Here is a 72,089-nt window from a genome sequence, read left to right as displayed (position 1 = left end):
AAAGACTTGGGTCCTGGCAGGGAGGAGTAGGTAGTGAGGTGTTAGGTGGATGATTTGGGGATTCCAAGTTGACTCTAGTTCACTACATCATAGGACCATAAACACAGTTGAACAGTTGAAGACTATACGAGGGTAATGGAGGCATGGTGGACATAGAATGGCCATTTACTGGTCACAAGCAAGACACGAAGTGCAGGAATCACTTGGCATGACACTAAGGTTGACTGTGGGTCGTGTACCTTCCTGGAATCTATCAAGTGGAGGTAGAAATGAGGAAGGATGAGGTTCCTTTTCCTTCAAGGTTGGAGATGTTTTCTGGAACTGAATTTACTACAGGACCTTGTGAGGAAAAGCAGAGAGAAAGCAAAAAGCAGAACCTCAAAGTATTTTTGTTACTCAACCTGGATTTCTCATCATTGACTAACTGGGTTTACATAAAAACTCTAGGTAGTTTTTCCTGCATCAGGAGTATTAGGAGTTCTGAGTGACAATGCAGATGGAAGGTTGGAACTTTCTAACATTTATTTACCTGCACACATATTATACTGCATGTACTACGGCTTTGCATATTTTATTTGATATTTCTGTATTTTGACAACATTTAACAAAGAAAATAATGTGTACTCATGTATCCTTTGTGGATATTGAAGTTAATTTCTCAGTACAATAGAATACTTTGATTTGCTCAATAATTATCCCTGCTAATTACTAATTCATTCATCACTTATTTTTTCTCAGAAATTGAAACTAAGATTTATATCCATTGTTCTTTTTTTTTCATTTTTTGAGAAAAGGAAGAGTAAATAGTCTATTATTATTTCATTTCTGACTCAGTCAATTGAAGTTGATGGAAGTCTTCATGCTGGAATTCCTTACTATTTACATTGCTCAGTTTTTCAATGGTAATGGAATCATTTAATTTATTTTACAAAGGAGTTATCCTGGCTTAAATTTCCACCTAATCCCTTTCTTTGGCTTGGTGACTTGGCTTACAAGGGGGAGAAGGAGACTCAAAGAACTTTCTCTAAATTCCCTCAGCTCCTCTTAGCCCTCCTCACCATGTCATCTAACACTTTGACTCAACTCTCAAGAAGTCTTCAGAAGATTATTATTATTATTATTATTATTATTATTATTACTATTATTTGGTTTTTTGAGACAGGGTTTCTCTGTAGCTTTGGAGCCTGTCCTGGAAGTAGGTCTTACAGACCAGGCTGGCCTTGAACTCAAAGAGATCCTTCTGCCTCTGCCTCCCGAGTGCTGGGATTAAAGGTGTGCGCTACCACCACCTGCCCCACCCCCATTTTTTGAGAAGATTTTTTTCTAACCTTTCCTGATTTGACAATTTTACAGAATTCTCAGCAATCTTCTCCCTCACATACATCCTCTTCCCTCTTCCTTTCTGTGACTTAAAACAATTTTTTTCTATGAAGGATATTTTTATTATTAGCCTCAGAAACCCCTCTCCTCCATTTGGCTTCCCTTCAGTAAGAAGCAAAGAATAGCCCAAGTCACTTGCATTCTGATGATATGACCAGACTCTCAAGACTATCCTATGCTGATTAGAAAGCTTTTACATTGAATGTGTCCTTCTCTCTTCAGGACCTTTACTTAGCTTCCCTTCATTAGGAGTTCCACCTGTGGCAGATAGGAGACCTGGAGCTCCTTTGGAGTTCGTGTGTGGCTGCTTGAAGATAGTTTGGGAAGTTTTAGTTCATTCGAGATCCATTTCTTAAAAGATCTCTTTAGTTTTTGCATTGCATATCTTATTAAAACACAAGGCAGTTAGATGTTTGTATATTTCCCTCCTACTCACCACTTGCTCAAGCAACTAATTTATATTAAGAGAATATTCCATTGAGTAATGTTTAGTGTGTGGTTTATAATTCAATGAGAAATAGATTGGTTCCTTTAAATTTAAGCTTGGAATGAACATAAGATCATACTTTGACCTTGTAATTATCTTTTGGAGTAGGGCCAATGGCTGTCTGTGCACAGGTCTTGCAAGTGACCTGTGTTTTTATTATGTTAACAAAGAGGCTGAGGAAATAGAATGGAATTATGAAAGGCTGGCTCCCAGTTCCACTTTTGCCCTCTCCCTGGCCTTGGCTATGATGTATAAAACTCCTAATCACATGAAACCCTGGCAATATAACTTTTCCTATCAAGTTCCATAAGAAAAAGATGAAACTATTTGGACATAAATTAACAACTATGATAAGGATTTTCGCCCCATTACTCTCTGTAGAGCATCCTGGACTTCTTTGTTTCTCAGACTATATACAACAGGATTTAGTAGAGGTGTTATAACAGAGCAAGTCACTGTGATCAGCTGGTCCTGGTTCCTGGTATTCTCTGACTTGGGCTTGAAGTAGACAATGGAAGCACAACCATAGTAGATTGTTACCACAGTGAGGTGGGACATACAGATAGCAAAAGTTTTCTTCTGGCTGTCAACTGAGTCAATCTTGAGAATGGTGGGCATCATGAGGACATAGGAGATGCATAGGAAAGTGGCAGGTGCTGTGATTGCCTGGAGACTGAGAACTAATGTCAAGATGTCTTTGATGACTGATATTGCACAGCCACATGCAAAACAAGTCGGTCATCACAGAAGAAATATTTAATCAGTGAGTTGCAAAAGGGCAGCCTATAAATGGATGTAGCCTAAACTAGTGAGAGAAGGAACCGCATGGCACAGACTGAAGATGTCAGGATGGCACATACACTCCAATTCATGATGGCACTATAATGAAGTCCATTGTAGATAGCCACATAACAATCATAACCCATGACTGCTAACAGCAGACAGCTGGTGATTCCAAATCCGAGGAAAACATAGAGCTCCATCTCACAGCACTCCAGGAAGATTGTTTGGCTTAGAACCACAGGCTACCAAGCATTTGTGGGGTGATAACCAGGGACCAGAAGCTCTTTTCAGAGAACACTTAAGAAAAATACATGGGGATATGAAGGTTCTGGTCAATACAGATAATGGTCACAATGATGACATTGCCAGCCAGAGTCAGGATGTGCAGGACAAAGAAGACAACAAAGAGTGTGAATTGGTAAGTGGTATTTTTTTTTTTAGTTAAAATGCTATTTTTATTTACTGGAATTTTATTTATTTATTTTTTTTAATTTATTTTGTTTTTTAGTTGTTGAAAAAAATTTCAGCCTCCTCCTGGTTTCCCATTTCCCTCCCCCTCCTCCCACACATCGCCCCTTCCCCCCACTCCTGTCCCCCTCTACCCCTCCCCCCACCCACAGGGCAGGGAATCTGGACTGCTCTTCATTCTTAAGAGGGAGGGGGAATGGAGTGAGTTGGTATTCTTACAAATTGGATAAATTCTATAAAACAAACTCCCTTATCTCTGTGCACTTGGCTCTCTTCATTGAGGACCTTAGATCCAAAAGATAAAGAGAAGGTCAACACTATGTCTTCCTGTCAGGGATGACCCTGAGTACCCTGCAGAGCAATGATCCTATAAAGTAGGATCAATTCAAAACTGCCTGGATGGAGCTGTAAGGAAATTTAATCCATAAAGTCCTCATTTCCTAAGAACAGCACCCTAAACCCAATCACTAGAACTTACATTTTAAAAATATGTAAATAAGAGGAAGTTATTGTAGGAATTGCTTGTAATCGCAATACTGAGGAGATGGAGACAGACAGAAGTCTGGGGTTCACTGACTTGTTAGCCTAGAACAGAGTTCTAGGCAAATAAAGACTGACTTAGAAAACTAAAAAATGTAAGTCTAAGTTGATGTCTAAACAATAATAGCTGTGGTTGGCACATGGTTTCCTCACCTGTACTCATGCATACACGTGCATACATGTCTGCATAAACATGTGCACCTGCATGAAAAAGAGCACTCACAAAATGAAATTAAATAACTACAAAAATGTCAACTCATTTCACCAGAAATGGTAGACTGTCTCCTTAAACTAGAAATGCGGATAGAATTTAATTAGCTTCACCTAAGAACCTGACGTAAAGTATTCTTTCTATGTACATCTTGATCTTTTATATAATGATTGTGAATAGGCTATGAAATTTGTTTTGAATGTCTCTTAAAATTAGATTATCTTTTAGAAAATAATCGCATTCTTAAGAGTAAAGCATAAACAATTCATATGTTTTCAAAAACAAAATAGATAATTCGAAAAAAGTTGATGTTTGGGATTCTAATCCATGGTTACAAGAGCTCACGATGATACCTGGGAACTATTTTTTGTTTTTGTTTTTTTTTCATATCTGGGAACTATTTTGAACCAAATAGTAACAAAATAATGATATACCAAAACATGTGTGATTTACACAGAAGATTACTAGATGTAAAATTATTCCTTAAGATGTTTATTTTTTAAAAAGGCTAAAATATCAGAATGTTCATCTCATAAAAATTTAAAAAAAGACAAAAATTAAATTAAGAAGAAAAATAATAGGAAGTAGATGATAATAACATAAAATAAGAATAGAATAATAAGACATATAAAGGCAAATGTTTATAAGTGTGAATGTAGGATGTTAGTGAAATTAACCAAGAAAATAAGAGAAGACATGAATAAACTTTTTAAATAATCAATAAAGAACATAAGTCAAGAAGATTTAGAGTCCCAGAAATGAGGGAAAGTAGCTTCACAATTTTATTTCAATATAATTTTAGTGAAATGTAATGGTTACATTCCTAGGAATCTGTCACTGATATTTAATTGAGAAAACTTGTACTCGGCACTATTGTTGAGCCAAAACCTGTGCCTAGTCAGGTTCTACGTCCCATTGGAGAACCTACAGCAATCATTCTTTAAATATACATATCAAATTGTTTCCTAATGACATATCCTTAAACTCATAGATGAATGCTTATCTCAGTCCTCATCAGAGAACAGTCTGCTGAAAGTAGGTGGTGATTCATATAGATATCTAGATCTGGCCAAGGTTTAGATTAGGCTCACAAAATGGTCATCTAATGGTGTGGAAAGTCCATATGTATATGTGCTGCTTTTTCTGGTTAATGAGTAAAGCTGCTTTGGTCTATAGCAAGGCAGACTATAGCCAGGCTGGAAGAGATATAGAGAAAGTAGGTGGCATCAAGGATATGCCATGTAGTTGCTGAAGGAGACAGATGCTGGAGAACCTTACCAAGAAACCATGAGCCTTGTGGTGACATATAGATTAATAGAAATGGGTCAATTCAAGATGTAACAGTGAGCTAGAAGTATGCATAAGCCAATTATGACAAAGCAGTGTTGTAATTAATGCCATTTCTGTATGATTATTTTGGGTCTGGGCAGCGGAAACAAACAAGAAGCTTCCTACATAATCTAGATCACCTCTCTTCCTCCCAAGGCTCAGGCATCATTTCAGCAGAAGGGACAGAAACACTGTAAGAGCCAGAGATGGACAATGAATACAGGAAAACCTACGTCCTCCAGACATAACAACACAGTTGCACAAAAGAAGTCAGGAGAAATATCACATACACAGTTCTTGTGCAAGATCTGACAAGATCTCAACTGAGAGAAAGGAGGCATATATGAAATCCCACAGCAAGCAGATTAGCTATTGTAAATTGGTAGCTTCTTGGAAAGGAATATTCAGTTTTGTTTTGTTTTGTTTTGTTTTTAAGATTGAATGCTGTCCCTGGTAAGTTGACCATGCATCAGTGGAAGGTCACACATCTAAGAATATATGAGAAAACAAATTGAACTTGATGGGTTAAATAGGGATACAAATTTGGGTGGATAGGGAAAGGGTATGTCTGGAAGCAGTTGGGGAGCAATGAAAATGATCAAAACATACTGTGTGAACTTCTCAAAGAAGCAATGAGTAAACAAGTAAACTAAACCTCTAAAAAGCCCTTTGTCTTGATCAAACTTAATTCTCAAATTGACAGATCTTAGCATCATCTAAAGGAGAAACTTCAATTGGAGAATTGCCTAGATCAGGTTTGTCTGTAGCCATGTCTTTGGGAGGCTGTCTTAATGATCAATTGATGTAGGAAGGCCCAACCCACAGAAAGCAGCACCAATTCTCCGGTAGGAAAACTAGATACAATAAAAATCCAGGATTGTGGAGCCCTGCCCCTATGGATCCATCTACAAAGCAGTCTTGCAACCAAGGCTCACTGAATATTTCTGGAATGGGCAAAGGATTAAGGAATTTGCTGTGAGATTTGAGCCCTTACTAATGCAGGAAGCTACATCCATGAAGTGTCACCATCTAGACTGTCCAGTGATAGAGGAGAATCATCTGTCTATCTGTTGCTTTCATTGGTTAATTAATAAAGAAACTGTTTGGCCTGATAGGGCAGAAAATTAAGTGAGTGGAGTAGACAAAACAGAATGCTAGGAAGAAGGCAATGAGGCAGACGCCTCAGACACATGCTATAGCTCTCTTCTCCAAGATGGATGTAGGTTAAGATCCTTCCCAGTAAGCCACACCTCATGGTGCTACACTCATTAATAGAAATGGGTTAATCAAGATGTGAGAGCCAGTAAGAGGCTAGAGCTAATGGGCCAAGCAGTGTTTTAAAGGATACAGTTTCCATGCAATTATTTCGGGTAAAGCTAGCTGTGCAGGAGCTGGGCGAGAACGCAACCCGCCACTCCTTCTACACTCCAAACATGATATAAATAATGGACACCAATGGACATGTCAAAATGGATGGCAGTGAGTCACAAGGCTTCAACCATATACAAAGAACCACAGACAAGGGAGGAATGCTGGGAGAGACAGACAGTCATCTCCTGAGAACATTGTATAAATTGGTGTCAAATGGTCAGCCCTGAAAACACACATAAAAGACTGAGCAGTTTATATTTAGGAATATCTATACATGTAGTAGCGATTCATGATATTAAAGGCCATGGATCTGAAAGAGAAGAAGGGAGGGTATATGAGAAGGTTTGGAGGCAGGAAGGAGAAGAGAGAAATAATGTAATTTATATTATAATCTTGTAGGAGGAGGTCACTTGTTGGTTCCCAGCAGCTCAGCCTCGAAATAACCACACAGAAACTATATTATTTAAATCACTGCTTGGCCCATCAGATCTAGCTTCTTATTGGCTAACTCTTACACCTTAATTTAACCCATTTCTATTAATCTGTGTATCACCACGAGGCTGTGGCTTTTGGGCCTGAGCAGCTGGGAATGAAACAAGTGGCCTCTACCAAAATAATCTCAAAAAATAAAAAAAAAGAACTCCAATTAGACCTTGAGAGCTTGTTTGGAGGTTCTAGCAGGGGAGCTCAGCTCCTCATAAACCCTTGATGGAAGACCAGTCCTCCTCTATTCAGGGAATGTCGTCTTCTTCGACCCAGCATGCAGCTTCAGGAGCGACACATATGGAGTGGTGAGGGAGGAAGGTGACACCTGCCTAGCCAGCCAGATCAACTGAATCAACCCTGGCGATCAATGGGGTGACAGATGTCACAGCCAGATCACCCAGCAGTGAGGACACTAAGAAAGACTTAGATAGCTCTAATCTACATGGGAAGTAGAAAAAGACAAGATCTTCTGAGTAAATTGGGAACATGGGGACCTTGGTGGAGGGTTGAAGAGGGGAGGGAAGAGGCAGGAAAGGGAACAAAGAAAAATGTAGAGCTTAATAAAAATCAATTTAAAAAATTAAACACCTTAGAGACAAGAAAAAAAGTACTCCAATTAGAGGAAAAATATGAGAAATTTCATTCAAAACGTCAATATTAATAGAATTACAATGTTACATTGTCATAAAAACACCTTTAAGGCAATCTGCCACTGAACTGAAATATAGACAAATTCTTATATGAGATGTTAACAAATTAAATCTATCAGTATATAAAACAGTCAAACAATGAAGATTTGTTTTAGAGTGGAAAGTTTTTTTAAAATTAGAAGGATCCAATTACATTTAATAAAAAAAAGTGTTTAAAGGAGAAAATGCAAATAATTATTTGGATTGCTACTGATACAGGCTACATATTTTTTTTTCAATATTTGTACTCAAGGAGAACCTATAGAAAGCTGAGAATATACTACTTCTTCTCAGCGGATAAAAGCAGACAGCAGTCCTATAGTCAGCACCATACTTGGTTTAAGGTCAGGAAGGGTTTTCTTCATGATTACGAACAAGATAAATCTCATGCCTTTTTCTACTTCTCTTTAACCAGTCCTGTAAGGTAAGAAAAAGAAAATGAAGTGTCAAAGATTGGGAAGGAAGAAAGAAATAAACCTAGCTTTTTAAAAAACAGACTACAATCATAGGAAATTCAAAAAATGTTACTGACAAGTTTTGTCAGAATTAAGAGACCTTAGAAAAGTTTTTGGCACAAAGCTTTTTATGTCAAACTTTCCTACATTTTGGTATTTAACAAACTATAGCAAGTTAAAACTAGGAAATAAAACATTTACCATCATTTCAAACAATATCAAGTACTCACGAATAAAGGCACTTATGAAGAAAATTTCCAAACCTTAATGAAGCATCCTAAAGAGGTTTGAAATAAATGATTATGCTTATGAATTCTAGGACAATCCCTCACTGTTTAACCTAGTGGCAAATTGATCTATGGAGACAACACAGGTCACTCCAATTTTAGGTTGATTATTTTCAAATTTGTTTTTAATTTAACTAATACTAATATGTATACACAAGATTAACGTCCCAGGAGCATCCAAAGAAAGGAGAGGATTTGCCTTTCAAACATCAGTACTTGCGTTAAGGTTCAAGTAAGAAGTGATGCTGAAGCAGGGTAAAGAAATCACAGAGGGAAGAAAAATGAGGGCTGAACAATAATGAATCCATATTATATCATAGGTAGGGGTTAACAAATCTCCTTCCCTCTAGTCTCAAACTGTTTTCCATTTATATATTCCTCTTATCATTTATTCTTGACATTTTATTTATTGTTTGATCCTCTTGTCACATGTGATTGCAATTACTTATTTGACTATCAAATGAGCTCCTTGATTACAGAGCACATACTGGTATAGATGCATACTTCTAGATCCAATCCCAATTTTTGATTTCGTTTAGGCTGTTAAAAATACTTGTTAAATGAACCAGTGCATGAGAGAATAATGGTTTTGAGCACTTCCTATCTGCAGGAAGATACTTATCCTTTTGTTAGATGTCCACAGAAGCTCTGCTTTGGGGACCCAGTGCTAGGATTCAGTAATTAAGTAAAAATCTAGACTTCAGAACTTAGGGGCTGTGAGATGCAGAGCACATGATTCTTACCTGTAGGGCCATTGCAGGCGTAAGAAGTGTCTGAAGTAGCCAAACAAAATAAAAACTGATATATAGATAGACAGAAGCAGTAATGTCTACAGCACTCGTTAAGTGGTGAAATTGGAAGGCTGCCAGTATAGAAAAAGACAAGCAGATGAAGATGTTGGCTACAACAATTATTCAGAAGGGACACATGAATGGCTCTTGAGTTTATTTTCAATTCCTAGTTCGCATTTAGATAAGCAGTTCTATTTCTAAAAAAATATAGGAGAAAAGTACGTGGACTTTTGCCTACAGGATCTTTTCTTCTTTAGAAGTAGCTACATGGTAGACACATGAAGAAATAATTCCAAAAAGGACAAAAGAATTACCAGAGTCACAGATATGGAGGGGTAACTCTGCAGCCTGGATATCCTAAATGTAGCTCCAGACCCTCTGCTGCTGAAAAATCCCAACACTAGAAGAAAAAAATCACCTTAGCGGAAGGACTGACAGATGAAATGGTGATGGCTGAAAAAGAATGCATTCTTTTTAGGAGTGTAGTATTAGACATAGGGATTTGTTTATTTTCTTAGGGGTTGGTTGGGTGTTCTCTGTGAAGAGTCACAGTCATGGAGTTGGTGTTACACACTTGTTTGTTTGCTTTCTTGCTTAAGACAGGATTTCTCTGTGTAGGAGCCTGGGCTGTCCTGGAAGAAGCTATTCTAGACCAGGCAGGCCTTGAACTCACAGAGTTCCACCAATCTCTGCCTCCCAAGTCCTGAGATTAAAGGCATGTGTCACCACCACACAGCCGGTGTTATATGCTTGTAACACAGCTCTTAACACCTGGTGGGAAGGGGAAGGATGGGGAAGAATTGTGTTCCCTTTTAGTTTTCTGTTTCAAGCATGTATAGAATCTCATAGGCAATGTACTATATATTCACTTAATGTACACGCTCATATGGGTTGGGCCAAGTATATTTATTTTTCTGAAGTAGAGACTAAACGCCCAGATTATGTTTATGAAAAGACACAGAACAAGTCTCCTGACACAGGACTGATCATACAAAATAAAATCAAAGTAGCTTATAGAAGGCAAAAATTGTTAGAACTACAATTTTGGCCCATGAATTAGAAATGGAGAAATAGAAACAACAGTAAATAACATTTGACTAAAATGTGCTCTTTGGTGAAAGTTTGTGATTTAACTCATCAAACTTTCTGTGTAGATACACAAATCATGATGGAGGAAGGTCATTGGCTAATAAAGAAACTGCCTTGGCCCATTTGATAGGCCAGCCTTTAGGTGGGTGGAGAAAACAGAACAGAATGCTGGGAGGAAGAGGAAGTAAGCTCAGACTCGATAGCTCTCCTCTCTGGGGCAGACACGATGAAGCTCCGACCCAGGATGGATGTAGGCTTGAATCTTCCCAGTAAGCACACCTTGGGCTGCTACACACATTATTAGAAATGGGCTAGTCCAGGTGCGAGAGTTAGCCAAGAAGAGGCTAGATATAATGGGCCAAGCAATGTTTAAAAGAATACAGTTTGTGTGTTGTTATTTTGGGGCATAAGCTAGCCGGTGGCCAGGAGCCGGGCTGTGGGAAGAGGCCCACAGCTCCCACTACAAAATCATTCTCATTTTGTTGATAGAGAAATTGAGACTCAGTGGAGTAAACCACTTGCCAGACTCACATATTTACTAATTGGCAAGATGGGTGTGAGGCCCTGGCATATATGACCACACATGTCAATTATTTTTATTGAAGAAAAATCATGAATAATGAATATTCAAGCATGATGTTTGGACTAAAGGAGAAGGAGAACTGGCTGTGAGAGCAATGTCCAACTCTCAGCATCACTGCCTCAAAAGACACCTAGGCCCTGAGTATCAGATGACAACTCTGGGATTACAAAGGCAGTCTTATTTACTGTCTTTGCTTGACGGTCAACAGATTCTTCCATTATTTAAGAGGAAACCTGCAAGGATGCTATATATCACTTTAGGTCTCCACCAGCCATTAGGAAAGTTACCAGGAAAGTCTAAAACTTCATTATTAAAATCGTTAAGAAGGAAAGAGGGAGATGGAAGAAAACCAGAAAATTTAAAAATCAATTCTTTTATGCTTTTTTATTTTGTTTTATTTTGTGGTATTCCAATAAGGACTTCTTGAAATCTTAGAACAGGATATCATAGAAATTTACTTAGGAGCTGGGGTGCCCACAATTGCAAACAGAAAGACCTGGGGTGGGATGTTCCATGAATCCAGAGTGGAAAAATTTAAAAAACCCAAAGCCAGCATGTCAGCATTTCCAGAGGGTTGCAAGGGCTTTCATAATGCAGCCACAAATGCCAGGCTAAAGCTTTGGTTCTGTTGGCCCCAGAGGGTCTCTCAGCAGAGCAGATAGCTCTGGAAACCCTAAATCTGAGTGTGCCGTCTGGGGTTTACTCAGACAGAGAAACAGGCCTATCAAATCCAATATTGTAAAGACGTCCCTTGAGAATTGTTCCTGGGCACAAGGTGCACCTGAGAACTAGTGTGAGGCCCTACCCCAGGGACCTCATTAGGAATTAGTGCAATTAGTAGAGTAAAACTTTATGCCTTTGTTTAGATGGGAGTTTCTATCCCATCTGATTCTACAGCCATTCAGTTCCAAAGAAACACACAGAGGCTTACATTAATTATAAATTGCTTGCTTTACTAGCTCAGGCTTATTATTAACTAGCTTTTACTACTTAAATTAATCCATAATTCTAATCTATGTTTAGCCACATAGCTTGATACTATTTCTCAGTAAGACATTCTCATCTTGCTTCCTCTGCATCTAGCTGGTGACTGTGTTTCCTCTCTGCCTTTCCACTTTCCAGAATTCTCCTAGTCTGGTTCCCCTTCCTATATTTCCTAGTTGGCCCCTGGCCAATCAGAGTTTTATTCAACCAATATCTGTGCCAAATCCTTACAGTGATAAGAGCATTATCCCACAGCACCTTTGGTTACTGACTCATAGGAACAGCCTGTACTTCAGAAACTGAAACATGTTTTGTTAACAAACCAGAAAACCCAGAATAAACATGCCAAAGAAATAATTTCCTACTATTCTTTGTCTGAAGATGCTTTCTTCATTCCTTGAATAAACAAATATTATCCACTATCATGCCAGGAAGTATGTTGACTGTGGATATTAGCACAATGAATCCATTAATGGTGCTTGCTGCCATAGACTTATTAAGTAGGGGAACATAGTTAGCTGTAGTTAAGCCAATACTATGTTTTCATATGTTTGAACAGGGCATTGTCTAGACATATGCAGTCCTGTAAAAACTCTTTGGTAACTAGATAATGCATTTATGCCATTGGTAGAGGAGATTACCCTCCTTTAGCCAGAGAGAGCACTCTATGATTCATAGATTATGAAGTGGACTGTGGGCTAGATTTAGAAGATGGTGTTGTTTAAGATATACACTGCCTATCCAGGCAGGCAAATTTAAAAGTAAAAATATCACAAGGGTATTACTAGAAGAAGAAACTAAATACTGGAGGGAAAACTATAGAGAATAAGTTGTGCTAATGTGCTGATGTCTTTCAACATTTTTCTTGGTCATGAAGTTTTATATAGACTATTGAATATAAATATCAGTCAACTAGTTAAAGTTATAGAAGGAAATTTAAGGTAGAGGAAAAGAAAAGGTGTGGGAAAGAATTGATGAATTAATAGAAACTCATTCCAACATGTGAAACACTCCAAAATGTGCAAGGAAAAGGTGACAGAGGGATCACATTGGAGCTAACGCTTTTTACAAGTTCAGGCTTAGTTTGAGCTGGTAAAGCTTCTAAGGAAGTAATGACTCAAACATACATAAACTTCTAATTGAAATCTAAGAAATGAATCCAAGAGATGCAGCTTGGCACTCAGAAAGAACTATGGGACTACTCTGATTTTCTGGTTTGAATGCTTTGAGCTGGAGCCCTGGTAGAAGACACAGTGATGACACTGGATTGTTGAGACCTCCAAAGCTAACCGACCATAGAAACCTTAACACATGGTCTGGAATCCTGTCTTTAGCCACCTGTGGCTTAGGAGCCAATTTTGAGAAAGTGATTATCTGTGGAAAGTGTGGCTTTTCACAGAAATCCGAAGGGGTTACAGTATGAGCCTCTATGGCAGCGTGACAGAATAGTGTCTAATTCATCATGTCTAGAATCATAATAGTCTTTCAATTCTCAGAGTAGGGAACTTGAATGAAGGGGCATCTCTCTCCTCTTGGAATATACTCTTCAGACACATGTCAGTATGGAATAAAGTGCACCTACTAGGTCACAAGATATTAGTGGTAGAATTGCTTACATTGGGCTCTTTTCAGAACCTTTTCTTCTTCTTCTTCCTCTTGCTCATAACTGATAGTGTCATGGCTTACTCAGGAAATGGGGTAAAGTGGTAGATATGCAATGCCTTTCCAACACATTTATCTCATTTGATACAATGACAAATTAACCAGAATATGCCTGTGAATCACCAAACTCTCTTAAATGGTATTATAAAAGCACTAATGCCAAGATTCCATTTATTTGCTTTGCTTTCTTTCTTTCTCTAGTCTCTCTGTCTCTGTCTCTCTCTCTTTCTCCCTTCCTCCTTCCTCTCTTTCTCCCTTCCTCCCTCCCTCTTTCTTCTTCCTCTTTTTCTTTTTTTCTTACTCTGTGGACCAGACTGGCCTTGAACTCAGAGATCAACTTGCTTCTGCCTCTGCATCCTTAGTACTGGGATTAAATGTGTGGACCACCACTACCTGGCAAGATTCCATTTCTTAATGTGACATTCAAGAGCCTTCAGCAGAACTCTGCTTGTTAGCTATGGATAAATGTCAGTTCAGAAACACTGACCAGTCATATCCGGAAGTTAAGTGTATCTTAAAATCTGCCACTTTGATGAGTGGATTGATGCAGTTCTCTAGGTAGGGCAACAAAAATCATTTATAACATGTTTGCATCAGTGTCATAAGAGAAATACTCAAGAAGATATGGTCTCCAGGAATTCTGGGAATATGAACTGACTCTAGGAGGAGATGTAGGTGAGAGGTAATGGCAATTCAAGTCAGGATTTAGTATCAACAGTAGAGGTTAAAAATTGTTATGATCCATTTTCCATTCTTTTTTTGCTCTCAGCTTATCATGATCAAGAAAATAGCATCGAAGGGTTCTGTAAGTAAATAACTATTTACTATTTCTACTGTTTTAAATAACTAACTATACTCTACGTCTGCTAGGTGCCTGGTACCACTTGATTTATTGAGATCTTGCTCTACCTATAGAGTTCAATCAGTTTCTTTATGGCTACCTCACATATATTCAACCATAGTCTTCAGGGAATGTGGAGGACTGAAAATATGAGCCTATGTCTACCTTGGCAAAGGTCAGAGAGTTGGGACTTACCTCTAGTTCCTTCAAGGTTATTGCGCTTCCGTCTCAATGAACCTACTTAGATTTAGAGCAGAGAGTTCAACTCTCTCAAGGTTACTGTCAACCCTCACCAGGCCTTGTACTTCAGGCGTAGAGAAGTAGATGTGTTTATACCTCAAGCAAAAGTCTAAGGATCCTACTAAGGCTTCAGTTCACTTAAGGAGGTCACTTTGGATTCCACCTAGGGAGTGGTTTGCCTACAGACTGTTTTGGTCTAGGGTGTGAGTGTGATTTGTTTTGTTCTAGCAACCTAATATTTAAATATTTAACTACGGACAGACACAGCCCACGACCTTCCATTTCTATGTTCATTTCCTTGTATCACTTTATGTAGTCTTTTGCCTTACTCCTACCTTTTGGGGGTCAGAGGTATTTTAAGTGGGCAAAATTTCAGTACTAACTGCAATTTCCTCCCGATACTATTCTGTATGTGTCTCCATTTTATTTTTCTTTCATGACTTCATATTCATTATTAATATTTTCCAAATCCCCAAACTTCTACAAGAGGTATTTTTGTTGAGGCTAATTCCTGACAAATGGTGCCAAAATGTGGGCCTGACCCCAAAACTCACAGAAGTGTGGACAGGCGTACAAGGGTGTATGTAAGGGACTCTGCTAGAAAACTGCCCCACAAGTGGAGAGGTGAGTAGTGAGCGCTCAAAAAGAAATAATAGATAATAAAAAATGAAAGAGAAAGGCAGAGCAAAAAATCAGGAGTAAACTAAATATTTGTAAATATGAGACAAGGAAATAGTATTCAACTATCTGTACAGTCGCTTAGATGTATTTTGATAACTAGAGGAGCTAAAATGAAGCAGAAACAAAGGCAGAGATTGATGTGGGAGTGATTTCTTATTAATAAAGAAACTGCCTAGACCCATTTGATAGGCCAACCCTTAGGTAGGCGGAGTAAACAGAACGGAATGCTGGGAGAAAGAAGCTGAGTCAGGGAGTCGCCATGATTCTCCCACTCCAGACAGACGCAGGTTAAGATCATTCCTGGTAAGCCAGCTCGTGGGCTACACAGATTAATAGAAATGGGTTAGATCAATATGTAAAAGCTAGCCAATAAGAAACTGAAACTAATGGGTCAGGCAGTGTTTAAAAGAATACAGTTTCCGTGTAATTATTTCGGGTAAAGCTAGCTGGGTGGCGGGACACAGCCCGCCGCTTCGTAACACAACAAGAGATTTCTGGAGTTTGCAAATATTATATTCCTACCCCCCACTGGCAGTGTATCTGACGCCACCTTCAGGTTGCTCCAGGTCTTGGAGAAGTCAAAATAAGGCCTCGCCTTCTCCCCTGCAAGTGGCAGAACTTTGGTCACCTAGCCACAACCTCTATTGCTACTGGGCTGGTGAAAAGAATGAGGGGAGTATGGCATTTGACCTAGCAATGGCCTAGATTCCTGAGGAGATTGTGGCAGTCCACGCACACTCGCTGCAGCCAGCTAAGTCTTACACCCGTTGTATGGTGGAGCCAGGAAAAGATTCCTGGGAATTTATCTAGTGTCAGTTTTTTTGCTAGCCCCCATAATGGCTCCCTCAATCAAGATATCCTTCCTTGCTCTCATCTCTGTCCTTCCTCCATCTTGACTATCCCATTCCCTCAAGTTCTCCTCCCCACTCCCTTTCTCCCCTTGTCCTCCCCTTTTGCCCTCCCTACTCCCTCCACCCCCAAACTCCCAATTTTGTCTGGTGATCTTGTCTGTTTCCCCTTTTCAGGTAGAGCTATATATGTTTTTCTTAGGGTTCACCTTGTTACTTAGCTTCTCTAGGATCATGTACTATAGGCTCAATATCCCTTGCTTTATAGCTACTATCCACTTATGAGTGAGTTAATACCATGTTCATCTTTCTGGGTCTGGGTTACCTCACTCAGGATGGTGTTTTCTAGTTCCATCCATTGTTGTAGTACGGAGCGGCGGGCTGTGTCCCGCCACCCGGCTAGCTTTACCCGAAATAATTACACGGAAACTGTATTCTTTTAAACACTGCCTGACCCATTAGTTTCAGTTTCTTATTGGCTAGCTTTTACGTATGGATCTAACCCATTTCTTTAATCTGTGTAGCCCACGAGCTGGCTTACCAGAAATGATCTTAACCTGCGTCTGTCTGGAGTGGGAGGACCATGGTGACTCCCTGACTCAGCTTCTTTCTCCCAGCATTCCGTTCTGTTTACTCCGCCTACCTAAGGGTTGGCCTATCAAATGGGTCTAGGCAGTTTCTTTATTAATAAGAAATCACTCCCACATCATTTCCCCTTTTTCTGTTTAAACAAAAAAGAAAGGCTTTAACTTTAACATAGTAAAATTACATATAGCAAAACAGTTATCAAGCAAGAATTACAGTTACAATATTTATATCTATTTTATCTTTTATCATAACTAAGGAAAACTATATTTATTCATTCTTCAACTCCATCAAAGACTCCAGAAGGATATAATACTACCTAAGTAAACAAGAAATAAGAAAACTCTAGAAATGACAGAGACATCTTGCTGCCTGGACAGTCACCCAAAGTTCTTTTGTATGGTTGGGGCATCCATCTTCAGCCTTCAGGCCCAAAGTATCCAGCAGACATTTTTATGAAGCAGGAAATTCCAAAGACAGTTTAGTCATTATCTGTTGTGTCCTGTAGAATGTCTCGCACTCTTTCATGAGTCATGAACCCCGAAAGACCGTCTCACCTTTAGGCAAGTTCAGCAGTCCTCTCTCTGCGGGTTCTCTGTGTCCATTTTATGCAACAGTCCAGGCAAGAGCAGTTTCTTGCCCAAATGGCTATCCAACTCCATAAGGATCCTCTTTGATGCCCATCTTCCTTTCGAAGTAGATTGGTACCACCAGGAGCAGATATGTCTCATTGTCATGAAAAGTCCTAAGTTATTAAAACATTAAATGCCATGTTCTGCAGTCTTTGAAAGATATGAAGAATGTCTATCTAATTGAAATGTATCTCTATATATCTAGAAAATCTAACTAACATGACTACAAGCTTGACTATTATTGATGATTAACCATTAACCTATATTTCTTAATTATACATTACATTTTTAAATGAACTACACAATCACAATACCTTAATCAAGATCAGAAATACATATACATATAACAAAATTGACTGTAAAATCCACACCAATGTAAATTACTCATACCTATATCATTTCCCCCTTTAAATGTAAAAGAACATTTACAAACAATATTTTGGGAACATGGGCGCAGTTTTTTCTCTCCAAACTGCTTCCTGCTGAATGGGGGCGTCGTTAATTAGGCCTTTTATGGTATAACCTGTGTGCTAGTTTCATCTTAGTTGGCAGTTGAGCGAAGCAATTTTCTGAAGATGTTCACAACCTTTCAGGAGGGCGTGGTCTATCATACCAAATTGTAATAGAAAAAATCCATAGAGTCTCATCCTCTGTGAAAACAAAAGAAGACTCTCTCCAAAGCATCATATCCTTAGACCCAAATTTTGAAGTCATACCCTCATGATATCCGTTCTGGTTACACTTGGCAGTCCATATAATGAAATGTCTCTCTGTACTTAGCTCCTTCACAGTCAAAAATTTTAAAGAAAACACAATGTACATTATCCAGACTCTCTGTGAATTTTTCATTTTTACGTGGCTTATTTTTCTTTATTTCTTTTAATCTCTTAACTATCTGTACTCTGTCTCTTTAAAGACTTTACCTTTTTTTTTTTAAACCATTAACTTTATTCTCTATATTCTTTTCTTTTTTCTCTCAAGCCTACGTACACTCATCCAACACTGTGGTCTTTTATGTCTGAATCTGTTTTATTGTGAATCTGTAACATTTTTTTTACTATCCAGGAGCATTTTTTAAAATGTTAAGCAGTTCTTAAAAACTTAAGTTGCATCATGTACAGGTAATACGGTACCGCCTGTGTCCTGCCCAGTTGAAACCTTAAATGCGCTGTTTTAATGGTAATTACGGTAGTTTCTGCCTGAGACCAGCACAGTTTAGCATGGCAGAGCTGAGCCAAGCCGCTCCTGCCTCAGAGCCATTTGGTGCCCCTGAGCCACACACAGTTCCAGGCACACAGCAGTCCACATTGCCATCAAGCAAGCCGTAGAGCTTTACTCCAAATGTTCCATTTAAAAGCTCTGTCTCCCACAGGAGCCAGACAGAGATCGTAATGGCGGCACAGCCCAGAAAGCCGGCATTTTAAAACAGCCAGTTTTTTTCTGCTGCTGAGTCAGGACAATTTCTCTCTGTGGCACGCCACCCACAAACAGCAAAAAGCTATCTTTTCCTTATTTTTAAGTCTTTTTAGGTTTTTAAGTGGATTTAGCCCCACATTGGGCACCACTCTGTTGTAGTACGGAGCGGCGGGCTGTGTCCCGCCACCCGGCTAGCTCAGTCGGTAGAGCATGGGACTCTTAATCCCAGGGTCGTGGGTTCGGGCCCCACGTTGGGCGCCACTCTGTTGTAGTAAGGAGCGGCGGGCTGTGTCCCGCCACCCGGCTAGCTTTACCCGAAATAATTACACGGAAACTGTATTCTTTTAAACACTGCCTGACCCATTAGTTTCAGTTTCTTATTGGCTAGCTTTTACGTATGGATCTAACCCATTTCTTTAATCTGTGTAGCCCACGAGCTGGCTTACCAGAAATGATCTTAACCTGCGTCTGTCTGGAGTGGGAGAACCATGGTGACTCCCTGACTCAGCTTCTTTCTCCCAGCATTCCGTTCTGTTTACTCCGCCTACCTAAGGGTTGGCCTATCAAATGGGTCTAGGCAGTTTCTTTATTAATAAGAAATCACTCCCACATCAATCCATTTGCATGCAAATTTCAAGATGTCATTGTTTTTTATTTTTACCACTGTGTAAATGTGCACATTTTCTTCATCCATTCTTTGATTGAGGGTCATCTAGGTTGTTTCTAGGTTCTGGCTATTACAAACTGCTATGAACATAGTTGAACAAATGTCTTTGTAGTATGACTGAGCATCTTTTGGGTATATGCCCAAGAGTAGTATTGCTAGGTCACATATATACAATCATATCATCAGCAAATAACAAAAGTTTGATTTCTTCCTTTTCAATTTGGATCCTCTTGATCTTCTTTTGTTGACTTATTGCTATAGCCAGAACTTCAAGAACTATGATAAATAGATATGGAGAGAGAAAATAAAATATTATTTAAAGCTCGAGAAGGCCTTTGCATGCTTGCAATATGTGCATAGGTTGATCAGCAGAAGATGAGAGCTGATGGGTTCTGGGTGTTGGTGTACAATCTGTCTAAACCAATAACTGCCTCCTCAACTGAGCATTCACAGGAAAAACCTTGTGAGGGAAGCCGAAAATGGCAGCAGCAATGCCAATTAACAATGGTGATGATGGCAAGCAACTAAGAAGGCCTAACCATTCATATACCTCAGTGTCTCCTCATAGACCAAAGAGTGGACAAAGGCAGACAGCACTGAGATTTTATAACATAAAACAAAATCCAGAAGAGCTACAACATGTTCAGTTGACATGAAAAAGCAATCGTTTCATATTTTATACCTCATATATAATGTGTCAGCAATGATTATTAGAATAGCTAGTTCTAGGTGCAATAAGATAACAAAATGGGCATGAGTGGAAAAGTTTTCATATAATGGTGATGACAATTAAATTAGAAGTATAAGATCCCTGCAAAAAATGAGTAAAGAATTAAATATATGCAAAAACTGTCTCAAATTCTGAGGGTATAACAACACAATAGATGTTTTTTAGGATATGGAAAGTTGAAAGTAGTATATGAAAAATGATCTGGTTAGACTGAGATACAAGTTCAAGTTGAGCTAAAGGCCTCAGAATGAGTGTAGTTTGAGAGGTAATCAGTGCCGAGGTAAATGAAAAAAAAATAAAAGGTTTTATTCAGGGACAAAACCGATGAGTTCACCCAGAGATTTTAACATTGATTCTAGTGTTAAAGCATCAGAGGTCACTCGCATGTGTGTGTGTGTGTGTGTGTGTGTGTGTGTGTGTGTGTGTGTGTGCCTAGCAGTAGGAATCCTTTCTCAAACCCTACTAGGTAACTGGTTGACTTCTGAGAATTCATAAGGCCTTACCCTCCCATCTGTTGGTACTAGAGAATTGGGCTGAAAACATGGCATAGATCCCAATAAGGACCCTGTCGTCTTCCTGAAGGAAAACTTTCACCTTCAGATGAAAGTCTTTTCACCCCAGAGACTGTTCCTAATACCTCAGTCAGATTGGTTTTCCCCTGTGTTATTCTGATTAGGCAATGAGCTGCCTCGGTAACAAGGTCTCAGGGTACTTTGTTGTTTGTATTTTGACTTCTGTTGCTGTCCATTGGGGAGAAAAAAGTGTTACTTTGGAGAGAGACACTTAACAATTGGGACAGTGATTTAATATCTTATTGATAGTCCTAGGCCATATTACTTCTAACTATCCCACCTCTGATTTACTCCACCAAGTTGGACTGCATGTCTTGTAGAGCTTGCTGTCCTTCATTTTGATTTCAGACGCAGAAAGAGTGCGCTCAGCATTGTCTCTATCTTTAGTGGTTGCCTTTATGTATGACATTCTCAGGGGTGGTCAGAGAGTTGTCAGCAAAGAGGCAGAATTAGACCATAACTTGTGTATAAGTCACTGGTGCCTCTGTTAAAATGAAACTCATAGACTATTTTGCATCCTGAAGTTTAGGAATGGGTGGATTTATAATGATATTATGAAGGACATTGACCAAAACCTATAAATCATTTTATAATCCAGTAAGATCTGCAACCTATTATTTCAGGTGGTCACATTTCCAGGGTGGTGGACGGACCTCACCTGTGAGCAGAGCCTTACAAAACCGGAAGGAAGAGGATACCTGGTGAGTGTGATTTTCCTTAGTATTTAGGGTGGGCCACTTCACTGGAGGACATGTTCAGCTGCCACACAAACAGCTGAATTCTGTAGGAGATGGGTAACACCACTACTCATGTGGGAGAATATGATTTCTCGAAACTTGGGAATCTAGATGAATCATTAATTAATATGGAGATGTGAAATAAAAACCAGCAAGGGCCTTTAATTGGGTCATATTTCAAAGATTCTTCAAGGATGTAATTTCCTAGCATATGAAGACCACCATGGTCATTTTTTTCTCCCTACCACTAACAGAGTTCTCTTTTTGTGACCGTTGAATATAGTGAGTTGCAGAAGAAATTATTTTGATGAATAAAATAAAAATGTTTTGGACATAGCAACCAAAATGCATAGGAGACATTAAAAATTCAGTAGTAAAGAAAACAAGAGGCCATGAATTAGAGGTCGAGTGAAGAGACATGTGAGCAGGTTTGAAGGCACGAAAGTGAAGGGAGAAATATCACAATTAAATTAAAATCTCAAAAATATGTGAAAAATTAAAAAGTTCATGAAGCAACAGAATAAAATTTTTCTTTAGGAAAATCTGGAGATACTTTGTTTACGTAATATTGGGCCATGGGCAAGCCTTGCTTTTACCCTTAGTTGTTTATTTGATAGAAAGGAAAGGTAACACAAAATTCAGACTCACAGACACTTTCTGAGTTTGGTGGTTTCTTTCCATCTTTATATTACTTCCTTTTTTCCTCTTTTCTTTCCCTCCTCATCTAAATGTCTCACAACCAGTTATATACTTTTATTCTTGCCAATGCATTTTATGTACCACCCTATTCTCTGTTCTCTTCTGATTATTGTGTGTCCTGGAGTCTACTACATATTTGTCCTGGAATAGAGTCTTTAAAGACGTTAATAATTTACAATTAATTAATGGAGTCATGGAAAATGGAAGCAGGGATACTCAAGGTCATAGACGCGAATGAGGTTTTTCACTAAATAAATGAGAGTAATTTTAGAAATAGCATGCATGAATTTCAGTGTATACACACGCAATGAGACTGATTTATTGCTGATAGTTTCCAAACTTTGATCCTTAATTCAACAAGGGATCAGGGAGCCACTGAAACATATTCTTACCTGTTTTAATTAGGTTATTCTGGTCTAAGAAAGAAATAAAATGAAGGGCATCCCCACTGAAAGGATTAAAGCAAAGCTAAAACTCCCTCACTTACTCTATACCTTAGTGAGGACAGCATATGTGCATACATCCCTCTCCACTTCTTCTCTCCTCCAGATTCACTCCTCCACTATTTCTGTTTTTTTTTTTTTTTTTTTTTTTTTTTTTTTTTTTTTTAAGAACACGTCTCCCAGGGATATCAACCCAACAAGAAATAAAAAGTTACAATAAAAACTTGGCACAGACTCTCATATCAAAACTGCATGAGGCAAGCCAGTAGGAGGAAAGGAGTCCCAAGAGCAGGCAAGAGTCAGAGACACTCCACTCCTATTTCTAGGAGTCCCACAAAAATATCCAGCTACACAACCATGCGTATATGCAGAGGTCCTAGCTCATACCCATACACAGTACATGATTGTCATTTTAGTCTCTGTGATTCCCTATGAGCTCTGGTGAGTTGATTCAGTGAGCTGTGTTCTTAGGGTGTCCTACAACCCTTACCCTGCCTCTTGTGGGGTTTCCCTGGCTCTACCTAGTGTTTATGGCTTTCTGCATCTGTGCCCATCAGTTGCTGAATGATGCTTCTCTGATGACAATTAGACTAGGTACTAATCTATGAGTATACCAGGATATCATTAATAATCATCTTATTGACTTTTTCCCTAGCTGTGCTTAGTTCTACTCTGGGTCTCTGGGCTCTCCAGCCTCTGGTTCCTGGTCATCCAGGCAGTCAGACATGGGTTCCCTTTTGAGATGTGGGTGATACAGAAAGGGTTATAGTAAAAAATTATTCTGTATTCTGTGTTTATGTGTTTATGTGTAAATGGTGTGTGTGTGTGTTTCTTTGTGTGTGTAGGTGCCTGTGCTGTGCATGTATGTTCAGGTCAGATGACAATTTTGTGGAGTTGATTCTCTCCTTTTAACATTATATGGGGTCAGGGATTATATTCAGGTGGCCACTTTTGCACGGTTAGTGTATTTATCAATGAAACATCTCCTAGCCCCATAAAGGTTTAATTCTTTGACTATGAAAAATTCCTATGTGTACACGGGAGAGAAATAATAAAACTCGTAAGTCAAGTTTAGGATATTCATATGATTGTTTACAAATCCCTGAATTTTTAATTAAATCTCCTACCTCCAAGTCTACCATAATGCAGTCTGGCTCATTACAGAGTAAAAAGGAATCTCCACTAATAAAATTCCCATTTTTACGGGCTTTCTGTGTTTAGAGCGCCAGATCAGAGTCTTCACCAACATTAACCTGGTTAATGTCCATGGCAAATCTCTGCTGTATTACTATCATCAATTCTCAAGTGAATTTGAATATTATGCTTAAAAGCTTAAAAAACAATTTTAGAATTTATGCAGGAATATTTAATGACCATATCCTTTGGAAAAACACGATTGAAGCATTCAGGAGCAAGATGTGAGCTTTGATGAACCAAATGAGGAAAATGCGATAAGAGACAATGGTAACAACCCAGGAAATGACAACAGATGTCAGCTGTTGAGTATTGGTGAGAAGTAGAGGGAAGAAGTGGGTGGAGACGGGAAAGAGACCTTTAGGAGATACTGCCTTGGGGTGAATGAAGAAATGAAAGGGAAACAATTTATTAGACTCTTGACTTCCTAGCATGGCTAAGGGAACAAGGTTAGATTTCCCCCAGTTGAGTCTTCCATGCTGAGATCATTATGGGAAGACAGAAAGTATAGATTGGCTAGCTCCTTTTTCCACCAAATACATAATAGAATGAAGAAATGAAATGAACATAGGACAATGGTTTTTTTTTCTGCGATTAAATGAATTGTCCCTCTCTGGTGCTCATTTCTTCCTTGAAAGGAAAATTCCAGGCTCGTTTATGCTCATTCCTTCTTGGGACTAGATCTCAAGAATTCCTATACTACCTTATAGAAACCTTGTTTTGTCATGTGAGAGGATAGTTACGGCAGGGTCTCTGGGAAGACAAGGAGTAAGCATGCAACTTTTTCTATTTTTCAGAATGACAGTGGGTGATGGGCACCAAGTTTATCGAGACAACAAAGACTAGGATGGGATTCTGTAGAGAACAAATCTTAAGATCTTTATAGGGAACTTGCCATTAAATACAGCTGATATGATGAAAAAATTACCAATCTATGATAGGTTTTACCCTTCACTAGATAAGTGTTCATTTGATCTCAGGTGTCATAATTCAGGATGTGTAGGGGAAGAACTAATGAGTTGGTCATATTTAATATCTCAACTGCTTTTCCATGATCTAGATCTAGTTTTTCAATACCAACAAGCTGTGTCTTGATTTCTTTAAACAGCTTTATTATGAAATAAAAGCAAAACAGTTTTACCAAAAGATAATGGATACCTACTAAAGTGGGTGTATTTGGTATGTACATGTGACCAGTTGGCTATAGGCAATCATTCATGAAATCTTAACCACCACCAAGTAAAGGCATATTTACCACCTTAAAGGACTTCCCATGTCCCTTGATGTTTTTCCCCCACCTTTTGTAGTAAGACAGTTAACATGAAATCAATACCTTCAAAAATTTTAAGTTGGCACTGAAATATTATCAACCATATGTATTGTTCTGTAGGGATGCTATGACAACCTGATTTTTGTTGTATAACTGAAATACTACAGCAGTTGAATTACCACTCCATAATTCCTTGGTCTTATCCTCTGGTAAATACCATTCTTTGTTTTTAGCACTTGACACTTTAAAAACTCATATAAATGAAACCACTCAGTATTTGTTCTTCTGTTAGTCACCCATTTAATTTGCAATATAATGATAATACATATTTATCCATTACCTATTTAACTTGCAATGTGATGAGAATACATATTTACCCATTATACCACAAATGCAGTATTTAGTTCCTGTAATGCTGGATAACGTTCTGCTCTAAATGTATGTCAGGTTTTCATTTCTCAAGCTTATGTCTAGGGATATCTAAATTGTTTCCATAAGTTGTCACGTAGGCACTGAGCCACAGTTACCACAAATGTGCAAGAGTCTGATGGTTAAAAGTTTTGTTTCCAATTAAGGTGTGCAGAAAGTTGCTCCCTATCACTAGTCATGGGGGAAATGTAAACCTATAGCACAAGGAGTTATTTGCTAACAGCGAGAAGATTTGATGTTACAAACCTATCGTGAAGATATAGCAAGAGTTGGGAATGGTTGGGAAAAGCTGGAAATCTTGTATATTGTTGGTGGGAACATAAAATGATGAAGTCAATATGGAAAAAAGATCATTAAAACTTAAAGATAGAACTACCAAATGCTTCAGCAATCCAAATTTCTGGCTACAGTGTTGAAAAATTGAAATCAGGTCACTGTCTCTACAAGTCCCCTTTAACTTGACTTTACATATTATTTCTTTCTATGCCTTGAATCCAAGGATCCTCCTCTAACTACTCTACAGTCCCAAGGAAGCAGGTGGGCACAGGAGAAAACTGCACAAGGAACCAGTAGCTGAGTTCTGATGACATTGGTGCCTTGAGCCCAGCCTGGGCAGGACATGCTCCTTACTAAGGATCTTGCCCCTGACTACTCTATTTTGTACTTGACTCTCCATACATTTCTTTCCTTTGTCAAGCTCCCAGAAACTTCTACCTCCCTCTATGCCAAAGAAGAACTCCACCTTTGTGACTGAGTTCCTCTTTGAAGGCTTCTCCAGCTTTGGTTGGCAACACAGGCTTGTCTTCTTTATTGTTTTCCTGACATTGTATCTTCTGACTCTGTCAGGCAATGTGATCATTGTGACTATTATCCGCCTTGACCGTCATCTCCACACACCCATGTACTTTTTTCTGAGCATGCTCTCCATCTCTGAGACTTTTTACACTGTTGCCATCATTCCTCGTATGCTCTCTGGCCTCCTTTATCCTTACCAGGCCATAGATATCCAAGGCTGTGCAACCCAGCTCTTCTTTTATCTAACTTTTGGCATCAACAACTGTTTTCTTCTCACAGCAATGGGTTATGACCGCTATGTGGCCATCTGCAACCCTCTGAGATATTCAGTCATCATGGGTAAGAAGGCTTGTATCTACTTGGCATCTGGATCACTGGGAATTGGTCTAGGCATGGCTATTATCCAGGTTACATCAGTGTTTGGCCTGCCCTTCTGTGATGACTTTGTTGTTGCTCATTTCTTCTGTGATGTGAGACCTCTGCTGAAGCTGGCCTGCACAGATACCACTATCAACGAAATAATCAACTTTGTTGTCAGTGTCTGTGTCCTTGTCTTACCCATGGGCCTTGTCTTCATCTCTTATGTTGTCATCATTTCCACCATCCTTAAGATTGCCTCAGCTGAAGGTCGGAAAAAGGCATTTGCCACCTGTGCCTCCCACCTCACAGTGGTCATCATCCACTATGGATGTGCCTCAATCATCTACCTAAAACCCAAATCCCAGAGTTCCCTTGCACAGGACAGACTCATCTCAGTGACTTACACTGTCATCACTCCTCTGCTCAACCCAGTGGTATACAGTTTGAGAAACAAGGAGGTCAAAGAGGCTCTACGAAAGGCCATTTGTCTTAGACCCTTTTCCTCTTAATAGGATATTTTTGGAAGATGTTTGTTTTATGCTATAGGTATAAGTTTATTGTTCTGCTCTTCCAATAACGTTTTTATGTATAAAGTCAAGAAAATTAAATTAAGTGGAACTGATTGATAAAACAGGAACTACTTTCTTCAGTAGTAACATTGATATGGGTCCTACTCAAAGTATATATGGAAGTGTGTGGTATAAAATCTTGGTCGCCTATGCTACTCACTCCTCCATGATTTTATTCGTGTTTTTTTTTGTGGGACTGCAGACATTTTAATAATGGTTTTGGTTATTTACACAAACAAACAAAGATTCAAAGTCTAGCCATATCCTAAATGATTTTGAACACATCTTGGCAAACCTTCTCTGGTGAAGTTAAAGGTGTCAGGTTGCAGCCTTTGTAAAAAGTAAGTGAGAAGACAGGAACATATACAGATCTCTGTCAAAAACGCTTTTGCATTCTGGTTTTGCAATTTACTAATACCACATTATAATCAGGGTAACTTTAAAACTCTGGAGGCACATCTTCTAAGAGGATGGAATATTCCAATTGACCCAGGAATAGTGAGTACACATAAGGAAAGAAAGAGTGTCAGCTACAGTGAGAGGTGTGCAGTCCACAGTCCTGAGATCCATAACTGAGAAGACAGACTGAAATGGAGAACATGTTAAAAGTCGAATATGGCTGGGTGGTGGTGGCGCACACCTTTAATCCCAGCACTTGGGAGGCAGAGACAGGAGGATCTCTGTGAGTTCGAGACCAGCCTGGTCTACAAGAGCTAGTTCCAGGACAGGTTCCAAAACCACAGAGAAACCCTGTCTCAAAAAAGCCAAAAAAAAAAAGTTGAATATGTATTGATCAATTGTTGTTTTCTGAGTGGTTTTTGTGTGTTGTAGAGGAATGTTTCCTTGATAAGCGGTGAAGTCTACACTTGTATCTGAAGAGTTGGAGCTAGGATACTCCAATAAGAGAGAACATGCAACATCTGTCTTGCTAGACCTAGTTTAGCTAACTAAATATGATTTTTTCCAGCTCCATCCACTTACCTGCAAAGTTAATGATTTCATTTTTCTTTACAGATGAATTGTATTCCATAATGTATATGTACCACACTTTCATTATCCATTTATCAGTTGAAGGACATGTGTGCGGTTTTCATGTCCTAGCTAGTATAAATAGGACAACAATGTGGAGCCCAATCCCAGAGGATACAACTAAGAAACATCTTCCACACCTAAGACTCGGGCAATATTGCAAGAGAGAGGATGGAAAGATTGTAAGAGCCATAGGTTCAGAGAGTTTGCTGTGAGACTGTGTTTCCTAGAAATATGAGAAGCTACACACCTAAAGTCTTACCAAAATGAAACTAAACATGAACTAAAAAAGGGACAGCAAATATAGACATGCCAAAGTGGATGGGGGGAAGCCCACGAGACCTTATTCCTACACAAAGAACTATGGAAAATTAAGGAATGGTGAGACCTGGAGAAATACTTTTACTCAGAGAAAAGTACACCTATTTGATATCCAATACCAAAAACATATATACAAGTAACTCTGCATAGACTTGAGCAGGATGTAGTTAATAATTTATATATTATATATGTTATTTATAACATACATATGTATATATAACACATATAACAAATGCTATGTACTATATTATATATTCCTAAAGATATATACTGCTAAATATACCATTTTGTATATATATGTTAATTGCTGTTACATGAATATATGCATCTATACATATATAAAAACTAGGCCATCAATTTGGATAGAACAAGGAGGGGTACCTGGGAGCCTTTAAAGGGAGGAAGGAAAGAGAAATAATGTAATTAAATAATAATCAAAAATAAAAGAAAAGAGTTTAACCTATTTTTCTTACATTCAAGTAAAGGGGTACGTAGGTTGAAAGGAACCCAGTAAATGTATAGTTCATCTTTTAGGGTGAATCTAAGCTCTAGAAAAACACAGTTGCTAAAATTGTAAGCACTTTAACTACAACTCAAATAATATTTATTAATGAACAGAACTCCAAAATTACACTCAATAATATAGGTTGTTCCTAAACATTTTTTGGTTAATTTTCAGAAGACTTTCAGATCTTTGCTTTAAAAGAGAGCTCAATACAGCATTAAATGTCTGCCTTGTCTGTGATGGAAAGTGAGAATGGATGATTTGATATGAGGAAGGAGCTTTTCTCTCACTGTTATCCTCTGTGCTAGTCATCTATGCTGGAGAACAAATGCCCAGAGGTTCTAACAATTTGTGTCTGATCCTGTGGTATGATTCTGTAGAGGTAATGCATCTCCTATAAAATGCTGGGGATTGAGCAAGACTGTGGAAATGAACAAGTCTTTTCATTGAAATAAACATATGTCACTTTACAGAAATAAAGTGATACACTGAGATTGGAATACCTTTGCGTTTGTGTCTAGATTTGTAGAATTGATGGTGGTTTTACTTTAATTGTATTTGGGCAAAATACAATTAAAAATGGTTGTCTCACAGTTCTGGTGAACTTGGGTCAAAGCTGTTGAGTCTAAGTCTGATGATATATGTAATATCAACTCTTTTCTGAAGTCATCTGTTGGATATTGGTGTACATCCCCAGCTTTTACCAATCAGGGCTTGCATATGCATTTCTCCAAGTGTTGGGAGAACACTGGGCTGAGGCTCACAGTGAGTCCCCGTCAGGAATAATTCTTGCTAAGGAACCCTAGCCTCTAAATTTCTACTTAGTTTTGGGTACATGTTGCCACCAGTGGCTTTCTATTTCAGGGAATTGACTCTCTTTGATGACTATGAAAAGATAATCTAGCTCCCACATGAGTGCTCATCTATGAGATAGTTTGAGGTTTTTTTTCTGTGACTTTCTATCACTTCAATTTCTTTTGCTTTTCATTCCTGCTTCCCTCTCTTTGACAGAGTAGCAGGGAGCACCCTACAATGAACTTGATGCACTTAAGTATATATCTCAGTCCATTACCAACACCTCTAAACTACACTATTTAAGATTCCATTTCTTGAACAATGATTGGCATAAGACAATTTCTCAAATTTTTAGCTATGATATATTGTAGTGGAAAGTTTTAAAAAATGATTCTATCATGTTTATTGAGCTAAATTCATTGTGACTCAATTTCGTTGTCAACAACACAGTATTATCTTCTTGGGAAAAAAACTGGTTATAAATAAAAACATGATTTTTTTTCTTTGGATCAAGATATATGTTTTTTTTTTTGTCTTCCAACAATTCCTTATGGACAGTTTATTTTCACTGCAGCCTGATGCCTCTACCATCTAGAAAGACAATTTCAAGTATAGTGATGTGCTAAAAATCAGCAATAATGAAACATGCGCAAAGTATGCCTATGCCTTCCCAGTGTTTGAGAAAGAAAGAGCACATACTGCAAACAATGTCAGTGAATGTGTTTGATAGTTTTGTGTCAGCTTGACACCTCCTTCCACAACTTACTTTCCATCATGGTGTTTCATCACAGCAATGGAAACTGATTAAGGAAAGTCAGTCTAAGAATGGGGTATCACTATGACAGACACAACTATGTCATTGTAGGGAGGATTTTGGGAGGACTTTGTGTAAGAAAAAATGTTGACTATTCAATGCTTGGTGGATGTTCTGTAGGGGCTGGAAAGATAAGACTGTTGAGAGCAATGCAGATGACAGAGGCCAGGCATATAAAGATTCAGAGTGAAGTTTAAAGACTATTAGGGCCGGCTGGGTATATTCAAAGGAATATCTTTCTTTAGCTGGCCTGGGTCTGAAAAAGCCTGGGATAAAACCGGACTTGCTGAACATAGCGGACAATGAGGACTACTGAGAACTCAAGATCAATGGCAATGGGTTTTTGATCCTACTGCACGTACTGGCTTTGTGGGAGCCTAGGCAGTTTGGATGCTCACCTTACTAGACCTGGATGGAGGTGGGTGGTCCTTGGACTTCCCACAGGGCAGGGAACCCTGATTGCTCTTTGGGTTGACCAGGGAGGGTGAATTGATTGGGGGAGGGGGAGGGAAATGGGAAGCGGTGGTGGGGAAGAGACAGAAATCTTTAATAAATAAATAAATTTTAAAAAAGACTATTAGGGCTATTTGTTATTTTAAATTAAGTCCTGGGAGTTTCCCTGGCACGAGGTTTCTTCCTAACCCTTTAATGCTTCCCTCTATCAAGATACCTCTTTCATTACTCTCCCCCTCCATCCTGGCTCCAACTTGACCATCATAATCCATCATGTTTCCATTTCCGCATCCCCTTTCCTCTACTCCCCATCACCCCAGTCTACTCACAGCATCTCATCTATTCCCTCTTCCTAGGGAGATCCGTGTGTCTCTCTTAGGGTTCACCATGCTACCTAGCTTCTCTGGGACTGAGGACTATAGTCTGGTATCCACTTATAAGTGAGTACATACTGTGTTTGTCTTTCTGGGTCTGGGTTACCTCACTCTGGATAACTTTTTTCTAGTTCCATCCATTTGCCTGCAAATTTCATAATGTCATTTTTTTTTCCACTGAGCAATACTCCATTGTGTAAATGTACCACATTTTGTTTATCCATTCTTTGGTTGAGGGACGTCTAAGTTGTTTTCAGGTTCTACCTATGACTAATAATACTACTGTGAACATAGTTGATCAGGTGTCCTTGTGATATGATTTTGAATCCTTTGGGTATATGCCCAAGTGTGGTATTGGTGAGTCTTGAGCTAGATGAATTTTTAGTTTCCAAATTGACTGCACAAGTTTACACTTCAACCAGCAATGGAGGAATATTCCCCTTACTCCATATCCTTTCTAAAATAGGCTGTCATTAGCATTTTTGATCTTTGCCATTTTGACTGGTGTAAGATAGTATCTCACAAAATTGTTTTGATTTGCATTTGCATGATATTCAAAGATGCTGAACAATTATTTAAGTGTATCTTAGCCATTTGAACTTGATCTGTTGAGAATTCTCTGTTTAAAACTGTATCCCACTGGGTGATGATAACACATGCCTTTAATCCCAGCACTTGGAGGCACAGACAGGCAGATCTCTGTAAGTTTGAGTCCAGCCTGGTCTACAAGAGCTAGTACAGACACTAAAGCTACACATAGAAACCCTGTCTCTGAAAAAAAAAACTGTATCCCATTTTTAATGGGATTGTTTGGTATTTTGATGTCTAGTTTCTTAAGTTCTTTACATATTTTGGATATCAGTCTTCTGACAGATGTGGGGTTGGTGAAGATCTTCACCCATTCTGTAGGCTGCCATTTTGTCTTATTGGTAGTGTCCTTTGTCTTAGAGAAGCTTCTTAGTTTCACGAGGTCCCGTTTGCTAATTGTCAATCTCAGTGTCAGTGCTACTGGAGAGAACTTCTATTCAGGAAGTGGTCTCATGTGCCATTGATTTTGAGATGAGCCTAAGAGCATGATGGGATTACAGTTATTGCTCCTTTTAGAAATGAAATCCTGAGATCATAGTAGCCCAGGAAAACAAACTTAAAAAATGGATCTGAATTTGCATTATCCATGTTTTCTTTTGCATGGATTACTCTTTCTAAATGATGGTTGATCAAAAGGCAGAAACTTAATGACATTCACTTATTGATAAAGATTTATCTCATGATCATGAAAGAATGTAAATTGGAAAATAATCCCCCAAGAGTCTGTGTCTGGATATGAGAGTTTTCATTAATATGACTTACTGGACTTTTCCAAGTTGTATAAAGACATGTGATACAAGTTCAATAACAAAATTTGGGTTCCTTTTTAATGAGTATTTCACTGAGTTTGGAACTCATTCAGCAGCTATTTTCTTTCACCACTTTGAAGATGTCCGTTTACCCATTTTTATTTCTCATCACCATTTTAAAACATTCAGCTCATGAGTCCATTATTTTACATCCAATATTGATCATAGTAATATTTTAATTGCCATATAACAAACTCAATACTTAAATAAACATACAGTTTTGACTTGTTTCTTTACTCAGGTATCTGGGCACCATCATGTTGAGTGTTCTGTTCAAGGTCTCTTGAACCTGTAGAGTATGTATAGGGGTGTGGCCATTGCTACAGAGTGGCATGCACTTCCAAACTCCTGAGAGAATTAGGTCCTTGTGATTAGAGACTGAAGTTTCTTTTCTTTCTGATTGCCAATTGTGAGTTTTAGTTTGTAGAAATTACTCAGGTGTTTTGCATATATATAGTCCTGTCACGGGCTGGAACTTCTGTCTATGTGTTGCTTTTGTCGGTTAATGAATAAAGAAGCTGTTTTGGCCAGTGGCTTAGCATAATAGAGCTAGGCGGGAAAACTAAACTGAATGCTGGGAGAAAGAATGTGGAGTCAAGTGATGCCATGTAGCTAGCACCGGGAACAGACTAGCCAGAACCTTGCCAGTAAGCCACAGGAACATGGTTATGCACAAATTAATAGAAATTGGTTAAATTAAGATATAAGAACTAACCAATAAAAATCTAGAGCTAATAGGCTGAGCAGTAATTTAAATAATATAGTTTCTGTGTGATTATTTTGGGGCTGTGCATCCAGGAACAAACTAGTGGCCCCTTACTACAACTGGTACTCTTATAACACAACACTATGTCTTTCTCCAGTATTGTTACATGGACCTTTAACTTTAACTTCTTTTTTGTGCCTTTAACTGTATGTATCCTTCTCTAAAATGTATAATAAGACAGATCTCTAGGTAATTCATTTTAACATGGTAGCAATATCCTATCATCTTTGCTATATTATATTAGAAATTTGACAACTTCAGTTCTGTCCATAGTATAATAAAGGGCTTTATCCACAGGTGAAATTCATTGTGGATCATCTTTGGGAGGGGTTATAACATTTGAAGTCATTTTAAAGTTGTATCTTATTGAGTCCACAGAGTAATTTTTATTGGTCTGTCTCTATGGTGTGCTTTGCCTTCTGCTTGACATTTAGCTCTTTGTTCCTTTCTTCTGCTGCATCTGTAAAGTTCTGTTGCATTCTGAATATCTATCAGGAGTCTAATTTTTTCCTGATAAGGGTCAAATAATAAATAATTTAAGGTTTTTGACCATAGTCTCTATTGTATTAAATTTTGCAAAGGTAATTCAAAATAGCTATAAGTAATACATAAATTAAAGCCACTGAAAATCAACTTAATTTTGTGATTACTAAAATTAAACTATCACATACATTTTGTTTCGAAAATACCTTTCCTTTTGTTCATTAATTGATTTTAAATTCTGAACTCTTTTATATCTTGATGTCTGTACACAAACAGATGTTGGTCCCATCAACTGGCAGGCCAGAGTTTCTTATCCCCACTTTGTATAAATAAATTATAAAGACAAATTGAAGCTCCAGATTACATTATCTTCCTGTAGTAGGGATTTTATTGTACTCCCTGGCTGGTGGTAAGAGGGACAAGATCCTATTTCTCTAACTGGGGACTAAGTTAACTTGGATCTAGTTTCAATCTTTGTGAGGGTTTCCACTGACTCTTCCATGTATAAGCACATATGGGGATTGCAGATGCTCTGTCAGTTTCTAGATTCTTTTGACCAAAGACTACAAACACTAAATGACAGTTCCTTAAAGAATCCACAGAGAGTTGAATGTCAGATGAACACATTTATTTAAATCCCTTCTTTCTAAATGCTTGATTCTTAAAGAATGTAATTATCTCTATATCACTCAGTGATGATAGCATTGCTTTAGGGATGCAGGAGAATTGATTATATAAAGAAATAAAGAGTGGAAGGCTGAAAAGAACCCTGGTAAAGAATCAATGACTCTAGCTCTCTCACTGAACTCAGTTTCTTAGACACACACACACACACACACACACACACACACACACACACTTCTTGCATTAGTGTGAGGTGATGTAAAACAATGTGAAGAACTCAGAGTGGGACGCAAAATTTGGCAGAGAACCAGAGTCATTTTATTTTATGATGTCATCACTAAAAGATGAATAAACAAAGGTCTGGATGAGAAAATTCATCTCCTTAAACAGCTATCTGCTCAACAAAAAGCATAAAATTCCATTCTATGGAAACTGAATCAGTCCTCAAATCCTCTGTTCAGTATTACAAATCGACTTCTTAGTTTGTTATCTCTGGCAAGTCCACTATAATTGAAAAAAACTTTAAAGTAATATATATATATATATATATATATATATATATTATGTTATATATATATATATATGTGTGTGTGTGTATGCCGTAACTTATGAGATCAGGTGTCTTATGGGTCTTATTTTTTATGCTGGTTTCTTAATTATCAGCTCAATGCCCCAGAGAAAAAAAAGATCATGTCATGGAAAGCAGGTATAATTATGTTCTAAGTAAGGTTTTTGGGGGATGTGATGAGTGAGTGTATGTATACTGCATAGCTTTATATGTAGCACTTTATAAGAACAAATGAAAAGTCTTAGTAATTATTGCTTCAACAATCCAATTATAAGAATACTGAGAGATCAAAGTTGAATGTGAGGAATCTAAACAGCCTCACAAATGTGAAAATGAGTCCTTATTTTGTTTATTTTAAAATTGTAGATTAATATCTATTTGGGCTATGGGAAATCAAATGGTTGAAGGGTAGCAAGGATAACCAGTGAGGCTCAGGTTTGGGGCCAACTTGAGTTAAGGCTTCAGAATGAGTGTAAAGTATGAGGTGATTGAAGCAGAGATGAGACATACCAGTTTAAAAGTTCACACAATAGGTTCTGGGACAGGATTGATGTTTCCACCTAGACACCTTAAAGTGGCTTCAAGTGTCAAAGTACCAGAAATCATTCCTGTGTATGTCTGACTCTAAAGATTCTTGCTCAAACTCTATTTGATAGCTGCTTCTGCTCTCTTCTTAGAATTCACTAGGCCATAAGATCCCTTCTGTTGGCGTTGGAGAAATGAACAGAAAACATAGCCTAGATCTCAATAGGATACTGACCCAGTCCAAGATGGAAAATTAAACTTTTAACCAGAGAGATAGCTTCTAATAACTCAACCAGCTCTCTTCTCCCAAGGGCGAGTGTCAGGGTTAGGTAATGAACTGCTTCAGTAGTGAGGTCTCAAGGCACCATACTGTTCATAGCTCATTTTCTTCCATTAATCATTAGGGAGTAAAAAGGGTTACTTGGGAGAAAGATGCCCAGGATACCGGCAGAAGTTTTGAGCTTTATTACCCTCCTCCCAGTTAGAGTTACTGCTTTATGATCTACACACAAGTTCACTGTGGGTAGGACTAGAAAACCTGAAGAAACTAGTCTTTAGTTTTGGTCTCAAACACAGGATGACTGGTATTGTTTCTCTCGTCTGAAGTAGCTACTTTCAGGTGTGGTTTCTTGGAGGTTTGTCAGCTGCTAACAAACCAGGGGTTTCTAAAACCTCAGTAACTGTAACAAAACTCTGTGTATTGGGTAATATATAATTGTTTTTTTTCTAAGTAACCTAAAGTTGAGTAACTGGTAGGTTTTAGATATTTTTAAAAAGAGCCTTGACAGAAATCTTAGGAACATTTTTGTATCTTTTAGTAAAAAATCTATAATATATTATTATAGATGATAAAGATTTCAGAATTATGGATGGGAATTGGGCTTGAACACAGCTCTCTAGAAGATCTAAGAAGCTAACTACCTGGTGAGTCTTAATTTATTTTCTGTTAAGAGGGGGAACACTTACAAGAAACAATCAGTTGTCACATCTCCATCCCAGTGGCAGTCTATAGAAGAAGGTGATCATGGCCTCTCATATGGCCTATATGGGTCTGTCTAGAATACAAATGAATATATTGTATAATGTGGTAAAAAGGGAATAAAATACTTGAAGGGCTTTGCATTAATTCTGTTGTCCAAAGCGGTTCAGGAACACAAGTTTTGTGAGCTCAAAGACCATCTTGATTGTGTTGTGTTTCTCTTTCACTATCACTGTTCTTATACTTTGAACCATTGAATACATTGTAGTTAAAGACATGGTTTTGCTGAAGGTAACCAAGCAAAGTTTAGTTTCAGCAAAGTAATATGCAAAGGGGATTGTTGAAGCATTCAGAAAATGCATCAGTATATATATTCCCTTCTCTAAAATAACATAAACAATACACTCATCCAGAATTTGTCCAGAGACAAGACTTGGTATGAACTTTTATGCCATCTACCTGATAGAAAAGAAAGGCAATAAAAAGCCCTCTAAACTAGAGCATTCCATGAACCTTGTGCTTTCCATCCAATTGCTACTCCATACTTTACCATTTCTCATCCTGTCCTCCTTACTTACATGCCCAATGCCTAGATGAGTACCTCTACTCTTATCAATGTCTCCAAGTTACTCTTCTTTGTTTAAGAGGCAATCACATAATGGTAACAGGAGAGAAACTTTTAGGCTGTTAATAAGTACACTGGAGAAGGCAGAAAAAAATATTCTAGGCCATGAGCATAAAAGTGCAGCCCTGAAAAATGCCTTTCATTCACTGAAATGAAATTAAGTTCTAAGAGTAACGAGCAAGAATTTTAATGTATGCTGGCATAATGGAAACTTATAAAGGAGTCTCCTCCAAATTATCAGTTGCATACCAGACAAGGATTCTGATGAAACTGCCCACTGTTCCCAGTTACAATAGTTGGATAAGCAGCCACCACGAAGTAAAATTTTGGGCATCATAAGCAGACTGTTAGAAACAAAAAAAAAAATGTGTTTTACTTAATCCATACCCGTGATGGGGCAGTTCATATAGCTATTTGTGATTCTGCTCAATGCACCTCCACAAAGATTTCAAAGGCGAATGAGATGGGGAAATTAGAAAATTTATAAAATGAGGTTTGAAGTATTCAAAGGATTGTTTACAAGTACAGAAAGGTGTGATTGAATTTCAACTGGCTATGTTGTCAAACAGAAAGGAATAACTACTAATAAAATGACTATTTATTATGGGCTTCCTGTTTGTCAAGTACTAGATCAAATTCTTCATCTGCATTAAACTGTTTAATTTGTCGCAGCCCTGTGTTCTATTACTATAATCAGTTTGCAAGGGAATTTTGAACATTGTGGTTAAAACTTTGAAGTGATTGAAGATATTTATGCAGGAGTGTCTTACGAGTAGTTTTTCATGAAAACATGATTACAGCATTCATGTAGAAGTGTGGACAATGATCAACTCATCTGGAACGTGCAACATAGATAGAGAAACATTTGCATACAGGGCAGGATGATGGGCATCAGGTGTGGAGTGCTAGTGGGAAGTGGGAAGGAGAGGGAAGACAGGGGTGTTTCAGAAAACTATGCCGTTAAGGCAGTGTGTAAGGGAAGAAAAGCAATTAAATGGACCCTCAGTTTTCCGAATGGAAGTAAAGGCTAAACCTGATAAAAATGGGAGGGTATTTCTGCCTATTATAGCCTCCTGTTCTGACTTCACCTTGGGGAAGACAACAGGTAGATGGTCCAGTTTCTTTATATTCCTGACATTATGTGGGATATGGAGAAATAAAGCAAATCATAGAACTTCATTTCCTTCTTTGTTTAAATGAATTTTCTCATTGCTTCAACATAGGAAAGCCTATTCTCTCCTTGTCGAAGATTCTCAGTTCATTTTATCCCTTTTATTTCCTTGGGCTAGAATTCTAGAAAGTGGCAGAATACGTGTATTGAAACACTCTGAAGCCATTTTCCAGATGCTAGAGAACAGCTATTACAAGGCACTGTAGGAAAACTAGGCGGTGGCTTTGCTTCTTTTTAGGATCTTTGAGGATGACATGGGTAGATAGATGCCAGGGCTAGAGAGGCAATGTCTAGGACTAGACCAGGGTTCTGAGGTAGAGGTATTAGGTGAAATGTAGAAAGAATATTAGTTTCACACAGGTTTTTACTTTTAATCTTTATCTTTTACTAAATTGCTGGTCTTTTTTTCTCCCAGATATAGATTTTCACATCAAGTATCATACTTCCTTTCGACCTAGATCCAGTTCTCTCGAGGTCAAGTAGTTTATTTAGAAATAGTTATATTTCATTTTTTTATTTGTGTTTGTGCACACATGCATGCATATGCGTACGTGTGTGATGCACACATGCACATGGTGGTATGCATGTAGATATCAAAAGACAACTTCTGAGAGTTCCACCATGTGGGTACTGGGACCAAGCTTCAGGCCTGGAATTTCATCACTGGGTCATCTTGCCGGCACTGTTTTTTTATTTCTTAAGGCAATTATCCTGAAGCATAATTGATATGCATTAAACCATGAATATTGATCAAATACAGCAGTTAGGTGTGGACACCACAATTATGCAATAGACATATCCATGAACTTCAAACATTGCTGGAGGGTCTCAATGCTTTATTGTGTGTTCTACCCTCTCAAAACGTTTAAAATTTTAACACAATGTTATTAACGTAGTCATTATGTTAGACAGAAAAATCTTAAAAAGTAATTCACATTACATACTGAAAAGTTATAGTTGTTCAGTAATTTTCCAATTTCTCTACTCTGGTTACTGATAATTACTAATAATGCTAATTTACCCTATATTATTTTGAATACATTAATTAATTCACACAAATTGTCCAGCTCTGTCTTGCTTGTTTCACTTGATTGATATACTTTAGATGAATCTTCATTGCTACAAATTTCAGAATTCCTTGCTTTCAGAATGAACTATATCCTATTACCTAAATGTCATTTGTTTTTGTTTCGTTTTGTTTTGAGACAGGGTTTCTCTGTGCAGACCTGGCTGTCCTGGTACTTACTCTGTAGACCAAGCTGGTCTTGAACTCAGAGATCAGACTGTCTCTGCCTTCCAGGTGCACCACAACAACCTATTTCAAATATTAATTTTTTTAGTCATTTTTTGTCTATAGACCCCTGGATTGTTTCTCTAGATTATCTATTATCATTAGCACTATAATAAATATGAAAGTAAAGCTAACACTTTAAATTTGTGACTTAAGTAAGCATACAAAAAGTTATTTAACATCACTAATTTTTTGAAAAATAAAATTAAAATATACAATTAGATGTAACATCCTAAAAATTAAGATGTATATAAAACAAATTATAAGTATGTATGAATTTGTGAATAATATAAATAAATATTTTTAATATGTACAAGTGTTAGAAAATATTGAACACTGCTGATGGAATATAAACAAAATGTAATCACTGTTGAAAACCGTGGTAGAAATTTCATAGAAGTTAAAATATGACTAACATATGACTCAAGAAACTGAAGATAGACTATTTCTACAACTCTCTTTTAATTTTGATCTACCTGGTTTTTTTGTCTCCATCTGTGCTCTCGATCTCATGGTCATGTTGAAAAGTTCTACAGTCCCAAAGGAAAGGTAGCACAGAAAGGAAGAGCGAGCAGTTCTCCAGTAGCTGAGCCTTGAGACTCTGGGGTTTCCAGCCTTGCCCAGGGTAGACACACTCTTCTCTGAAGGCCTTGGTCCAGCCCACTGGTTCATGTTTGACCCATCACAGCTTTCAGTTCTCCCTCTGCTCCCTGAAGTATACACTAGTCTTAATGTTAAAGTCAAATGCAACCTTTGTAGCAGAGTTCCTCTTTGAAGGTTTCTCCAGCTTTGGTTGGCAGCACAGACTTGCTTTTTTTGTTGTTTTTCTAACATTATACTTTCTGACTCTGTCTGGCAACGTGATCATCGTGACTATTATTCACCTGGATCATCATCTCCACACTCCAATGTACTTCTTCCTAGCCATATTGTCCATCTCTGATACTTGCTATACCGTGACCATTATACCTCGGATGCTTTCTGACCTCCTCAATCCTTACCACACAATTGCTTTCCGAGACTGTGTGGTCCAGATCTTCTTTTATCTAACTTTTGGAATCAACAATTGTTTCCTACTCATGGTCATGGGATACGACCGTTATGTGACCATCTGCAACCCACTAAGGTATTCAGTCATCATGGGTAGGAAGTCTTGTGTCCACTTGGCAGCTGGGTCACTGGGAACTGGCCTAGGCATGGCTATTGTCCAAGTTACATCTGTGTTTAGCCTACCCTTCTGTGATAGCTTTGTTATTCCCCACTTCTTCTGTGATGTGAGACCTCTGCTGAAGCTGGCCTGCACAGATACCACTATCAATGAGATTATCAACTTGGTTGTCAGTGTCTGTGTCCTTATTCTACCCATGGGTGTGGTCTTCATCTCCTACATTGTGATCATCTCCACCATCCTGAAGATTGCCTCAGCTGAAGGTCGGAAAAAGGCATTTGCCACCTGTGCCTCCCACCTCACAGTGGTCGTCATCCACTATGGCTGCACTGCAATCATCTACCTGAAGCCTAAGTCCCAGAGCTTGCTCGGGCAGGACAGACTCATCTCAGTGACTTACACGCTTATCACCCCCCTGCTGAACCCTTTAGTCTACAGTCTACGGAATAAGGAGGTCAAAGATGCCCTACGCAGAGCCATATGGCAAAAGCCACTTACATCTTAATCAGGCTCATTTGCGAACTTAATTTCCTTCAGTTTGTGAATATGCACTTTTTTAAAAGTTGTTTTTAATAATGCCTTTACTTATGGTATCAAGAAGACCAGAATGTACTAATGGTTAATGATCTAGAGGCTTCCTTCTATGCTCTCAGAATTCTCTGTGCTCTCCTCTAGAGGAATGAGATGATGATTTTTATATATTTAGTGTAAGTAGAAAGAAAAATTATAAGCCTGGGTTACTTCTATCCAGAGGCTTGATAGGCTTTTAATTGAAAGCTTTGGCCCAGCTATGTGTGTCATGGTTGACTAATACCTTTTCACTCCCCTGCCAAACCCCTTTAAACCTAGACCTTGTTCAAAGCCAGAGGCAAACTGCTTTGTCTATAGGCCTGTTCATATATGCATATGGCTGCACTCTCCACGAAAATATTGTGAGTTGCAGTCATGTATCCCACAGCCACCTTCAAGCCAATGATAGACTTCATATTTAAAGGCAGAAGCCAAAAAGCTTGTTGTGTAGCCTGAGCTGGTACTTTGTGTGGTATGTAGTTATACTCTGCGATATTGTCACAATGACAAAACTGCTTACAAATTATTTCTCAGACTAGATCCTCATTGGTAGACATAAAAGACTGTATCAATTCAACTTTGTTAAAACACGAATTCATCAAGTTTCTAAATCTGATATATATCAATTATGGAAACAGGTGTAGAAAGACACGTGTGTTGTTGCTAAGGCAGCTGGTGCAGTCAGTATAAAGACATATCTTATATCTTATATTCTGTTTTATGAATATTGCATTAATACTTTGTGATGACTTGGAGGATTTTTCAAGACACTTAAAGTATGTCTTTGAAGTGCAGGGCAGCACAGTGGTAAGAAAGTAAACCAGCACCAGCTATAGAAAGTACAGGTGTGAGCTATCCACAGTCCTATTATGCACACTTCATAAAACTCACATCCAGAATAAGACCATACTGACAAGGTGAGCTTTGTCTACTACCCTTTCAATTCTAGAATAAAGAAAATGGGTATGGAAGGGTAGACATCACTGTGAAAAGAACATCAGATCCACTGTTTGGCAGTTGTGGAGCACAACCATGAAAGTGAACAATCTGTGATTTGATTTAGGATAGCACGTGTCGTTTTGGAAAAAGAAAAGACGAGAATATGAAATCTACACAGGGAATGAACATGAAGTGCTATGTCTTTACTACATGTCCAGATTTCCAGAAACGGTGAGGGTGCTTCCTTTTGGCAGAGTTGATTAAAAGACAATTTAAAAAAAATGGCTTAGCGATTCTGTTTAAGTAAAAATATAAAGTAAAGATGGGATGGGCAGTAGATCAGCATCACATGTCTAAAGATGCATTTGTCAAAGGCTGATGTCATCCTCAGATGGATTCACATATGAACTCTCTGGGTTACCTAGAATCCTGGAGTGAGGCTCTCAGTGAGTCCCCTTCAGGAAGTGTCCTTGCTAAGGGTCTGCATCTCTGGGGTTTTTTTTTTTATCATGTTTGGGGGATGGGCTGCTTCTAGTGGTTTGCCTGTTCCATAATGTCTCCTCTCTATGATGATTATGAAGAGCTGCCATCTGTGGGGTGGTTTAGAGCTTCTGCTGTGACCATTTCACACTTCAGCTTTTCTCTTTCACCCCTGCTTCTTTCGCCCCAGCAGAGGTGGGGTGCTACATTCAAGCCTCTTCCCTGGAGTTTGTCTCCTGGGGTCACCAATCTGCAGCTGTATTTTAGAATTCCATTTCTAGAACAGCTGGCATATGTGGAAAAAAAGTTTTTGGCCTTAACGTATTCTAGTGCAGGTGGATGAGCTCTGTTCTTTCAGTTTTGAAATATGTTTTTGTTACAAGTGCTGAGTTATATCTATGAGGACACAACCATTTTGAAATTTTGTTAAGAATTTTTGCATCTGAATTTTCTGTAATTTCAGATTCTTTTCACCCGACCCCACAGTGTTGCAGAGAGGTTTTTGCCCACTGTCTGTGCTGTACTGAGGAACAACAAGACTGACCATATACCTATGCCTTTTCAGTTTGAAAATGGAAGAATATGGATGTTACAAATGGTATATGCAGATGACCTTGATAACCATTCTGGAGCATCAGTCGACTATGGCTTTAATAGGAAATACTGTAACAACTGAAGCACCATATGGGGACAAGGACTTGCTAAGAAACAGTCCAGACCTGGGCAAGTGATTTACGACAGGAGACAAACTTTAAAGTCATCCATAGACCTAGGCTGCCTTGGGGGCTTGTGCCTGCCACAGCAGGATGCTGCATCTCTGGGTTTTTGGAGGTGCCCCTCTGTGCTTCATTTCCGTTGAATGAGGAGGCATTCACCTTTCTTCTAAGAACTTACTTCCTAAACAGTCTTTCCTGATACTTCTTTTGCCGAATCTTTATACTGGAGGCATTCCAGGAATTTATCTTTCAAGGTCACAAGCCAGGAGATGTTCATTTGTTTTCCCATCCCCTAAGTAGCAGAAACTCATAAGGATTTGTGATTATCTGTTTTGAGGGAGAAAAAATGTTGCTTTATGCTCTGTTCTGGATTAATTTAGTACAGCTCAGAAGTGACCAAAAAGGACAAACAGGTAAATCGAGAAAGGAAATTTCTCAACTAACCTGTATAACATACTCACTCTTTGACATAGATCAAAATATTTTACATATATTTTTAAAAAGACACTTTAAGAAAGGGTATAATCTGGGGACCACTAACTATTAGAATAGTAATGTAATTTTCTAAGTTACTTCTGTAATAGAATGCAAATGGCCATGAAGGCGAAAGAAATAAAATAGAAATGGCAGGCACAGATCTGAAATTAGCTGGGAATTTATATATGAGAATCAGCACACCAAAATGGTGACAGATCCGGGTGCCCAGTGATGGGGCATGAAAGGAAATCTACCCCGGCACTGAGCGGGAAATGACTGCTGAACCCCTGAGCCTAGAGAGTCACACGTGTAAATGAGTGGCAGTGTCTGAGAATAGGGAGACTCTAAGACCACCTTGTCCAGTCCCTTCCCATACAGGAAAAACAGAATCTCAAAGGCTTGCCAGCAGCCTGGCCCAGTCCAGCACCCAGTGAGAAGCAGCATGGACTTCCATCTCTCTGCTCCACCCATGGCCATCCCAGGCTTAACTGGGGATATAGGGAGGCAAGAGTTAACAGCGATAGTCAGGATTCTAGAAACTCCTCAGAAGTCTCTCGAGCTGATCAAGCCTGGAATTTCTGCCCACATCAAGCACCTCTCAGTTCCTAACTGAGTATTTGGCATTGCAACCAAGTCTGAGATAAAGGAGGAACTTCCTGTCTAGCTCAGCACCGGAGACACTGACACTGTAGGAAACTGTGGAACAATGTGTCTTGATTGTGTATATTGGCAACAGTGGTCTAAAGGTTTATCCTGAAATAAGCCTTGGGCAGGAAGCAGAGAAAGTTTCCCATAAAATCACCCAGGAGTTTCCAGTGGGGACTTTTCCCTGCCTGCGTCCCAGAAGAAATCACTTCCACATTCACCACACCTATTTATATGATCCCAAGTGCCAGGGATGGAGTCATTCCTTACCATATTAAATGAGGAAAATGTTGGGTAGGAGGAAGAGAAGGGGGTCATGTACTATATGCATATTCCCATCTTTTAAAAAAAATGAAGTAATTACTATGTATATCCCACTAACATTTCTTGATGAAATGAATATTTCAGGTTTAGGCAGGGTTTACAAATTGCCCTCATACTGTTTCCCACAATGTCAGTAGGTGTAGAGTCTGGGCAAAGTAAATACCCTCTGCTCTCATGGGATGTCATAAGTGCCAGTCCAGCACTGACAGCATGGATCCTGTCGCTTAGAGTTTTTCTTAAGCCTGAATTCATTTTCTGCATGAGCATAGGCAGGAATTCAGTTAGACATGTTGCCTATCCTCATTCTTATTGAAATGAAAAGCCTGACTCATAAATATATAAGCAGGTTTTCTCAAGTCATAAACCTAGAAAGTAAAAGAATAAAGAGTTTGATCCATGTCTTATACTGTGTGACTAATAATGGATATCTCTGCAGGGAAGAAACTTAACCCAGTTCACACTCTGAGACAGACCCAAGCCTCCACTAAATGGTTTGGTAACAAAATGAAAGAGATAAACACAAACCTATTCCCTTTACCCAAAAACTTATTAGGAGAACTACACCAGTGATTCTCAACCTTCCTAATGCTACAACCCTTTAATACAGTTCCTCTTGTTGCAATGACCCCAACCATAAAATTATTTTCATTGCTTTTTAATAACTGTAATTTTGCTATGTTGTAGATCATAGTGCAAGTATCTGATATGCAGGATATATTTTCATTGCTACAAATTGACCCAAAGAGGTCATGATCCACAGGTTGAGAACCTCTGCCCTGGACTATAAGCCATGATTATCATTTACTCAAAAGCCATTGCCTTGCTCCTCTATGAGGATATGATACAAGTTGCAACTATAAGATTGGTTTATCTGACAAGGCTAAATTGATTACATAGGAATCCTGGTGTGAACTTCCCATGTTTTTTGGTCATTTCAATTTTTATCAAGAATCAAAATCTCCTAGCAGTGGAAAGCAGAGTATGAAACATTGCCAACCTCACCAGTGTCCTACTATGTCTTCTTGCTACCTCCTTCTTACAATGACCAGGAAAGGTTATTATAAATTTGTGCCCTCATGGGTCTTTCTTCTAGAAGTAAGCAAACAATTGAAGAAGTCCAGAATCTCTAAGGTTACCATGCCACACGACTCCACACTTGCTTTATTCAAACTGTGCTTCCCTTTAACAAATACAAATAAGGGAATCAACTCATTCTTTAAATTATTAACCGGTGTTTATTGAACATTTGCTATTACATGACATTGAACCAGCTGCAGACAGTTTAATGAAGCATTTATGCAAATCCTGGGGCACAGACTTTTCCATGGATACTGGGAATGACCTTTGACAGTTGAGAAGCTATGGAAAATCACTGTTAAAAATTCCAGCAATGGCATCAGTTCCTTTATGTGCCTAGGTTAGGCATTAAGCTTTAAGGTTTGTTGCGTTTTCTTGTCTTCTGAATCTTCAAGGCTAGATTGAACTGTTCTTGAGTTGAAAACAATAACCCCGTGTCCACAGCAAACAGAATCACCACCAGCAACTGGATAATAAACTGTAGCCAATGATGCTTGTTTTTGTAAACTAGAATGGAACATAGATACAACAATTACACAATTCAGATTAGAAACTGAAAGGCGGGGGGGGGGGGTGCGGTTCTGAGATCCAGCTTCCTTAAGAGGGACACAAACATGATTTTCCACCCTTAGTCTGATGGAATAAATGTTTCCCAGTAACCCCTGTCTATCTGTTCTTCTAGTCACTGAAAATCATGAAACATGATGCCATGAGCTGATGATTTGGGAGTACAAAAGAAATCAGCATGGAGCCAAGGATAATTAAACATCAGAGCATAATTCTAAGTTTGGCCAACTTGCTTTTTTTTTTTTTTTTTTTAATAGATAGCTATGAGCATGCCAAGATAAAGCAAAAATTTCCTTCTTCAAAGGTAAGCATTTCAAAGTTCCCCTCTTACATGACGTTTTGGAAGAAAGGCTTTTCTTATGAGCCATAGAGGCCCCACCTGCCTGGCCTCAGTGGGTTCACTCGCCTCCTGCAGGACCTGCACACGCAGCTTGCAGCAGAGTTGATTTCCTTCAGCACCATCCTCAGCTAAAATGGACTTGCCAAACTTTTTGTACGCTTGCTTCCTTAAACTTCCCAAACCACTTCCAATTTGATACATACAAACATTCTTCATAGAAGCAATTGATGATTTTTAAATGCTAATTATATTATTTTATGTCTGGACAGTCCTTTACAGTTTTTAAAGCCATTTGACAAAACTATCTCATTATTCTTTATAAAAATTTGTTTTGGGCATAGTGTTACCATCAACACTTAGCAAATGAGGCCTCTGCTGTGGAGATAGGTCCTGGATCTCCTTGTTGCAAGTCTATTGGCCATTTCAGACAATTACAGACGCACTAACTTTAAACATTGGGCTTGTACGTCCACTTTCTCTTTCTCTACTATGTATTATCTTGTTGTTTGTCAACTTACATCTTATTACGGTGATTTTGAATTTCTCGGATGTGTAGTTCAGCCGCTTAAGATAGCCCGTGCAGTGATAGGAGCCACTGTCGTTAAGGTTGGCATTTCTAATGGTGATTTTGGGGTTCTCATAACTGTACTTGAAAGCATGGTCATTCCTATAGTAGATGACCTTCTGGACAGTCCCGTTCCTCCAGCCATGGCATCGGATGTCAAAGGACTCATTGTCTATTACCATCTCAGCAGAGGTCTGAAGGAGCAGCCAATCTGAAGAGCAGTCATGTGTTACTGTTATTTACTTAACAATGGATAAGTGCCCTGAGGGGGGAAGGCAGGGAGAGAGGAGCAGATAGAGCCACAGAGAGATGGGAGGGGTCAATTGACCCGTTTCTTGTTTCATATTATCAATTAAAGAATAAAGACAAAATTTTGTTTATAACTTGAAATCTATGCCAATGAATCCCTTTTCCCTCAGAAAAGTCAGTCAGAAGCCATAAAATGTCTTATAATCTGCTGAGCCCACTGTGGAAATCCCAAAGACCAGAATTCCCTTCAGATTCTTCTAGATGGATCTAGTTAAGAGGGAACACACAGAATACTCCTCCAAAAATGCTTGAACTTATGAGAATTATGAGAATTATTTTTGGTCCATTCTTTCTTCACAGAGGCTTTTCCGTTCTGTTGTTAATTATAGTTGGCCTAAATACTTCCTTAAAAGACAAATATAAATCTTAACTATTTGTTTAGTTTTTATTTACCATCTTCTTCCCTATATAGATCTGAGTATAAAGATATAGGACTGTATCAGTGTTTAGGAGTTTGTAGATAGTCAGTGATTATTTGTCTATAATGACTCAGCAAGTTCAAAGAACTGTATTCTATGGCTAAAATCATTTTTAAGAATTGTAAAACATTCATAAATGGAGAGTTTTGGGTGAGAACATATCTAACTTGTGCAAGCATATTGTATTTAAGAAAAATGCTTTGAGGACTTCTCTAAAGTCTAGTACCAGGAAGTAAATGACTATTCTGTGTGGTTTAGTTTGTATTTAGAATGGGTTTACAGATGTTAAAACATTTTTCTACTCAAGAAAAATGTAATGTGTAACTTTTGCATTTGAAAGACAGTTTTCTCATTAAACATGTACTGATAGCTAGATATGTTGTATTAAATTTTGGCAGTTAAAGTAATAAATAAACAATATTCATTGTATCAAAATAAAAAATAGAATTATTTTTTAGTAACAGTAAAGGACATGAGGAACATGTAGAGATATCTTTCATGACCCTCAGATTGTTCAGAGCAAATTGTTACTCAAATATTATGATCCAAGTATATATACACAGCTTTTTGCAGTGTTCATATGCCTATCACACCATTTGATCACAGAATACATGTCTACATCTAGGTAACATAGAAAAAAATCAGATCAGAGGAATAATATTGATGACTGAATAGACCATTAAAAGAGAGGATGTAAGGAGTGGTGCAGAAGAAAAGTCACCTAGATGTCTTGAGGGAGAAGCCCCAAATCTCTTGGAATAACCTACATTCCTACCAGCTTCTAGTGCAGTGGTTCTTAACCTGTGGGTCACGACCCCTCTGGGGGTCAGATGACCCTTTCACAATGACTGCCCAAGACCATTGGAAAACACAGAAACTTATATTATTATTCATAACAGTAGCAATGTTTTATGGCTAGAATTTACAACACAAGGAACTATATTAAAGGGCTGCAGGGTTAGGAAGGCTGCAGACAGTTCTTGTGGCTCCTTCGTGAAAGACAGACAGTATTCTCACATTTCTAGAACATACCTCTCGTCACTTCCAAGTACACGGGTTTACTCTTGTAAAGTCCTTGGTTCTGACATATGTATTTTCCACTGTCTTGAATGGTGGCACTCACGATGTCCCAATGTGAAGTTGTCACTTTAGAAATGGTGCCATTGTGGAACCATTTAGTATTGTTGTCTTGAAGGGAACTGTTCGCATTGCACGTAAGAGTCACGTTATCTCCTGTAAATATTCTAATCCATGGTGGGGTCAAGGACACAACAGATTTCTGAGTGGCTTAAAGAAAGTAAAATTATGAAGATAAAGAAATTTGAATTTGTTGAAAATTAGTCAGTCTCAAAAGTATAAACATGTCAACAGTCAAACAATGGTCTATCTTATTGGTAACAAGGCTTAGTCTTGGTGTCGTCTAGGAAAGGCAATAAAGGATGAAATAAACAGTGATGTGGTCTCAGAAAGCAACCAGTCCAGGCATAAGTAAGGGTTCAAACACAGAAGTTTGGAAACAAGTGAAGTATTTTATTATTTAATGTCATACCCTACTCTAATTCTCTGAACTTCAAAATTGGTATTCATAAATGTAAATTGTAGGCTTTTTAAGTGGAGATTATGCTTGACTCTCCCAATCATTGCTTATCATAATGGTTGATACATAGTTAGTGTTTACTAAATAATTATTGAATAACAGAATGTAAAAATAAAGGATAAATATTAAAGCCTCAGTTCATTAAAACATATCAGGAGCAGCTGTCAATCATTTCAGACTAGACCAAGTACTGGTATACTTTAGTACACAAGGTAAGTAAATTGCATTAATTAAAATTAAAATATAAAATAGGTTTGGTAAAAGATGAGTTCTAAATTTTTTAAACTATTTAATTGTGAATATATATAGTGAGAAATGTTTGTAATTTTCAAGGCTCATGAAAAGCACCAAGAGGGTGTCAACCTTGGATGGCTTCCAGGAGCAAGGAGATGTGGTGAAAATTTAAACAGAAACTAAAAAACTGCTCGTGGTGATGACAAAGGGTGATATAGTCAAGAAACATTATAATCAGACCCGAGGGACTTACGATAGCACCCAGTTTTTATCGGTTGTGCAAGCCCCAGTAAGTGATGTTGTAATCTGAGCTACAGGATTCTCAATTATAAAAATCAATAATGATAGTAATATGAAAGTCGGATGAGTGCATTGAAAGGCCTAGAAGAGAGATTAACATCAGAACAGACATGACTGTTGACTTAAGCAGAAGAGGAGGTGGCTTGAGAGGGGAAAACAGTATATGGGAAACTCTGGGGTGGGTAATAAATTACAGGGAAGAGGGAGATCTGCAAAGCAGACTTTCTGGGAAGAAGAAAATTTAGAGCTAGGAGAAAACACGATGGATACAGACAAACAGCAGAAGAGAGCAATGTCCAGATACACCAAGGGAATAAGGACAAATAACTCACCCGTTAGTGTGATGGCCAGAGCTGCAAAATTAATAAAGGGTAAGTTAGCATCTACTACCTCCAGTTTTCCAGGATGCAAGAAGACTGGGATGGGTGTGGGAATGAGACCCACATTCATAAAGTTTTAATGATCAGTGGGGAGAAGGAAGGGCGTTCTTTCCTCCATCCTCCTCTATTGTTATCTGTATTGTAATAGATGCAGAGGACTGAAAAGACCCAAGCATTAGCCTGGTTTCCCCCTGAGGTGATGCTCAGCCCAGTTACCTTTGCTCCTCTCTACTGCACAGTGCCCAGAAATGCCCCCAAGGTTTGCATATGTGCTACAAAGTCACCAAAACCAAACCAAACCAAATGTTTCCAACTCTGATGCTCTCTAGATGCATTTTGGCCCCTTGGGGTGGGAATTAATGTAAATTTATACTTACAGAAAAACAACACTGGTAACCACAGCTGGGCAGATCCTCCAGTGCCAGTAGCCATTGCTTTTGTGCCTTCAGGTGCTAACTGTGCCGGGGAGCTATACGGTTTCAAAAATAGGCTTGAAACCAAAAAGGAGAAGGAAATGTTTTCTGCATCATATCTGGTTCACTCATCAGCTTTGCCTGGGCTTGGCTTTTTCCAGAGATAATAACAGCGTTGTGCCAAATTGGGCAATTTTATAGTCACCCATTTGCTCCCATCGCACCTTCAGCAGCACACCTAGAATCTGGTGGCTGAGGACCATGGGTCTCAGCAGAGCCACAGGCTTCCTTATGGTGCCATTCAATGCACAAGTATTTGGTTTGCATCTTAGAAGCATGGGGTATAGGGGACTGCAGAATAAAGTAAGTACTAATTGAATCCCTTGATAGGTGCCAGGCACTGTGTAAATATAACTGATACTAGTCACAAAAAAAATCTTACGAGTTAGATAGTACTATCTAAATAAATTAGATTTTATTACAATCTGCATTTTATTGTTGGGAAAATAGATCTTAGGAAGGTTAAGTAATCTATGTTATAATGCCATCTATTGAATAGAAAATTTGGGATTTAAACATGTAACCCTGAAATCAGTCTCACAGCCATTATTATGTTCTGTTTAAGAACACACCAGGCCATGGAGAACAATGGGTGAACTGCTTAGAGGTTCCTCTCAGTTACTGATCCTCTCCTCCTTAGCATCTTGTTCATTTGCTTAGTCTGAGAGTCTCCATCTGATTCCCTGTGATCTACTATCTGATTGGTTCTTTGGAGATAGTCCCAGAGGCTCTTCCTTTACTGGGCCCTGATGTGGTTCATAACAAGTGAGATAGATACGAACCCTCTCGTACGGCATTGAGACATCTTAATTTTCGCTCTATCCTAGCTTTGGCCAACTTTAAATTTTATGATCATTGAACACGAACAAGGTTTCTCCTTGCACACTAACAGCTCCCCTCCTCATCAGAACCGCTCTAATTCACTGGTTTCTTTCAGGTTGAATTAAGATCTGATACGGCCAGTGATCATAGAGATGATGACAGAAATGAATACCTATGTTGTATTTGCATATGCAAATGTTTTCTATTTGCCAATGTTCTGGAATAGGTGAGAGCCATGTGCTTAAGCACATCTCACAGGTGAAGTGCGTGGGACACCATGTGTCATGTTGTGGTCTTCCTCCAAGACAATTGAAGTCTGCTGAATTAAACATGAAGTTGTGCCACAGCTTTCCATGGAATAAGGGGATATCGTCTGATAGTATGTATGGTTCAAGAACATGACACCATGGTATGCTTCAGAGAAAGAGCTTTAATCGAGCAGCCCGTGGGGTTTTCTTTCACTTCCTTTTTTTATTTAAAAATTTTTAAATTATTTGATCATATCTGTACACATATCCTGAAACTAATTCCAGAGTTCCTTTCCATGTTCCTTCCCAACTTCCTGTCATCTTTGACTTCTACATTTTTGAAAACCGCTTGTTGTTGGTATTTACAGAGCAGAACTCAAATACTCCCAATAACTAAATAGTTGGGTTCTACTTATAAACTAGGAAGAGTGATATCTAGACAATGGCATCATTATAAGATTTAGTAAGAAATCTTGCGCGTAAAACACATTGCACAGCTTCTAGCATTTGAAAAATGTTTAATAAATATATAACCTTCCCTTTATTAATATTATTTGTTAAATAATTATAATAGAAATATTTTGTGGGGCTGGGTTAAGGCAATAGGAAACCTATATAAAATACTTTCCTCAATAATTGGTGTCTCATGGCACTGAACTTTGAGCAATCCTAGTTCTCTGTTGTCATGAGAAAAGAGTAAGAACAGGAAGGAAGTTTTATTTGGAGAGAAACCAAGGAGGATTGGAGGAAGGCTTTGGCTTGAGGTACTGGGAGGGTAATGTTTAAATTCATAGACCTTGAGAGAGACAGATTGTACTTCACATATTGATGAGAATTTATTGAGGGATTTGGGGGTTCTCTCCTAGGATAGGGGTCTTGCAATAAAACTGCTCTTACTTTACTGTGACTCAAACAGTTTCTACAAGGGCTTTCCCTGAAGCTGTCCAAACAGCTCCTACTTCCGTGGGAGCAGAAGTGAGCTCCCTGAGAGGTGCTTGCCTAGTCTGAAGAGGTTTGTTAGTGAGATCACTTTTACTTGCTTCACCATATAAAGCTTACACTTAAGTGCCCAACAATGAGAGGAAGGAGGTGCTTTAGATACAGCAACAAACAGCAGAAAAACATTAGGGGCAACCAAGGAAGTTCACTAAAACTTAAGAACAAATTATAGTATTTTTTGACCGTAGGAAAGTAAACAACTAGCAATATAAGCATCAGAAAGAATGAACCATACACATTCCAAGAGGATATTTCTAAAATGAGCAAATGAAAATTAAAAAAAAAAAGCTCAGAAGAAATAAAAGAAAACCACCAAGATTAAACAAGAGCTTCGCTTACCGTGCCTAATGTAGTTTGAATACATTTTATTCTTATTTGCAAAATATCCTCCAAATTTATTTTATATCCAATGTCTGGATGGTGTAGTTGTTCATTTCTTGTATTTAGTATCTTCATTAAGAATATATGTTTTGAGGCACAGGAAAAATTTTAATACATGGAAATTATATTCTAAATTAATTGGTTTCATTTGTAGTTATTATTATTGTGAGTAAGCATTTGAAAATATTGTTCTGAAAGGGATCAATGGGCTCAGGATACCAAATAATCCAAGGAGCCCTTCTATGCCTTGAAGGTTTTTAATAGTTAGATGGTAGAGTCAAAAACGGGATGAAAGTGTGCTTGACAAAATCAGTACAGTATATAGAATCTCACTTCTTACTGCAAGATTTTGAATTTGAGAACATATGTGATTAATACATAATAGCACCTCATGCCCAGATTTAAACCTGTTACCAGTTCCCAGATGACTTAATCTATATTTCACTTTGTGAAGCAGAGACATAAAACTCTAATGGCCATGCATAAACGATGGGATTTTTGTTCTGCAAGGTGTCCTTGAAGCTAGATTCAGAGTGAGAAGTTTTTAACCAGAACTTTATTGTCTTATAGCATATCTGAAAGAGCAGCATCAAACTTAGCCTATTCACTGCCTGCTTCCTTCCAAAAATCAGGAAACAGAAAGGCCAGTGTGCTAGCTTGCTCTATATGTTTAATAAAACCAAGGACCATATAATATTGGATATGAACTGCTGAAAAGACAGTATACCTGTCTCCTCATGGTATATGTATCTCATAAATATCACAGTCTCTCTCGTGATCAAGGATAAGACTAAGTATGCAACACATCTTATCAGTTTGGTCCCTCCTACAATTCTATGTGGTTGATAATAAGGAAATTACATCATAGAGAGGTTAGGCAGTTTGTTGAAGGACTTACATTTGCCAAATAAATACATAGGGTTAGAACTCAGACAGTTTGGCAGGAGAGTGTACATACATAACCAGACAGAAAGAAGTGTCTATGTAATCAACACATTGAGATTGAATACCTGAGGATTTGTCAAACCTACTTAAAAACTCCTTAGATTTGCCAGAGCCCATCACTTACAGAGAGGAAATCATCAATCTAATTTATCCATTTCATGTTTACACATTCCTTTCTTCACTCCATGACATGGTTTATCAATTCATAACCATGAATTTATCAATAGTTGCCATGGTGGTATTTTAATTGTGTTCACAAACTTTGTCTATGAACGTCATTTTTAGCCAAGTGACCCAAAGGAATTCAGACTAACTTTCCTGTCTCCCTGTTGATGGAGATGTGAAGTGACTATGCACAAAACACTCTGGTCAGGGAGAACTATGTTATAAATATGCTGGGGAAGATGCACAAGCAATGCTGTGTTGGATAAAGGTTCTTAAAATACCTAAATATTATGTTAGGTTGTTTACTTTTAAAAAATGATTACCTGTACATATTTCAAAGATATTGGAAATCTCGGATGTGAATAGACTCTTAAGCTTGATTCTCAGCTCAAACCCTTTATTTGCTATGTGGCTATCTCAAGATACCAAATTGCCTCATGTTCCTGATGCCTCACTTATAAAATGCAGGTAGTAGTGGTGCCTTAAGGGTGTTTGCAAGTGTTAAATGAGTTAATACAGTTAAGTGCTTAGCAGAGAGCATGGCCAATACTGCATCTACTAACAGTTTCTGTTACTGATATGATGGGTGTTTTGGATGGAGATGTTGCTGTTAGAGAAAAGAGAATTAGGTGAACGTTTCCCTCTAAACAAAATTTGAATAGGGAATAGTCTCCAAATGTATTTCCAGCACCTGATGTTTTATAGCCATAACACTGGCACTCTGAGCTAACAGTGGCTGTATCATTAGACTGTGGAAACACTTAGGAGTCCTATCCTTACTCTAGAGAAACAGTTCCTGCATCTCTGCAGGTCTGCAGAGATAAGACAGGAGCCAGAGGTCATTGCCAGGTGTGGTTCCAGACAGAAATTCCCATTTTGCAGTCACCAATTGGCCAAATGTGATGTGAGCTGTGGATATTTTATGTTTACTTACAGAACCAATAACATGGTAACAGCCTCCTCTTAAAGAAACCCCTTTAAGATAAGGACAAGAAATCTTGGCACAGTCCAAAGCATTTGCATTTTAATAGGTGAATTGGGATTCCTAATCTTTCAGAACTGTGGCTTCACTGTACTGTGACCAGTGTGTTTCTAGAAATGAAGCTAGCTGTGATTTGGAGTTTGGAAAAATTGGAGAGAGCTCTAAATGGTGGCTCATGATGTAATCTCAACACTCAGGATGCAGACATGGGATTGCTGCACTCTTGAGTGTAACCTGGGCTATAAGGTAAGACTGTCTCAAACAGAAACAATGACTAGGCCTGGAGAAACAGGAAAGCTTTGCCTTCCAAGCATGAGGACTGAAGTTTGATCAGCAGCATCTATGTAGAAACTGGGCACAATGGCACCTTTCTTTAACCCCACTGATGGCAGGTGGGCATGAAAGACCACTGGGACTCTCAGGGTAAATGGCTAGATAAATCAGTGAGATTCATGTCCAATGAGAGTTCAAAAATAAAGGAAGCATGATGTAACATTGAACCCTAGTCTTTCTATAGCATATACAGTCACACCCAGACACCACACACACACACACACACACACACACACAAACACACACACACAAACACACACACACACACCTGCACCTACACATGAACACATTCAAAGCAGGTATGTACATCACACATAATAACAAAAAAGGAAGAAAAGATCTGTAGAAATCCTTGTGGAGTGTGTGTGTCTGAGTGCGAATATGTGTGTGTGTCTCTCTCTGTTTGCTGGTGATTGTTTGTCTCGATAACATGTATAAGGGAGATAATTGTGGAAAGAGTGGGGGTAATTAAACCCTGTATTGCCAAAGGCACAAGGACAGCCTTCCAGGCTAAGAGCTGCCCTGCTTCTGGACATCATTCTGAATTATATACTTTTATCTTGAGTTTGGCAAGCAAATGCAAAAGCAGTTTTTGCATTTTCTCATATATACCCAATTTAACAGAAAATAAACTGCCATGAGTATTGAGGGAAGAGAGCTATTTCCCAGTTTTGGAACAGCATCCTTCAATCTTTTTATTTCAAAGAAGGAGAGCATCAACAGCTAAAATGGTCAGTATACACATGCCTCAGGCATATCAGGCTGTCTGTTTGCTCATCACAGTCCCATGCTCTCATAAAGTTTTCTCATTTTATTACTTTCTCATATTAAGGTCCGAGTTGCTCTGATTTTAAAGTATATCTCTGTGTAGGTAGCATAGATAGATAAACCCAGCTTTAGGGTCCTGTAGTTTATGTAATATAGGGATCTCTTCCTAAAAAAATAGAAATTAATGAATACAATCTTAGGTATTTCAATAACTTTTTAAAACAAGTTTTAAAAAAAACCCTCAATATAGTAAGTAAACCTCAATACACTACAAAGGTCAAAACCTGACAACACAAGCATAAAATCCAGAAAAATTAATTTGTTGCTTATATAAACTCTTCTCTAGAATTATTTTCTGCATGTCTTTTCTACATATTGCTTATATTCCTTTATCAGAGAGTAATTTTCTAGTATCACTTTGGTAGGGAAGCTAAAAGTAAAATTCATTCCTTTATCATTATTGATAAATATTTTACATTATCAAGGTAAAGGCAATTTTAACATGTGATATTATTGTTTGTAGTGCTGCAGGCTTGTGCTCACAAATGCAGGCATCCTGATGCTTCTGGATGCTTGATTCCCATCACAAAACCCAAAGACATTATCATGTATTTATAATCTTCTATTCTGTGCTATTGAGTAAGTTCTTTATGGGGAAAATCTTGTATTTTATGAGGCATCAAACAACTCAAATCTTCTGCTAATAAAATTAAACATATCTTAAGCTTGTGAATTTTTTTGAAGATTAGCTTCTCTGGCCAGATGTTTCACCCTTGTCTTTCCTCTCTGCTCACAGATGTGCATCCCCGGCATTGGCAGATGCACACCTCTGCAGTGTGGAGGTTACCTTCCAGCTCTGTGCTGTGAAGCCGGGAGAGCCAGTTCTTGGGGAAGGGTTTTCCTGGGACTCACATCTACAGTAAGACAGACTAGAGTAGATGACTAACAACAGAAAATTAATGATACCATCTATTACATTAACACAGAGCTAAGTAGCTTCTCAGCTAACGTTCTCCTTACCTGAAGCCCAGAGCAACCCTTCGCTACTCTCCTGTCAGCAACAGGAGGGAACTATGATGGAGAGAAGTCTGAGCGGGAAAAGACAGTGCCTTTGGGTGATTACAGCCAAGACACTGGGAAGATCTGTGTGAAGGGCTGGCTCTGCAGCCTGTGGTACTGAGGGGAAATCCTTTAATCAGCAGGGCCAAGGGAGGACAAGGCCACTGGAGGAATGCTCTTGGAGGGGATACTGGGTCCCAGGTTTTAACTTTTCCTCTCTCTTTGCTTCATAGCAGTTATGAGGTTAGCAGCTTCCCTGGCCTGCATGCCTGCTCAGACATTCTGCCTTATCACAGGTCCAAAGGCAGCAAGGCCAACTGACTAAAACGGCACAAACTGTAAGCATATGTGTAAAAGTTTCATATTTTTCAATTAAGATTACCCAGGCATTTTTAAAAACAGAAACAGAAAGTTGACTAACACATATATCTTAATTTTTTAAATTTTATAAAAAATATAAGATTTATTCAGAGACTTTGTGAGACCTTCTAGGAAGTGGACAGACACGAAGCCTGACTTTCATTTACCATATTTACTAGTCAGTTTATGATCTGTAGATGTCATATCAAAGGAGCAAAGAGGCTGTTATGAAATAGAGAACAGCGAGCAGGGCTTATTGGGAGTAGCCACCACTGGTCTAGGTTTGCAGAGACAAGCTGATCTCTGTGAGTTCAAGGCCAGACTGGTCACAGAGTGAGTTGCTGGGTAGCCAGGGCTACTCAGAAAAACCCTGTCTTGAAAAACAAAAACAAAAACAAAAAGAATATTCAGGTTTCATCCTAGCCAGTTCTTTAAGCCTGTGTTTCTCACAAGTGGGGAACTGCCACGTTTAAAATGACAGCACACACATTTCCACTGATAAGAAAATAAAGGCATTGGTATAAATGTTATGGATTACTTACATACTTAGTTAATAAGTAACCATGCTGCATTTTCAATTTTTTTTCTTTTCTTTTTTTTTGGATTTTTCGAAACAGGGTTTCTCCATAGCTTTTTGGTTCCTGTCCTGGAACTAGCTCTTGTAGACCAGGATGGCCTCGAACTCACAGAGATCCGCGTGCCTCAGCCTCCCGAGTGCTGGGATTAAAGGCATGCGCCACCACTGCCCGGCTGCATTTTCAATTTTTAACTATAGTTTCCATCTGGTAACTCCAATTGTGTTGTTGCACTGTCCAGGAGACTTCAGACTGTTCAAATAGAGACAAAACCGACCAGTAAGAGGCTTCAAACATAAAACAGTGCTCCTTATCATCACTAATACAAAGTTATATTATAGAAAAATATTGGCAGAAAGTCTTATCCCCATGTGACCAAGGGTCAATAGTTAATTAGAAGCAAGGTGTAATATTCGAAATAAAATACGAAATTATTTTCTCATTTTCTAAATTGGATACATACTCCTAATTTACTATATATTTCAATAATGCCATAATGCAGATATTTAAAGAAGAGAAGCACATTTAATTATCAAGGTCTGTCTCATTAAAGTTAGGATTTGAATATAGTTTGTTAGTTAATTATTTGGTCTGATCTCATAAAAAGAAGACACTGAGCTGTGAGGTTCAATATCATCATTTCGTACATGACATTTTTTTTTATTGAGAAAAGGAGAAAAAAAAACAAGTTTCCACCTCCTCCCAGCCTCCCATTTCCCTCCCCCTCCTCCCACCCTTCTTCCCCTCCTCCCACCCTTCTCCCTCTCCCCCCACTCCTTTCCCCCTCCCTCTCCAGTCCAAAGAGCAGTCAGGGTTCCCTGCCCTGTGGTAAGTCCTAGGTCCTCCCCCCTCCGTCCATGTCTAGGAAGGTGAACATCCAAACTGGCTAGGCTCCCACAAAGCCAGCATATTAAGTAGGATCAAAACCCCGTGCCATTGTCCTTTGCGTCTCATCAGCCCTCATTGTTCGCCATATTCAGAGAGTCCAGTTTTAACCCATGCATTTTCAGTCACAGTCCAGCTGGCCTTGGTGAGCTCCCAGTAGATCAGCTCCACTGTCTCAGTGGGTGGGTGCACCCCTCGTGGTCCCGACTTCTTTGTTCATGTTCTCCCTTCTTCTGCTCCTCATTGGGACCTTGGGAGCTCAGTCCAGTGCTCCTGTGTGGGTCTCTGTCTCTATCTCCATCCATCACCAGATGAAGGTTCTATGATGATATGCAAGATATTCGTCAGTATTGCTCTAGGATAGGGTCATTTCAGGTTCCCTATCCTCAGCTGCCCAAGGAACTAACTGGGGACCTCAGCTTGGGCACCTGGGAGCCCCTCTAGGGTCAAGTATCTTGCCCACCCTAAAGTGGCTCCCTTAACTAAGAATTGTGCTTCCCTGCTCCCCTATCCAACCTTCCTTTATCCCAATCCTCCTGTTTCCCCAAGTCCCCCCCTCCTTCCCTTCTACCTTTTCTCTCCCCATCTCCCCTTACCCCCATCCCACCCCACCCCCAAGATCCCAATTTTCTCCCCGGCAATTTTGTCTACTTCCCTTAGCCAAGAGGATAACTATATGTTTTTCCTTGGGTTCACCTTCTTACTTAGCTTCTTTAGGTTCACCTATTGTAGACTCCGTGACCCTTATTTATGGCTAGAAACAAATTATGAGTGAGTACATCCCATGTTCATCTTTCTGGGTCTGGGATACCTCACTCAGGATAGTGTTTTCTATTTCCATCCATTTGCATGCAAAATTCGAGAAGTCATTGTTTTTTACCGCAGCGTAGTACTCTAGTGTGTATATATTCCATACTTTCTTCATCCATTCTTCCATTGAAGAGCATCTAGGTTGTTTCCAGGTTCTGGCTATTACAAATAATACTGCTATGAACATAGTTGAACAAATGCTTTTGTCATATGATAGAGCATCTCTTGGGTATATTCCCAAGAGTGGTATTGCTGGGTCCAGGGGTAGGTTGATCCTGAATTTCCTGAGAAACCGAAACACTGACTTCCACAGTGGTTGCACAAGATTGCATTCCCACCAGCAATGGATGAGGGTACCCCTTCCTCCATACATGACATTTTCCAAACAGGAAATGCTGAATTTTAAGTACCATGACTAAAGAAATGAGTTAAATATAGGCTCAGATTTGACCCCGATCTTTCTGCCATTCAACCCAACACAATGTTTACTTTCAATATAAGAATAATATTAATCATGCAAATACATGTTTATCAAGTGTACATATTTATGTGGCAAACACATTGTTGTTGCTGATGATACATAAAAGCATTAGACAAGATCTCTGCCCTCTGTGATGAGTGTTCACTTACCTGACACACAGAAAAGCAGCTAAAAGGGGAACCTTTCAATGAGAATGACATTAAAGAATGAGATAAGATGCACCACACCAAAAGCTGAAATGTGAAAATTTCAAATAGTGTGGAATTCAAAGTTCCCACAACAAGAAAGACCACGGAGATTCTAGGAATTAAGAGAACAGTTGGATGGAAGCTTGATGAGCAGAGACAAGGGCATGAAATGAGAAGGAGCTGAGAATGAGGACAGATTGTGAGTGCCTGAAGAACATAGAAAGAGTCTGCTTTTCTTTGAAGGGTCTTGAAAAGCCATCTGACTGTTTAAATGTTTAAAACAGGGGAATATATATATATATATCCACATTTATATGCATAGATATTGAAGTAGATATGCACATAGTTATATCTGCAGTCAGGAGAATATATATATAGTGTATTTATATGTATGTGTGTATGTTTGTATGTGCATGTATAAATATATATTCCCTTGATTAAAACATTTGGAGGGCTTTTAAATACATATGGTTATTATCTGTGTATGTATGTATGCCCACATTTATAGGCATAGATACTGAAGTAGATATGCACATAGATATATCTGCAGTCATATGTGTTATAGACTTTCAGAATCAGATTGTTAAAATAGGATTTAATTGGCAATAAAATATGGTAATAAGTTGTCCTAGAGAGATGGTAGTGAAGGGTTCACGTGTCCAAGGTGGGTCCATTAAGAGGATTTACTGACAGTTTGCATGATAAAGAAAGCATAAAAGATAGTTCTTAATTTTCTACCTTAATAAATGTGAATGGTGACATCACTTATTATTGAGGGCTGGGAAGGACTACTTTAGGAAAATATCAGTTTTAGGGAAGAAAATAAAGTGTTCTAACTTAAAGAATTTTGTGCTGTGGTGTCTCTTTTATACAGTGCTACAGACAAATAGATAGCTTAGGAAGTTTAAAAATAAGTGTTTGGACTAGAAATGTAAATTTAAATTGCTGTCATATATCTGGAGTAACTGAGTAAAATGAAATTGGCTAAAAAATAAAATAAAAGAGAGAGGAAAGAACAAAGCAAATCCCAGGATGGAGCCCTAAGGAATGCCAGCGTTTCAAGGATGGAGGAAAGGACAGGTTCAGAAAAGATACTAGAGAGAATAGCTTATAAGATAAGAGGGTCCTCCATAGAACTGGGAAGAGAGCTCACTTCTAGAGAAAAGATTCATTTCTGAATCTTGCTGAGGAGTGAAGTAAGATGACAAGATAAATGGCACTGTGCCTGGTGATGCCGGGGTCTCTGGGAATTAATGATGGTGATCTCTGTGGAGTGGTGTGTATGGAAGTCAAGCTGAAGTGGGTTAAAGAGAACAGAAGGAGAAAGAGGAAGGCACTCTTGCAGATAATGTCAGTGACGCTTTCCAGTGGACTGGAGGGTTTGGAGGATGCAAAGTCAAGGTGAGTTCTCATTTGGGGGAGATCGAGATGGTATTTGTTAGCGATCCTTATGGTCTAGTAAGCAGAAGCAGGGGTATACACTTGAGTTAAGTCTTTCCACAAATAAAAAGAAAAGTCATTTTCACCGTTTGATTAAAATACACTTGTTTCTGCCATAACGCTCTGCATAAGACTATTTTAAATATTTGTGTCTTGCAAAAGCACACTTAAAAGAATCGTTAAGAAAAAAATGTCTTAAATTGTGTAAAACTCATCATAAGAGCATTAACATTTGAATTTCAACCAAACAACAGAATGTGTAAGTTAAATGTTGAATAAATAAAACCAACAATACATATAAAAATTGTTCACTCCCAGTGGTTGGTAAAAGAAGGAGACAAGACAAAATACACAAAAATTCAGGGGGAAATATAATAAATATTCCCAAGTCATATTAATGCCAAAACTTGACCAAGAAATTAGAATAGGTAGGCATTGTTCAAGGACTCTAGACAATGTATTCCTCTGCACAATGAAGGTCTGTCTTCAAGCAATTCTTCTTTAGTACTATAATATACTATCACTCTATGAAAAATGTGTGTGAGCTTCCCACATTGTATTATTGTCCTTTGTCTTGCTAATATAATAAGAACTAACTTGAATTTAATAAACATACATCGGGTCATAGCAATACTGCAGCTTTTAAAAAACACTGCTATGTGTATAGCAATACATTGAGTACTACATAGGACAAAGATATACAAAGAGGTTTTTTTTTTAATGTATTGCTTTGTAAAAGAAAGTAAGTTCTACAGTTAGAAATAATAACGGAAAATGGAGACACATTTCAGTAAAAATAAATATGGAAAAGCCACAATTAACTCATAGAATTTACTGAATATTTACTGTACAGCTGAAGTTCTGCTTTTCCCACTGAAGATGCACAGGAATCTTAAGTGAGTACCACTAGCACATGTGGCTTTCATAAGACACAGAAGACTATATCACATAACTGGTGGAGTCAATATTTGAAGTTTAAAGATCTGGATGGCCAGAATCTTATAAATGGGAAAGAAAGGTATTCGACATATTGTATTCTTTCAACATTGCTGTTACAAAAGTTGGTGTTATTAAGCTACTCTCTCCATCTTCAGTAAGTTGCGATATTATGTCTAAATTTTGTTATAATTTTGAAGCATTATATTACCAGAACATTCAATGCTTCTAGAATTTATAAGAAAGAGAGTAAGGAAAGATAGACACCACCAAAAGGGTGCATGGAATTGGCCTACTTAGTCACTATTTCTCATGGCATTTACTTAGTTGCAGCACACGATGCCCGTCTGCGCTCTATGTGCCGCCATACCCGTGAGCCGGGCAAGGAGCTGGAGATTGAAACACACAAAAACACAGAGACAGACAGATAGACACACAGGTCATCCTTGAAGCCAGAATGCCCCAAGAATGCCCCCTTTATTGTGTTCAGGGGCAGCTTATATAGGGATAGCCATACACACACCCCCAAACACACCAGAAACAATTCCCCTGCCAGCAGGAACTCCTGAGGTTCTCGTGCTCAGAGCAGCTGTAGGCACGCAGATCAGAGGAAAACAAGTTGTTTCAGGATCTGGGGGTTCACAGCTCCCAACATTTAGTTCTCCCATGATCAAATTATATATAATAGAAAGTAATGATAGCTTAAGGCTCAGAGCTAACTACCCTTGGAGAGACGATGTATAGTTGACAAGGACTGTTATGATAAGTGGCAGTGGAGTAAGCTTCCTACAGTGAGAGATGAGGGAAAGGATGGAATCTCAGATGGATAGGTCATCCTTAGAAATGTGAAGATGGACAAGACAAGATGCAGCTGTAGAGCCCAACAAAGAAAACCTAAAACACAGGATTTAAATAACAACCAGGTAAGTAAATACAAATCAATAATGTTAGACTAACTACCTGCAAGATATGCTAGGGCAATGGTGGCACAGAGCTTATGGGAGTAACCAACCAATAGCTGATCTGACCTAAGATCCAGTCAGTGAGATGGGACCTATACCTGGCACTGCTTGGGCACCAAGAAACTGAGACTAGATAGCCCAGGGAGCTAAGGTAAAACCAGGTACTACTAGTGATAAAATGACTCCTAATGATATTCTGTTATACTCCTAGATCAGTAGTGCCTTGCTCAGCCATCATCAGAGAAGTGTCTCCTGAAACAGATGGGAATAAATCTAGAAACTCACAGCCAGACATTGTTGACAGAGGTTTCTGTGTCCCACCAGATCCCACATCCATTTAATTCCAAATAAACACACAGAGGCCTACATTTATAAACTGATTGACCTATTAGCCCAGACTTCTTATTAACTCTTATGACTTATATTAGCCCATAATACTTGTCTGTGTTAGCCATGTGGCTTGGTACCTTTTTTGGCAAGGCAGTCACATCTGGCTTTCTCTGTGCCTGGACAATGGCTGCTTTTCTCTCTCTTCCCAGAATACTCCTTTTCTCATTTCCCTGCCTCTACTTCCTGCCTGGTCACCTTGCCTATACTTCCTGCATGGCTACTGGCCAATCAGCATTTTATTAAACAAGTACAAGAAACAAATCGTTGCAGGGTAAAACCATTGTCCCACAACAAGACATTACATGGAGAGTGTAAGAGCCAGGGGAAATGGAAGACACCAAGAAAACAAGGCTTTCTAAATCAACATGAGCAAAGGTCATTTGAATTCAGAGACTGAAGTATCTCGCACAGGTCCTGTGTATGGCTACACCATGTCCTCTGTCTTTATAGTATGGCTGCCAGTTTAGTGTTTTTATGTGATTCCTGAGTGGGGGAAAGAATGGGTCTCTGATTCTTGTATCTTCTCTTAGGCTCTTTTCCTTCTGTTCAGTTGTTTGTCCAGCTTTGTTGTGAGAGATATTTTAATCTCATATATTTTGATATATTTAAAGAATGAATGAATGAAAACCTACCCATTAGAGTAAATGTTAACAACTGAGCTATCATTTAAACCTGCTGGGAGAGGAAAATCAGTTTTCTCCAATGGAGTGAAACTGGGTATATCAACTCCAGAGCAGATCTCATGTTCAGGAGTCGTTGAGCAACATATAATGGACTAACAGGTTTTTTTCTATGTGTGCTTTTATTACACAGTTACAGTTTGGTAATTTTTTTATTTAGGTGTTGTTTTATTTTGTTTTCTTGCTTTGGTAGGTTTTATTGTGGGCAACAGGATTTTTTTTAGAAAGAACTTAAAGTTGAGTGGGTAGGAGTGGGAGGGAAAATATGATCAAAATATATTTAAATTTAAAATTGTTTTAAATAATAAAAATATAATAAAAATAAATGTAGGCATGATTTTAACACCTCCCAACACATATCAAGACACTAGAACTATCAACCTATGCCATGCAGGGGTTGGGTAGTTCATAGGATATTGGAGTATGCAAACAATTTGGGGCAAAACCAAACTTAAAAGTTTTTTAAATATAGTATTTGTGTTTATTAACTTCAGTGGTCTGTGTTAGTAATGATGGATGATTTAAAGGTCACTAATGTTTTAAGTAAATGATTTCATGTTTAATCTCAGACATTACGACTCTTTCCAAAATAATGATTCTGTGAAATAAAAACGTTGGACTCCATGTGCTTGGAGGTCCTCTGGGGGTCTAACATCCAAGTGTTGCTAGCAGTGAGGAGTTCAGGGGTTCGAGAGAGCAGCAGCTAGTTAGGTGGGCGATGTGGCCCTGTGGTCATGTCCAAGAGCAGGGACTCCTGCTGCCTGATGGATGAGTCCCTCATTCTCCTCCCTGACTTGCCAGGGCAACAGTTCAGGACATTTAGAAACCTTGCCTTCTGTGCCTCTGTCTCAAAGCTGGTGGCGGTGAAAAGAAAAAGCAGTGGGAGGCAGTGACAGATTTGAAAGCAGAAGCTGAAGAAAGAAAGGAGATAAAAGCAGGAAAGTGAAAGTGAGCAGGTTTGATGCAGACGTGAAAGATTTAAAAGGAGGGACAGTTATTTCCAGTTTCCTAGTCAATTTTTATCAAAAGTTCAAAAGTAACAACAAAACAGAGACATTAAAATAGAAAGAGAATTTAGAGACAACCAATTTTGATGACTTCATTTCAGTCTGAGTAAATACGACAGAATGGTTTGTGTGAACTGTGTAAGAAGTTAATCCGTAGCAGACAGAGAGCAATAGCAATAGAGGATCTAGGAAACGACAAGAGAAAGTGTGTTTGTAAGCACTACGGAGCATGATGTGAGGAAAACTACATGGGAGGACTGAGAAAAATGGAATGAACAACACAAGCCAGATAGGAATCAGCCAGGAACTAAATCAGAGTGAGAAGGTGAAGAGCAAGGAGGTGTCTCATTTCTCTATTTAGAATAATATGTTCTCATGACTACTGAACTTGCAGTCACTGGTTTAAAAGATACCACTGTCTCTGGAGAATTGACATCCAGCAATGTCCTCTTTAGTATCACCAAGACTTCATAGTGTCACACAACCCAGTCTAGAGAGAGCTCCAAGATGGAGAGGAATGAAGTGTGTTGAATGCATCAGGTTTCAAGTGGGAAAAGAATGAAGTATCATATAATAAATTGGGATTTGGGAAGTCTTCATGTGTCTCTGTGTAGTAGAGAGCAGTTAGTACAGCTTCGGAACTGGTTAAAGTTCTGAGAACAAGTGATGATAAAGGTGTCACCTATATAAAGGTGACACCTCAGCCATAAAGGTGACACCTATATCATAGCATTTTCCCTCCCTGAAAGGCTTACAGAACATCATGAAAGAGGGAGTGGAGAGATTGTAAGACCCAAACATCAGGGAAGAGGACTGGGGCAAGGTTGTCTCCTGGACAGGACAGGAGTGTTGCATTCCGGAGCTCACATAAGCTATGGTTATCTGTTGGAAGATCTACATGAGATCCATTCAGTCAATAATCCAGAAAGACTGTGGAAGGGTCACATGCAACCCCATCCCTAGCTAAGGGGCTTCTTATGGCTCCTAGGAGAGGGGCAGTTGGTTAACTCTAGGGACGTGGTTCTGGGAAGCTCTTCATATTCCTGTGGATGACCTCACACCCATGTGCCTATGAGCAGCACTTAGTGAATCATAAAAAATAGCAAAATTAATAACATGAACTTTATAGAGAGACTTAGTGAGGGAAATCCAAGAGGAACTGGAGGGTCCAGTGGAAAGTAAATATAGAAATATATTGTATACAAAGAATTGATAAAAATATTATAAATTTAAAAAAATCTTAGTGTGAGTCTCCATGGTCAAGGGCCTGTGTGTCTATCACATAAGCCCAACTTACAATGGTAAGCTCACTAGATCTGGCTCTGGCCCATGCCCAAGACTCTAACAAAGCTCAGAGTAACTCAGAATATTAACATAATCATTTAAATTTACATGTACAATCTGTTGACTGTTGGTGTTCCTGTACTGAAGGAGTTACAGAAAGAGTTACTGTACCCTTACCTGCTATCACAACTACTCATTCCTGCACCTCCCAGCTAGTTGTCTATAATTCCGCTCTAATTGGACATTGCCTCATGGTGTCTGGAATACAGAGTATGCAAAGCTCTCTGAAGTGAGGACTCCATCTGTGTAGCTATAGGAAGTCATCCTCCATGCTGGGGTGACACTTTCAGTGATACAGCTACTTTGGAGTCACCCATGCTTCTGTAAGTAGCATTGATCCACACTTTCTAAGTAAGCCAAGAAACCTCATAAGTTCACCAGACTGGACATCAGTGGGATCATACTGTGGCCTGCCAATGGTTCCTCTAAGGATGAGGTAGACATTTGCCTGTGTCTCATCAGGGAAACAGATCTTCAAATGTATAAGGAGTCATCTTCATGTAGTTTTCACTTCCTGATGGATTTGTGTGCATAATGTATTAAGATGTATAACAGTGGTTATTTATTTTTATCACGGTGCTTCAGTCTTACCTAACCATAACATGTATCACAATATAAGAAAATAGCATATTTTCTTACCTGGCTTCCATCACATACTCAATGAGTTGAATGTTCACATGTATTTGATCAACTTCTCTTTACCTGGGGGTAAAGTGTGGAGAATGTTTAAATTTCCAATAAGTACTTACTAGAGATATAAATGAGCAATTAACATATTGATTATTCCATCAAGATGCTGCCATCTAATAAATCTCTTCCTAAAGGCAAATATTTCTAAAATATGTATACATATTAAAGAGCACTAGAGAGTGCTGGATCACTCTTGATCTTCAATTCTTCACCCTTTGTTGGAGCTACCAATCTTGTCTGTGCATCTGTGCTTAGAAAAACCCGCCCCCAGGACATATTTTATAGTTAATTTCCATGGCAATTAGCATCATAGGCTGTTTTCCTTTATGACTAATGGCCTGTCAGTCTTTTCCAGAATATGTAAAATGACTTTATAATCCTCTTTCCACCATTCTAACCGTGGGATATGTGACTATAAATTTAATTAACTGGAAATACAGCATAATAAAGTGAGTAGATGAAAAGGAAGATGGAGTTCCTTGTCCTGCCAAGTCCCACTCTGTAGATGTTCACTATTCCAGACATATGCCTAAAGAAGTCTCCTTAGTCCAACCTTTTATGATTTATTTATGAACAAAATCCCCATTGTCCAAAAATCACAAGCAATTTAATTCCATATGGCTCATTCATGGTGGTATCCTTGGATGCAAATGTTATTTTGAAATGATGCTGAGAATTTGTGGCTCAGATGAGAGGACAGAACAGCTTCTTTAATTCTGCTTGATTTCTTTTCTCCTATGAATACAAGCTGTACTTAGAGTTCTCCCTCCCTCCCTCCCTCCCTCCCTCCCTCCCTTCCTTCCTTCCTCCCTTCTTTCCTCCCTCCCTCCCTCCCTCCCTCCCTCCCTCCCTCTCTTTCTCCTTAGCAAATCATATACATTTTCTGAAGTTTGTAGATATATCCCCATCTCATGGTATAATCCTGCCCCCTCACATCCGTGTGAATCGTGTTGCATAAGCTGGTCGGGCCATGACTATTTGTAGGCATGTGTCATTAACAAATCAAAGGTGAATGTTTTTATTTCCTTCACTGGACAATAATTAAAGCATGAAGATTCATTCAGGTGTTTGTTCTCATTCCTAGCTTATGTCTCACCTAACTGATGCAAGAAATGTCTATACAAAATAAAAGTTTTATTGAATAGTGACAAATGAACGACATGATTAAAGAAGTGGTGTTTGATAGTTTATCATAAAAATTATTTAGTCAAATTTATCAAAAGATAAATTTGTTAGGTTATTGATCAGCTTACACAGAAGATCAGGCTGCTGTCCTCTGAAGCACTGTTCATTTAATGTTTTGAGGCAATTTAAATATAACTTTTCAAAATCAACAACAATGGCTTGTATTTATGTTTTACAACATGATCTTAAGATGGTTATTTTGCTGCTGCTGTTGTTAAAGAAAGAAAGAAAGAACATGAAGTTGGGTGGGTAGGGAGTGAGGGAGTTGGAGAAGGGGAAAGAATATTGTCAAATTATACTGCTTGAAATATAAATATATAAATAAAAAATAAAAAGTTAAAAATTTTAAAAATTAGCTTTGCTCTGGGCAGCACAGTGGAGCCGACCCTGTTAACTAGGGCACAGGTGAATGAGACTTGAAAACATGAGTGTTGGAGACCTGGCCCCACCCCTTATCTGCCATATGGCAACATGGGTTGGGGAGAGATGGCCTTTCTCCTATCAATGTCTGAGTCATGTGAGAGCTGCCACTGAGGTCATTTAGAATAGGAGAGCTGACCCTGACCCTCACCAGCTGCATCACTCTGGAGAACAGGCCCTGCACTTCACTTGATCATCATGGTAGAGCTGACCCTGTTAGCTGAGGTGTGGGTGAGCCAGCCCCGATGTTGTGAGCATGAGAGAACTGTCCCCATTACTCATCTGTCATGTGATGGCAGGGTTAGGGGAGAGATGCTCTCCCACTCCCCGACCACCACCCATTGATGTCTGAGGCAGGTGGAAGAACTGGCCTTAAGGTCATTACCCACATGGCAGCTCACAACCATCTGTTGTTCCAAGATATATGATGCCCACTTCTCTATTCTTCAGGCCTGCATGAACATGATGCACAAACATGCATACAGGCAAAGCACTGATACACATAAACATAAATAAATACATAAATATAAAGAATGTAATAGACTTTCTAAATCTCAATGATAGGTTTCTCCACCAATGCAGTAAGCCAAGTCAAGCCTAATTGAAACAGCAAAAACAAAAACAAAAACAAAAAAACAAAAACAGGTATATTTAAGCAAAGCAACTCTTGGGTGAGTTCTTCAACCCCAGATATTGGGAAGGAGAATTCGTGTGCCAAACTAAAGCAGGGAGCTTACCTAGTCTGTAGGCAAGGGTGATGATGTGTCCACCACAAGCTGGGTTTGTGCACAAGTATGATCAAAAACTGAACATTTTAGGTGGGGTCCTGGTGACTGGCAACTTCAGGAGAGGAGCTGCCTTAGCTGCCAAGAATGCAGAGCTGAGATTTTGGTACATTTTTTGGAGAGTCTCTGAGAGGGTGGGGTTTGAAGAGAAAGAGGAATGGGGCTTTCTGGATCAAGCAGCTGTGTGCTGGAGGTTCCAACCAAACAGAAAGTAATGCAGTCTTATTGTGGGAACTTAGTCTAATATATTCACTTCACAAAGCTCTTACTTCTAAATACCACCAACATAAATTTAAGGATTCAAATTTTAACCTATGAACTTTGAAGAACATATTCAAATAGTAACAGTAACAAATGATATTCATTCTATTTTCCTGTACAACTGAATAAATGCTTTTAATAGATACATATCCATGTGAATATGTATGAACTATGGAATTTTCTTTAAAACTAATCATGTTATGTTTTATCTGTTTCTCTCTCTCTCTCTCTCTCTCTCTCTCTCTCTCTCTCTCTCTCTTTGTTAAGACAGAGTCTCCTGTAGCCAGGCTGGCCTTGAACTCCCCAAGGAGAAATGGATGACCTTGAATTCTTATTTACCCTGCTTCTTTGTGTGTGTGTGTGTGTGTGTGTGTGAGAGAGAGAG

General features: G+C 38.6%; 3 protein-coding genes and 1 pseudogene across 3 annotated transcripts; 2 read left to right on the top strand and 2 right to left on the bottom strand.

Moving 5' to 3' along the window:
• Positions 1–2,212: 2,212 nt before the first annotated feature.
• On the bottom strand, positions 2,213–3,396 carry LOC121442038 (annotated as a pseudogene).
• A 22,905-nt stretch (positions 3,397–26,301) lies between these two features.
• Positions 26,302–27,243, top strand: LOC121442034 (olfactory receptor 10J3-like). The gene has a single exon (XM_041643473.1). It carries the CDS (start codon positions 26,302–26,304, stop codon positions 27,241–27,243), a length of 942 nt encoding a protein of 313 aa, XP_041499407.1.
• Positions 27,244–40,754: 13,511 nt separating this feature from the next.
• LOC121442035 (olfactory receptor 10J3-like) lies at positions 40,755–41,696 on the top strand. The gene has a single exon (XM_041643474.1). It carries the CDS (start codon positions 40,755–40,757, stop codon positions 41,694–41,696), a length of 942 nt encoding a protein of 313 aa, XP_041499408.1.
• A 5,078-nt stretch (positions 41,697–46,774) lies between these two features.
• Fcer1a (Fc fragment of IgE receptor Ia) lies at positions 46,775–52,573 on the bottom strand. The gene is made up of 6 exons (XM_041643446.1): positions 52,561–52,573; positions 51,508–51,543; positions 51,083–51,103; positions 49,652–49,906; positions 47,845–48,102; positions 46,775–46,926 (listed from the first exon to the last, which is right to left on the bottom strand). Exons 1-6 carry the CDS (start codon positions 52,571–52,573, stop codon positions 46,775–46,777), a joined length of 735 nt encoding a protein of 244 aa, XP_041499380.1.
• Between the last annotated feature and the right edge of the window lie 19,516 nt (positions 52,574–72,089).

This window comes from Microtus oregoni, unplaced genomic scaffold (assembly GCF_018167655.1).
Source record: "Microtus oregoni isolate MIOR12 unplaced genomic scaffold, Mior012 000086F_ref0000336, whole genome shotgun sequence".
NCBI classification, from domain to species: domain Eukaryota; kingdom Metazoa; phylum Chordata; class Mammalia; order Rodentia; family Cricetidae; genus Microtus; species Microtus oregoni.
The sequence above is the reverse complement of the archived record's forward strand: the minus strand, read 5'-3'. Positions and strand labels throughout refer to the sequence as shown.

Coding starts and splice junctions, on each gene's coding strand:
- Fcer1a (XM_041643446.1), bottom strand. Junction 51,104..51,507: donor GTTACCAGTGTTGTTTTTCT/GTAAGTATAAAT, acceptor TTAATTTTGCAG/CTCTGGCCATCACACTAACG. Junction 49,907..51,082: donor TCTGGCCATCACACTAACGG/GTGAGTTATTTG, acceptor ACTTTCTTTAAG/CCACTCAGAAATCTGTTGTG.
- LOC121442035 (XM_041643474.1), top strand. CDS start 40,755: ATGTTAAAGTCAAATGCAACCTTTGTAGCAGAGTTCCTCTTTGAAGGT.
- LOC121442034 (XM_041643473.1), top strand. CDS start 26,302: ATGCCAAAGAAGAACTCCACCTTTGTGACTGAGTTCCTCTTTGAAGGC.